Source organism: Aquarana catesbeiana, linkage group LG04, assembly GCF_042186555.1.
Source record: "Aquarana catesbeiana isolate 2022-GZ linkage group LG04, ASM4218655v1, whole genome shotgun sequence".
Lineage (NCBI taxonomy): Eukaryota > Metazoa > Chordata > Amphibia > Anura > Ranidae > Aquarana > Aquarana catesbeiana.
The window spans coordinates 30603790-30674250 of NC_133327.1; the positions used below are offsets into that span (position 1 = coordinate 30603790).

The following is a 70461-nucleotide window of genomic DNA, read 5'->3' on the forward strand; positions in this document are numbered from 1 at the left end:
TGACGCACGGGACATGACGGGACTTCCCTGTGGCATACCCCATGACGTCACAGGGAAGTCCCGTCAAGTCACCGTGCGTCAGAGGGGGGCGGGGTCACCGGGTGGCCCCGCCCCGAGATTTAAAAACCGTCAGACGAGGAGACACCGTCACACAGCGGGAGCCTCCCTCCATGCCAGCATGGGTGCGGTGCGGCCCAGAGAAGAAAATGAAGAAGAGGAGAAGAGAAGAAGAGAAGAAGAGAAGAAAAGAAGAAGAGAAGATAAAGAGAAGAGCGGGAGCCTCCCCCCATGCCATGGGTGCGGAGCGGCCCGAGGAGAAGAAGATAGAAGATGCCGCAGAGGAGATGCTGGACGAGAACGCCGGAGGAAGAACCAGAAGAACCAGAAGAAGAAGAAGATGAAGGAAGATAGAAGAAAGAAGAAGCATTTAAATAAAGGAATTGTCAAAAACTGTCTCTTGTCATTTTTAACATTTTTGACAGTTTTTTAGTGAAATGGTAGGGGTAATTACCCCCTTACCATTTCACACAGGGTGGGGGGCCGGGATCTGGGGGTCCCCTTGTTAAAGGGGGCTTCCAGATTCCGATAAGCCCCCCGCCCGCAGACCCCCACAACCACCGGCCAGGGTTGTGGGGATGAGGCCCTTGTCCTCATCAACATGGGGACAAGGTGTTTTGGGGGGCTACCCCAAAGCACCCTCCCAATGTTGAGGGCATGTGGCCTGGTATGGTTCAGAAGGGGGGGCGCACTCTCGTCCCCCCCTCTTTTCCTGCGGCCTGCCAGGTTGCGTGCTCGGATAAGGGTCTGGTATGGATTTTTGGGGGGATCCCGCGCCGTTTTTTTTTTTTTTTGGCGCGGGGTTCCCCTTAAAATCCATACCAGACCTGAAGGGCCTGGTATGGAATTTAGGGGGACTCCCACGTCATTTTTTTTTTAAATTTTGGTTCGGGGTTCCCCTGTGGGGAATTCCCATGCCGTTTTTATCAATGAACTTCTATGTGTATTGTCGGCAATGCAATAGCCGCAAATAGTTGTAAATGGGTTTTTTCCTTCGAAATGTCATTTTGCTGTCAGACTGTTCTAACACAGGAAACATGCGCCCCTTTACAGGCATACTATAGACACCGCCCAGCTACGAAATTTAAAGGGATATTACACTTTTATTGTTTGACTTTAAGCATTATTAAAATCACTGCTCCTGAAAAAACGGCTGTTTTTTAAACTTTTTTTTGCATTGATCCATGTCCCTTGGGGCAGGACCCAGGTCCCCAAACACTTTTTATGACAATAACTTGCATATAAGCCTTTAAAATTAGCACTTTTGATTATTCATGTTCGTGTCCCATAGACTTTAACGGTGTTCGCGTGTTCGAACGAACTTTTTTCCTGTTCGCATGTTCTGGTGCGAACCGAACAGGGGGGTGTTCGGCTCATCCCTATTTGTAATGAATCTGTCTACTTACTGAAATGATTGAAAAACATTATAATCATGAGCTGTAATAGTTATCATAAATTGATTACATGAATTAATAAATGATAAATTGTTATAGATTATTATTATAAATGAAGAGTTATAAATAATCAATACAATTACAGTGCCTTGAAAAAGTATTCATACCCCTTGAAATTTTACACATTTTGTCATGTTACAACCAAAAACGTAAATGTATTTTATTAGGATTTTATGTGATAGACCAACATAAAGTGGGACATAATTGTAAAGTGGAAGGAAAATGATAAATGGTTTTCACATTTTTTTACAAATAAATATGTGAAAAGTGTGGCATGCATTTGTACTCAGCCCTCCTGAGTCAATACTTTGTAGAACCACCCTTCGCTGTAATTACAGCTACAAGTCTTTTTAGGGATGTCTCTACCAGCTTTCTAGAGAGTGACATTTTTGCCCATTCTTCTTTGCAAAATAGTGCTGCACAAGCTCTGTCAGACTGGATAGAGAGCGTCTGTTAACAGCAATTTTAAAGTCTTACCACAGGTTCATTTTATCTAAACCATTGCATTGTAGCTCTGGCTGTATGTTTTAGGGTTGTTGTCCTTCTGGAAGGTGAACCTCCGCCCCAGTCTCAAGTCATTTGCAGACTCGAACAGGTTTTCTTCTAAGATTGCCCTGTATTTGGCTCCATCCATCTTCCCATCAACTCCGACCAGCTTCCCTGTCCCTGCTGAAGAAAAGCATCCCACAACATGATGCTGCCACCACCATTTTTTACAGTGGTGTGTTCAGGGTGATGTGCAGTGGTAGTTTTCTGCCACACATAGCATTTTGCTTTTAGGCCAAAAAATTCAATTTTGGTCTCATCTGACCAGAGCACCTTCTTCCACATGTTTGCTGTGTTCCCCACATGGCTTCTTGCAAACTGGACTTCTTATAGCTTTCTTTCAACAATTGCTTTATTTTTGCCACTCTTCCATAAAGGCCAAATTTGTGGAGTGCACGACCAATAGTTGTCCTTTGGGCAGATTCTCCCATCTGAGCTGTGGCTCTCTGCAGCTCCTCCAGAGTTACCATGGGCCTCTTGGCTGCCTCTATGATTAATGCACTCCTTGCCCGGCCTATCAGTTTAGGTGGATGGCTAGGTGTCTTGGTAGGTTTGAAGTTGTGGCATACTCTTTCCATTTTCGGATTATGGATTGAACAGTGCTCTGTAAAATGTTCAAAGCTTGGGATATTTTTTTTTATATAACCTAAACCTGCTTTAAACTTCTCCAACTGTATCCCTGACTTGTCTGGTGTGTTCCTTGGCCTTCATGATGCTGTTTGTTCACTAAGGTTCTATTCTCTAAAAAACCTCTGAGAGCTTCACAGAACTGCTATATTTATATTGAGATTAAATAACACACAGGTGGACTCTATTTACTAATTCGGTAACTTCTGAAGGCAATTGGTTCTACTAGATTTTAGTTAGGGGTATCCGAGTAAAGGGGGCTGAATACAAATGCACACCACACTTTTCAGATATTTATTTGTAAATAATGTTAAAAAAAACATTTATCATTTTCCTTCCACTTCACAATTATGTGCCAGTTTGTGTTGGTCAATCACATAAAATCCCAATAAAATACATTTATGTTTTTGGTTGTAACATAACAAAATGTAGATCATTTCAAGGGGTATGAATACTTTTTTAAGGGCACTATAGGTAACTAATGATATATATGTATATGAATCTCTAATGTACCATGTATATATTTATCTTACATCTACCTTTCATGTAGTGGCATGATAATACTTCAAAATACTTCATACCTGACAAGTGGACTAGATGACAGTATTCATTTTGATCTCTTCATTGAGACCTCTTGAGTTTAAGGAGTTTAGAGAGTATATCCAATATGTATCCTGTGCACATAGTTTCCTAAATCGTTCTAACAGGGAAGGTCACCTGAAATCAAATTCAATGAACCAAACTTTAAGGTCATCTGAAGATTTTCTATGGTGCTTGGCTAAATGTCTAGGTACACTATGCTTGTTGTTGCCTTCCTCACCCAGGCATCAATGCTCACCTAACCTTTTATGAAGGGTTCTGGTGGTCCTTCCAATGCATAAAAGGCCGTATGGACAAGTGAGGCAATAGACCACAAATTGGGATGAACAGTTCTAAAATGACTTAGTATCATATGTTTTTCAATTGTCAGAGTGTTTTTTGGCCATGTTGGACACTGGAACATACCAAGTAGATTAGAAAACAAATTGTCAGGTGTGACCAAATGTTTTTTAGTGGTCGATATCTTACTAGGTGCCACCTTATTTTTGATTCTATGTGTTTTTTGGTATGAGAATCTTGTTTTTAGGGACTGTTTGCTTTAGATGAGGGTCTTGCAGGAGAATGGGCCAATGAGGAGGCAGAGTCCCTGGAGAGCTGATGCACTCGTGCACATCGCTGGATTGAGATAGGACTCAGGTAAATATTAGGGGGCTGGGGGGGTTTGCTGGACTGACATGGTTTTTTCCTTCATGCAAATGCATGAAGATAAAGAACCTTGAGCCTTTAGAACCACTTTAAGTGCCTGACATATTTGTTGCTGTAATTTTAGGGCTTGCTTTCAGGCTTTATAATTTCTAATTCCCAGATTGGGCATGTTACTGGATTTCAAATAAAGTTGTATGCCTTGTGTGGTGATTATATTTTATGATATTGCATTATGCATGTCCTTGACAGTGCCTCTATGGGATGTATATGTTGAACTTTGAAATAAATGTGGATTCCCTACACCTTCCTGCATTGTAACTGTAAATCCTGGCTCAGTGTGGCCCAGTGTATTAGTAAAAGATCAAGATGATTCAGGACATCTTTTTGTAAAACACTCTCGGAACCTGGATCACCTACTGGTGACACTGTGATTCCCTGGATGGAGGGTTGTAATTCCAGTGTCCATCAGAAGATTTCTCCCAGCAGTCAGAAGATCCCAGTAATCAGTTTTCACCTGATGCTGGCTGCTGGGAAGGTATTTAGGTCCTCCCATATTAGACCCCCTCACTCCAGTGTTTTTCTGCTGCCAGACTGTTTGTCATAGCAGAAGCAAGATCAGATCTCTGTACACTGTACTCTGCTGCCTCTTTCCTGCTCCCCTTTTTATCTGATCCCAGTTTTGTTTCCCCTTTTCCAGCTGCTCCCTGCACCTCCACTTTCCCTGCCTCTTTGTTTTCCCAATTTTGTATATATTGTATATAGTTAGTTGTTAGTTGAGCTTTCTGTTTGTTAGGTTGATTAGTTAGGTATTCTGTTACTGGTTCACATTATTTTTATGTTTGCTGTGTGCTAGGGTTTGGATGGATTTTGTTTCACTGTCAGGAGGGAGAGGGCCAGATGGCCAAGGGACATCGGCGCGGCGCTCTGTGAATGGCCCCGTGGTGTTCTGGGAACACACACAGTTCCCAGAAGACAAAGGGGCTGCTCACGCAGAAGACGCCGCGGAAAAGGAAGAGGCAGATTAGGAAGACTGCCTAGCAACAAGGGTTTCGGTAAGTTTAACATTTTTTTTTTTAAATGTTTTTTTTTAATTATTTGGTGTAATTTTTTTTTTCAGGGTGGCCCTCCACTTTAAGGGTGGGGTGAAATAGGGATTGTGGGGTGGGAAAATTGAGAAGAAAAAGGCTGTGATTGCTGGGAAAAGAGGATGGGAGGGTCACTGAGAGACATGGGGGCAGAGGTGACAGTTGGAGGCAACACAGGGAGGGCTCAGTACAGGGCGTTAGGAGGGTGCAGTGCAGGACGTTGGGAGGGCACAGTACAGGGCGTTAGGAAGGTGCAGTACAGGGCATTAGGGGGGCGCAGTACAGGGCATTAGGAGGGCGCAATATAGGGCATTAGGAGGGTGCAGTACAGGGCATTAGGAGGGCGCAGTACAGGGCATTTTTTAGGGTGTTAGGATGGCGCAGTACAGGGTGTTAGTTAGGGTGTTAGGATGGCGCAGTACAGGGCGCTAGTTAGGGTGTTAGGATGGCGCAGTACAGGGCATTAGGAGGGTGTTAGGATGGTGCAGTACAGGGCGTTACGAGGGTGTTATGATGGTGCAGTACAGGGCGTTAGTTAGGGTGTTAGGATGGCGCAGTACAGGGCATTAGGAGGGTGTTAGGAAGGCACAGTACAGGGCGTTAGGAGGGTGTTAGGATGGTGCAGTACAGGGCGTTAGGAGGGTGTTAGGATGGCAGGGCATTAGGAGGGTGTTAGGATGGCGCAGTACAGGGCATTAGGAGGGCGCAGTACAGGGCGTTAGGTACAGACCAGTCTGTACACTGACACCGTACCTTACATCATATACAGACTGGTGTGTGTATATATAACATATACAGTACAGTGTTGGGGTACAGACTGGTCTGTATTTACTGTATGTTGCTAGTGTATAAGACTGATCTGTACCATGCTAACACTGTCCTGTACATACTACACTAACTTGTTTGCAGGACTTGCTCTCCTCATTACTCGGTTCTGCTTCCAGGGACGATTCCACAGCTGCCTCACATAGAAACACACATGCTGATGCTGTCCAGCCTCTTGCCCTTGGCGACCCACCCACTCTCTGTTATTGGATAGCGGCCAGCCATCCAGCTAGCTCTCTCTCTGTGCGGGAACAGGACATCACCCACCCACTTCTTGTTTACAGAGGCAGGAGAGGATTGCAGCAGTGCTGCATAATGAAAAAAAGACAGCCGGGAGCAGGAGTGTTGGTGTGGCCAGCTGTCAGCCTGTTCCCACTGTGCTGTGGATTTTCCCGACCCCCCCTCGTCCTGGTGTCGTAAGGTGTGTACTGCTCCGAACCCCACTGCCGGAGGGGAGGAGGAGGTGTCCCTCACCCAACTGACCTCACTTCCGGTATAGGTTTTCAGTATCTGAGTATTTTCCTGAGTAACGATACTCGTGAAAATGCCTAGTATCGGCACCGATACCAGTATCGGTTTCGGTGCATCCCTAGCCCTTACAACTCCTTTAATATTTACTATTGCTGAAGGGGAAATAAACAACTGGAATGACAGACTGTGTGAAGAGGTAACGAATATTAATGAGAGAGAAAAGAAAAGCAGGACAGGTGACGGGTCAAACTCTGCTGCCAGGGGGTCTTATGTTACCTCCCTGATATTCTCTTCTTTCTCCCTCATCAGCAGCCTATGAACTTTAGCACGGTAAAGCTTCTGTCAACCTTAATATCTAGCTGAGCCAAGACACACAATCTGGAAATGTACATAATTAATTACAGAAAGTGACATATAGTTTTTAAGACCAAGGAGAAGGGGAAGGATTACAATAACATACCTACCAACTTTTGAACTTTCCAATGAGGGACCCTTGAGGCAAGGGACTATCTGTGGTGCGTGCTGCAGCAAAATGTGGGTGTGTAATGTGCAGAGTGCAGGGCTCAGGAGTGTGTAATGCACAGAATGCAGGGGTTGGGAGGGTGTAGTGCACAGAATGCAGGGGACAGAAGTGTTTGGAGTCTGAATTGTTTTACTACATTCTTTTACTACATAAAGAGGGCAGGGTTTCGGTGTACTATACATGGTGAGTGCAGGGTTGCGGGGTGAGCTATGTACTGGGTGCAGGGTGCGCTACGTACAGAATGCAGTGTTGAGAGGCATGCTAAGTACAGAGTGCAGGGTTGCACTATGTACTGAGTGCAGGGTTGCGGGGGTGTGCTACGTACTGAGTGCAGGGTTGCGAGGTGCGCTACACAAAGAGTGCAGGGTTGCGGGGTGCGCTATGTATAGAGTGCAGGGTTGAGGAGTGTGCTACGTACAGAGTGCAGGGTTGCGCTAAGTACCGAGTGCAGGGTTGCAGGGTTACGCTACGTACTGAGTGCAAGGTTGCGCTATGTACTGAGTGCAGGGGTTGCGAGGCGCACTACGTACTGAGTGCAGGGTTGAGGGGTGCACTATGTACTGAGTGCAGGGTTGTGGGGTGGGGAGGGTGGAGAAGAGGTGGAAGAAGGAAGAGGGGGAGAAGGGGGGAGAGGAGTACCTCCTGTGGGAAGGTGTGTGGGTGTGTGACACAGTACCTTCCATGCAGTGCACAAAGCCCGTTCTCATAGCTGGGTTGTCATGGAGCTGCTCCATCTAGTGGATATCCTGCTGTCTCTGGCTGCCTGCACCTCCTGCCCGCCCATCCTCATTCTCTGGTCAGCCTGTCCATCGTTCCTGGGCTGGGGTCTTCAGAGTTCTTCTCCCTGCTACAGGGCAATCGGTTCTGGCCAATCTCGCTGCTATTCATCCCTGCCACCTCCTGGAGCCTTCAGCCTAGTGCTGTCCCACTCCCCAGACCTGCTGCCACTCAGTCTGCATGTTTTTCCAGGGCAGCACTGATTGGACAGGCTGCCTCTGGGTCCACAGAGTGCCAGAGGGGGGAGGTGGAGTAAGCAGCACTAACACAGAGAGCTGAAGACATGGAGAGTCAGCTGAAAAAAAGCCCCAATCCAGCGCGCCCCTGCCAATAATTTGAATGGAACCAAGTGCCGGAACTTGTTCTGGCACTTGGCTCTGCCCTGGGACATTGCTATGATTGGCCGGGACCCCGAGACATAGATCAATTTCCAGGACGGTCCTGGCCAATTCGGGGCAGTTGGGAGGTATGCAATAAGGAAGTGACTTCTCTAGGCTTCTACAAAATGCTGGTCAAGGATATAACATGGCAGCAGAATGATGTGGGTAGGGTGTGGGTAAGCAATCCCTGCACAGTTCTGATCTGATAGTGTTCCTGTATTAACCCAACAGCTGTGTTTACACCAATACAGGAGTGCTGCACTGGCAGGAAAGAGGAGCTAGAGGGGGAGAGAGAGCACAGCCTGCGCCTCTTCCTGCCTCTCTAATGCAGCTGTCACTACTCCTGTCAGGCAGTAGTAGAGGGATAAACCACTGCACCCGGGGCAGCTTCCCCTCCTGTCCCCCACATTTCCCTGCCCTGGAACCAACCCTCTAACCATTGAATAGCTTCATCTGTTAAAGGCAGTTAGAAAATAGCAAACATACTGGGCAGATCAACAGGTGAAAATAAAGTTTAAAACAGTATAAAAGCCAAAACTAAAAATGTAATTTATTGCAGCTTAGCAATCATTAGATGTGGTGGCTATATTAGTTTTTTTCTTTGGCTTTTTAAACTCTGTTTTCACCTGGTGATCTGGTCAGTAACACATGCTGTATTAGAGTGCCCCAACAGCATTGTCAGTCTGGGAGAGGATAGTGTTATGCCGCGTACACACGAGCGGACTTCTCGTCGGACTGAACTCCGAAGGACTTTTCGACTGAGTTTCGACGGAGTTGCCGATGAAACGGACTTGCCTACACACGATCCCACCAAAGTCCGATCGTTTCGAACATGATGACGTATGACCAGACTAGAAAAGGGAGTTCAATAGCCAGTAGCCAATATCTGCCCTAGCGTCGTTTTCGGTCCATCGGGCTAGCATACCAACGTACGTTTTTTTCGATAGGAGTCGAGTCCGTCGGAAAGATTTGAAACATGTTCTATTTCTAAGGTCCGTCAGATTTTTCGACAGAAAAGGTCCAATGAAGCCCCCACACGATCGGAATGTCAGACGTTTTTTTTCCGTCGGACCTTTTCTGCCGGAAAGTCCGGTCGTGTGTACGCAGCATTAGATGTACTAGAAGATTTAGATACACTTCTGTTTTTACACAGAAATAAGACGATTCAGGTCCATGTTTTGCCATGAAGTGATTATACTTTAATTTTTATGCAGGAAAAACAATGAGGAAATGTGAGGCATAAAGGATTACACAAATATCCTCGCTTCAGTGAGGAGATTTCCATTCACTTCCAGTCTTCTTGATGGATATAGACTGAAAGGGAAGTCCAGGACATAGAAGCAGTATTTTTTTTTTTCAATCATTTTTATTATTGTACTTGATCTCAGGATGGAGATTTTTCCCTTGCTTCTTCTTTCATGGTTGAAAAACAGGAAATCTCCCCAATAAGGACATATACAGCAATGAGTACCAGACAGAGGTTCTAGCTCTTCCTCACTGTATCTTAAACTAAAGAAGTTTTAATGAAGCTGGGCTTTCAGAGATACTAATGAATAATTCCTTCAGGTACCAGTAAGTGGGATTCTTTAATTCCTGCCTATCTAATTTATACAGTGGCCTTTATTCTTCAGCTTGTTTTCCTCCTTTTCAAAGCATTTGCGGCATTTGCTCGCAAAGCAGCGATACACATCCATTTTATTATTAATTTCTGTCAAACCATTCCAAATTTTCTCTTGTCCTGCTTTTTTGTTTAAGAGATCCATAACATATATTATACTGTATACAAATGCTTTGTTGTTTTTAAATTTATCAAACACCGAAAGTTTATTGATAACATTTCTGCTGTTCTCTGTGTTGGCGCATATGCCCACACATGGGGAGTTAAGAGTGTAGAAGATGGCACAATCTGCATTACCATTAGTATTCAGCAATTGCTGGACTGGGGAGACACCCGAGACCTTGGATTCACCTTCAAACAGCAGACGATATTCAGAATGAAAGCCAGGGTCTCCATAAGTTGCCAAAACCATTTGATTTCCTTCATAGATTTTCTTACCATTATTTAAGGCATTGGTCATTTTATCGGCGTCTTCCTTTTGCAGGATTTCGAGATCTTGGTTGTTGGAAGAGAGACTTTGACATTCTTGTTTGGAGAAAACTGCAACATAGGCATATTGCCTTGTTTCAGCCCTAAAGTTATTTTAGAAAAAAATAAATAAAAAGGAAAGCATTTTATTTTACGTCACTGAAACTTTAGTTTAAATTGGCTAAATATATTCTAAATGCTGTATGTATCAAAACAAAAGGCTTGCTAAGTCTGTTTTCCTGACGCCATCATGGCAGCATACTAGTGATAGAGCTCCGCCTCTTGACCACTCCCTCAGGACCAGTGAATAGCATAAATGAAAGGCCTACTTAGGCCCCACCCCATTCTTCTTTTTTTCCTCATACCTCAACGCACCAGTGAAGAGCAAACAGTTCTATGTCCCCCCTCTGCAACCGTACAGCATCCGGATGGGTTGAGCCTCCCCCAGTGTGAAGTCCCAGCGCTCAGGCTGCTAAAATGCGCTATAGTCTGGGAGCCCCTTCTGTGGGTCTTATTGGGGCCCCTGCAGTGTTTACCCTTCAGGAATGAAATCTGCTTTTAAAATTGGTAACTGCAGCGCTTGTGGGATATTGGGGGGAGGGCAGCTATGCTTTATCTCTCTCTTGGCCCCTTGTGCCATACAGGGTCGCCTGTACCTTTTACCTATGTCTCCCTCTTCTGTCTTTCATTACCTTTCCCATTCCTTGCTGTCCTCTGCAGGTGTTGTGTGTGTGTGTAGGTATGCGTGTATATGTATGCATATGTGATATGGGGGTGTGTGTGTGTATACGTATATACACTTTAAACAAAAAAAATGTATGTGGATGTGTGGGTATACATATGTGTATGTATGTATATGTGTGTGGGTGTATGTGTATGTATTGTAGGGGGTCAGAGGGGTGAAAGGCCGATTCAGACAGTTCAGTTAAATAAAAAAAAGGCTTTATTCAGCAAAACAAATAGAAGAAACGACAGGCTTGTCTTGCTATACAGGTGCAGTCTCTTTAGCCAACAAACTGATATATAGACAAAGTACATGGCTCTAGTCAGAGATACAGTCTCTGGTATGGTTTTGCTCATCCCAGCAGGTACACAATCCAGCAATGGATCCTCTCACACAGCATGCTGCTGTGTCTCTCTCTCCAAACACACAACTCCTCTCTGACATCTTCAGCTCAGCTGACAGTAAGCAGATCTGAAGGGGAAGTTCCTTCCCTCTTCTACTAACCCCTTCCTAACCCACCCCAGGATGACCCTCTGCAGTATATGTGTGTAGGTATGTGTGTGTGTGTGTGTGTGTATATATATATACATATATATATATATATATATATATATGTATGTATGTAGATATATGTGTATATACATATGTAGATAAATAAAAAAGGAAAATGGAATCCTTTCTCCTATATCTACTCCTGCTCCTTCTGTCGCTTTTCAGCTATCCTCACCTCAGCAGGCCGTCCCATTTCTCCACAGATCAAGAGTCAATTTCTGCTCATACAAAGACCCCCAACAACTAGGGTGGGGACCACCGTATCTGTAAGTTTTCAGGAAAAGAGTGCCCTCTCATGTGGATTGCTTTGATTTGCTTCAGCCCACGCCCACGCTCTCAAAAGGGCCGGGCCAAGGCAAAGCGGACATTCTTCAGAGGAGCATAGCCGGATGGCGCTCCCACTCAGGAGAAAAGTTCTAAGGAAGATGTCTTTGCTCCTCTTCACCAGAGCCAGCACCCCAGCAAGAGTCCGGCAGGGCCTGGGGCGCAGTACCTATGCCCAGGAAGCTGGTGAGTAGACACTGCCTGGAGGAGTATGCAGCTAACAGGTAATGCCAAATGTCTTTATTATTAATAAGAGTGGCACAAGATTCTGTTTTGAACTCACCTTAAATACCTGAAGCAACTGTTACACTTATATTGGAAACTCTTGGAGACTGTTGCCATAGGAGACAGCGTTCCTGTCCGTGCAGATGTGGCATCTTGCTGGATGCTTTTCCCTGCATGGCTGTCCTCCTGTAGGAGTCTCAGAGTCTGCCGGGTCATCACCCCACCCTTCAGTGATGCCAAAACCTGCCCCCAAACAGCCGCCTACAGCGGCAACAGATTTGTGTATGACTATCTGGGTTACTTGGGGAGCTACAGCCTGGTCAGGGTAATATGTCCGGGTCTCAGGTGGACTAAAACCCTGACACATGATTCAAAATCTAAACTGTCTGGGTGAATCCTGGACAGGTGACACACCCTAGGTGTCTGGCGCCCATGAGTCTACTTTACACTGCACCCACTATGCCTTATGACCCACTCTATGTGGAGGGAGGTCGGCAACCTGTGGCTGTGGAGGTTCTCACTAGACTGAAGGAGGCCTGGGTCCTTGCTACATATATTAAAGATGCAGCAGTCTGCTACTCAGGATATGGAGGCTGACCAGGAAGTCCTTCATAGTTGCTTATCCAACCACTGGAAGAGCACCCTGGCACTTTGGCGGCTAGGGAGGCCATAAGGTTGAGACCCTGGGCTGCGTATTGCTTCCTAGAAACAAAAGTGGGGAAGAATGGAAGGGGTTAGAGAAAAATGCCCATATAAACAGGCTGTCGAAACTGTATACCCTGAACTAGCTAAAGGTCAACCTGCTCCTACATACTGTAGCATCTGTAGGTGCCCGAAGACCAGCAATAACCAGCCTATGTACTGGGTGAGTCTAATGGGAATGGTTTAATAATTATCAACCAGCTGCTGCACCTGCAGGACTCTGAGGAGTTTGGCAGGGTCTGCATCCCTTTAGACATGATTTCCTATAGGGACTATCTTGCCAAAAATGACATTTTTGTAGCAGTGGATGCCAAAAAATCTGACTTGTACTGCAGACTTCTGGGAAAATCAGTGAGCCAGTCACACAAGTGCATGCCAAGACTCTTAAGGTAAGACCTAGAGGGCACACTTCATGGGTTTCTGGACAGCATGTTGTACAGATCCTTGGATGAAGGTATCAGGCACTCATGGTCACTTCGGGAGATTCCTTACTGCTCTTCCTCCAGACCATTTCTCTCCCTCTGAGCTGCCAAGTCCACCATAACAGTGGGTGGGCTGCTACAATGCTTACAGACATTTGCAGGTTTTCTACCCAATCCAGTTGCAGATCAGAAGAGGTTGAACCCTTTTGGGCCCTCTTTGAGATCTTTAAGACGGAGTCCATTAAACAGTACAACCCCATGGCTGGATGTTGTTGCTGGATCGTCAGGATGCCTATCCTATCCTCACACCTTAGAGGGAAAGCAAAGCCAACTTTCACCCTCCCAACGGTTAGTGTACCTGGGGGTGCTCTGCTAGTTCCTCTGGTTTCTTCCATCAGAGGAAGTGGCGACAGTCAGGAACAGAATTCTGAGGATGGATACTTTCTCTTGTTTGATGGCTTCTCAGTGCCTCAGTTATCTGGGCACAATGTCACCATGCATACAGATGATTCCTGGGGTGCATGGGCACCTGCGCAAATTTCAACTAGAATTCTTAGTGCAAGGGAGGAAATGGGATCGAACACAGTTAATAAGTGTTACTCAGTATGAGTAGCGGTCCATGGTGATGGAAAATCCTTGAGGAAGTCTCGGTCCGTCAGGACCCCTAGACTGGAGAATTGCTACGAACCATGTCTGCAAGACAGCCAGGAAGATGCACTTCGAGGGACTTTCCGTCAAGGCAAGCGGAGAGTCCCAGTAAAGGAGGGTAATCTTGAACGCGCTGGGGGTTCAAACAGCCCTTTTAGCACTTTGGCCTTACTACACAGAGTCAAGGAGGACCAGTCTCCTTGCAGTTGAGCAACAGGTTAACAGTTGCCTATATTCAGTTCCAGGGTGAAACCCACAGCAATATGCTATTGAAAGAGGTGAAACCCATAACACCTGGGACGGAAGATCACCAGCAAAATTCCGGAAGCAGTTTACCTCCCAGCAGATTTTTTGAACAAGTACAAGCTTCCCAGAGCACAATGAGTGGGTCTATGTCCCAGGTCTCCTCTGAGCTAGTTCACATGTGGGGCCTACCACAGACAGACCTCCTCGTTTCCCACAGTAATCACAAACTCTGGGTATGTCTGACTTTGTTTCCGTACCCCAAGGCGCAGGGGGCAGATGCTCTGGTCTCCCCCGGGACTGCAATCTAACCTATATATTTTTCCCCAACATTTGCCATAAAAGAGATTCCTCTCGAGGCTGTCAAGGGAGAACATAGTTGTCATAGCCAGTCCTCCATATTGACCAGGAAGCCCTCGGTTTTCCTTGGCCATTCATTTCAGGGTACAGAAGACATTTCCCCTCCATAACATACACAGACTGGGGCTGCAAGCAGGGGCAAGCAGGGGCACTAAAGGGGGAGGATGGGCTACTCTGGTTGCTCCAGTTTCATTCCAGAGTGATCTCTACTTTGTTGTGTGCGAGAAGACATTCTACTTACACCATCTAGGCCTAATTCTGGAACAAGTTTGCTTTTACTTGGTAGGGCGAGACATTGATCCTACTGCTCTTCCACGGTCAGCTGTTCTATACTTCCTCCAGGCCTTAGCCTATCCTCGCATAGCTCACGAGTGTCGGCTATATCGGCAATAACACATTTAAATGGGCCAAGAATCCTTCAGTTTGCACAACTTTTGAGTCGTAGGAAAACCGTCATCAAGGAAAAGAGATCTATTGGAGTTGCTGGTTCTCATATCAGTGCAACCATTCGTTCCAACAGAGCATTATTTGGTTCAGGCCATCACTTACAAGGCAGTATCAACTGCAAGAACTTTAAGCAGAAGGGCAGAAGGTTGTCGGAGATTTAAGCTCTTGGATATATCTTCTTTTCTTTCCAGAAAGAGTAGAGTTGGGTCTTGTAGATCATCTTGCATCAAACTAAGCAACAGCCTGCTATTTAACAGATAGCTAGACATTGCCTAACTTTCAAGAACATCGCACAGGAAAGTCACATGAACTGTTCATTTTCAGAACTTTAAAGTAGTATCTGTCCACAATTGTCCCTTTCAGGTCATCTAAATAAACGTTTTGTCATTCCAGCTGGGAATCATCAAGGGAAAGAGGTTACTGCCTGGACCCTAGCAGGCTTGGTTGTGCATATAGGACTAGGGGTCGCGAGCCTCCGTCAGGGGCAGCGGAGCACTCTACCAGAGCGGTTGAAGCCTCATAGGCAGCACATTCAAGAGAATCTATGTTGTCCATCTGTAGAGGGGTATCGTGGTCGTCCCAACATTCCTACTCGAACTTGACGGAATAGACCCAGGGGGCCTTGTCATAAGGAGACTTTGTAGGAAGGACTATTCAGTCCTCTGTGTCATCCTAATTAGAAGATTGGTTTGACAAGTGAATCCCACCATGTCAGCTAGTTATTTATCACTAGCATGCTGCCATGGTGGCATCAGTAAAATGGAAAATTGTATCAAATACTTACCGTAATTTTCCTTTCCTGACGCCAAACCATGGCAGCATACGGTCCCACCCTTGTAAGTTTCGGAATGTAGCTAATTACAGAGAATGGGGTGGGGCCTAATTAGGCCTTTCATTTATGCTATTCACTGGTCCTAAGGGAGTGGTCAAGAGGCAGAGCTCTATCACTAGTATGCTGCCATGGTTTGGCGTCGGGAAAGGAAAATTACGGTAAGTATTTGATACATTTTGCCATTTTATTTAGAAAGCAGCAGCCCCCTGAGTAGAAAAGCTTGCCCCCTGCGGGTTATAGGTCTGATTCAGCAGAGGACATACAAGTCCTCTGCAGAGAGACTACTGCTTCCACACAGAGAGCCAGGGTCCTTATCCACAGCATACTGGAAAACGCTCGGAAAAAGCTTTTATACTCAAGCTGTAGATGCTTTCTAAAGAGAACAAACTCTAAAGCTGGATACAATTTTTTTTAGATTTTTTTCCTTTAGATTTGCCAAAACCATATAATATGAGGTTAAACCTAAACACTTTCAATTTGTATGCTTTTAGGCAGGCTCTGCACTACATAGTAGAAGGTAAATCTAAAGGAAATCTAAAACTAAAGCTAGTCATACACATTTAGATTTCCCTTTTTCAGACCCGTGGGGCTGAATGAGATAAATCACTTGGTTCCTTCATCCATGCTAAGCTATGTGGATAGGGGAATCTTTCCTACCAACTGTTGTATTGAGAAAGCCACAGCATCTGTAGCATCTTCCTCTGGATCAAATGTCGGTATAGGTTTGTGTATATGGGATTGTATTTTTTTTTTGGTTGAACTTGATGGACTTGTGTCTTTTTTCAACCTGACTAAATATGTAACTATATATGTCTAAAAACCCGATGCAATCCTCTTGGCTTCCATCTTGCTCCCCGCGTGTTTACGCGCTCGGTGCCGCGGTTTCCTGGAAGCCTTTAAACCCGCTGAGTCCACACACACACCCGCGTGCAGGCTGCAGAAGATGAAAGAAACCATCATGAATCAAGAAAAGTTAGCCAAACTACAAGCACAAGTGCGCATTGGTGGAAAGGGGACAGCCTGCAGAAAGAAGGTTGTCCGCAGAACAGCTACTGCAGACGATAAGAAACGACAGTTCTCCTTGAAAAAGCTGGATGTGAACAACATCTCTGGCATAGAAGAGGTCAACATGTTTACAAACCAAGGGACAGTTATACACTTCAACAAGCCCAAAGTACAATCTTCCTTGGCTGCCAATACCTTCACCATTACAGGTCACGCTGAAACCACAGAGATGTTACCCTGCGTCCTGAACCAGCTTGGAGCAGACAGCCTCACCAGCCTGCAAAGTCTTGCAGAGGCCCTGCCAAAACAATCTTTAGATGGTAAAGCACCACTTGCCATTGGGGAGGAAGAAGACAATGAAGTTCCTGACCTGGTTGAGAACTTTGATGAAGCCTCAAAGAATGAAGCAGTCTAAACTGACACCACTATGGAGCTTAATAAGCTGAACAGAGCTGCTATTTTATAATGTGACTTATCTATTTGTGCTTTTTTTGTTTTTGACCCGGTGAGATTAAAGTTGAATTCCTTTTAAGATGCCTAATATGTAGCAGCTCGCTTCAGTCGCTTTCTGTGTAGAACCCTTGCGGCCCAGCTGAACTGAAGACCACTAGAAATAAAGATTGATCATGCGTACAAAAACCTGATGCAATCACTGTTTGGCCAACAATTTTCCTTCTGGCCCCTTGGATTATTAAACAAAATTTGTTAAGTTGGGTGGCGTTCAAATTTCATCCAATTGCAGCTGAATTTAAGCCATTTAAGGCCAGTTTAGTCCGCACTCGATCCAGCACTGTGCATGGCTGGATCTCTTCTCTCCCCTCTCTTCCTCTTCACACGGGAACTCGGGAAATCAAATGTTGTGAGGAGCCAAGCCAGGCTGAGCCAAGCCAGGCTGCGTGTGTCTATGGAGCATTGACACACATAGCTCTGGAGCAAGCATGCACTGTGTACCCCCATAGCAAGTGGCTTGCTATGGGGGCATATGGAGAAAAGGAGAAGACAAGATCACCAATGGGAGATCCGAAAAGAGAAGTGTGGAGGCCCCTCTGTACAAAACCATTGCACAGAGCAGGTGAGTATAACATGTTTATTATTTTCATTTTTAAAAAATGCCTTTAGTAACACTTTAACTCTTGCTTCAGTCCATTGTACGGCCACTTTTTTCTTTCTATTTTTAAAGTCTCAGTCATAGCCATCAGTCTATTTTCATACTTACCACTGTATATTGGACAGCTTCCTTACTAAGATATACTTTAGCTGAAGTGTTCTACCTTAAAGTGTAGCTAAAACAAAAAAGCAGAAATATCAGCACAAAGGAGATAACTTTCAGTTAGTAGGATGTGTCCGTTGAGCTGACTCCTCTTCTGTAGAAATTTTCCTCTATCCATCCTCCTGCTCCTACCACTATGATTTTCTGGTGTATTAAGGGTTAATAAATCTAAGCTGCTGTCACAGGCTTACATCAGGTGTGCCCAACTATGCCCATACTTTCTGTTCATCTGCCCCATTAATTAAAGTTGTACTACAGTTTCTATGGATGAAAAACAATCTATGAATGAAGGATGGGCAGATCTTTGATGAACCTGCTACCTCTATTCATAGATCCTGTTTCATTCATAAAAATCGCAGTACGGCCTCTATGAATGGAGCAGCTGGGAAGAAAAGGTGGACATAGTCAACCTCTATTGATGAGAATCTGTGAAAGCCCCTTAGTTGTATTAACCCATGCCACAGTGGAAGATTGTGGTGAGTGGGGCCATGGACAGAGGAGGATTTTTTATTAACAGAACAGTACGCTATGTCCCTTGTAATGATTTTTCAGGGTTTTTTTTTATTGTAACTACACTTATGCCCCGTACACACGGTCGGATTTTCCGACAGAAAATGTTCGATGGGAGATTGTTGTCGGAAATTCCGACCGTGTGTAGGCTCCATCGGACATTATCCATCTGAATTTCCGTCACACAAAATTTGAGATCTGGATCTCAAATTTTCCAACAACAAAATCCATTGTCGTAAATTCCGATCGTGTGTACACAATTCAGACGCACAAAGTTCCACTCATGCTCGGAATCAAGCAGAAGAGCCGCACTGGCTACAGAACTTCATTTTTCTCGGCTCGTTGTACGTATTGTACATCACCGCGTTCTTGACGTTCAGAATTTCCGACAAGATTTATGTGACCGTGTTTATGCACAACAAGTTTGAGCCAACATCTGTCAGAAAAAATCCATGGATTTTGTTGTCAGAATGTCCGATCGTGTGTACGGGGCATTAGGCTTTAGGGCAGAACACTTCAGCTAAATCTTAAAATAATGCAAGGAAGCTGCCCAATATGCAGAGGTTTGAAAATATAGACTGATGCAGACTGGAGTTGTGCTTTCACTTTTTTTTGGAGGATCAAAATTGTGTTTAGTGCAGCCATTCATGATTAACAGGCCCTCAACATGCATCCATGGTGCAGAAGCAAAAAGATTTAACCGCTAGCCACCCAACCAACGTAGTTATACTGCGGCAGCGACTGCACAAATCGCAGTAGCTATACGTCATTCCATTAAGACGTCATAGCAGCGTGTCCCTGAAACCGATGCACGTACCCGGTGGGCGCGATGTCTGCCGGGCACCCGCGATCGCTTGTGACAGATTGAGAACGGGGATGTGTGTGTGTAAACTAAGTAGGAACACTGCTCGGTCTCCTCCCCTGTCAGTCCCATCCCCACTACAGTTAGAAACACCTCCCAGGAAACACAGTTAACCCATTGATCACCCCCTAGTGTTAACCCCTTCCGTGCCAGTGTCATTTATACAGTAATCAGTGGCTATTTTTAGCTCTGATCGCTGTATAAATGTCAATGGTCCCAAAATAGTGTCAAAAGTGTCTGATCTGTCCGCTGCAATGTCGCAGTCCTGATAAAAATTGCAGATCACCGCCATTACTAGTAAAATAATAATAAAAATGACATAAATCTATCCCCCATTTTGTAAACGCTATAACTTTTGCACAAACCAATCAAATTTTTTTTTACCAAAAATATGTAGAAGAGTATATTTTGGCCTAAATTGATGAAAAAAAAAATTTATTGGGGGGATATTTATTATAGCAAAAAGTACAAAATATTGTGTTTTTTTTCAAAATTGTTGATCTTTTTTTTGTTTAAAGCGCAAAAAAAAACAGAGGTCAAATACCACCAAAAGAAAGCTCTATTTGTGGGAAAAAAGGACACAAATTTTGTTTGGGTACAGCGTTGCACGACCGCGCAATTGTCAGTTAAAGCGACGCAGTGCCGAATCGCAAAAAAATGGCCTGGTCAGCAAGGGGGCAAAGTGGTTAAACACTGATATCCTATTTGGTCCTTTTTAGTGTTTTAAATATGACATTAGAAGCAGTTTGGTGTATTTCTTTGATAAGTTAAAAAAAATTGTTCATCCTGCTAAAAATCTTGTTTGCTGGTAAAGGGCCATCTTCAGTCACCCTGGAGGGGCCTGTTAAAATCAATGACTGACAGCAGACCTCCACAAGCATCCCAGAATGCAAATCTGTGTAGGATGCAGACAGACTTCATTCTAACTTGTGTGTTGGACCCTTAAAGGATGTACACTTCAGAATGGTGGTCCATGCAGATGGCTACCTGTCATTAATTTCAACAGGCTGCCTATTCACCCCTACACAGAACACCAGTGCAAATGGATGGCTGAATATGGCTGTTTACATATGCGTATGAATCGGTGTGAATAGTAGGCTTGTGCAACTCGTTTTGTAACGAATCGAAATTCGGCCACATTTTGCATCTTTCGGACATTCGGATGCATCCGAATGTCCGATTAAAAAAAAAACAAATTTCAACGAATACGAAAGAAATTATAGCGGATATAACAAATGAATTCGACATGATTCGGTAATTCGTTAAAGGTCTAATGAAACAAAAGGTCAACTCAAAGTAAATCTTACAGTCCAATCAGCTGATTAACTTCCGTTGTGCACAAGTCTAGTGAATAGAGCTTAAAGAGATTGTAAAGGTTTTTTTTTGTTTTTAAATAACAAACATGTCTATATTTTACCTTCACTGTGCAACAGAATTGCACAGAGTGGCTGTAAACCCCTTATTGGGTCCCCCGTTGGTGCTCCTAGCCCCTCCTCTCTGTCCAGTGCCCCATGGGAAGCTGCTTCCTAAGGGTGCTCACCCCTGAGCCCCACTGCTGTGTCTGTTGACACAGACAGCAGAGCTCGGCCCTGCCCCCCACTTCCTTGTCACTTTGATTGAGAGCAGCAGGAGCGAATGAGGGCTCAGGTAAGTATAAGGGGAGGGAGGGGATGCTGATGCCTAAACAGTTTTTACCTTAAAGGGGTTGTAAACCCTCATGTTTTTTCACCTTAATGCATCCTATGCATTAAGGTGAAAAAACACCTGGCAGTGACCGACCCCCAGCCCCCCTGTTTTACTTACCTGAGCCCTGAAATTTCCCACGGCGGAGACAGCGGAGACTCGCTGTCCCTCCCCAGGGGTTCTCGGCTCTTGATTGGATAGATTGATGGTAGCGCAGCCATTGGCTCCTGCTGCTGTCAATCATATCCAATGATGCGTGCGTGGGCGGGGCTGAGTCCTACATTCGCCAAATGATGGACTTGGGAGCGCGGCCTCAAGGTAACCCCCCTGGAGAGAGCTTCTCCTAGGGGGTTATACAATGCAGGGAGAAGTCGGGAGAGTCTCCAGGGGACCCCAGAAGTCAAGGATTTGGCCACACTGTGCAAAATGAACTGCAAAGTGGAGGTAAATATGACATGTTTGTTATTTGTAAAGCTTCAATTTTTTTTTTTTTAAATCACTTTAATGCAAGGAAGGCATTAAGGTAAAACATGTTTAGGCTTCATTTCTTCACACCCCTATTATTCAATTTCATACACATTTTTATTTTATACTACAATTTCTATTTGTTCCCAGATATCCTGATTTGTAGATTCACATGCCAGCACCTTTGTTTACGGAGACCTCCTTAGGCACCCCAACATCTTTCCAAGCTGGTTGTGTACAACTACGCCGCCTCAGCTCACGTGATGTGGTTCATGCTCCCGGTTCGCCGTGTCTCGCTCGCCCCCTATTGCACTCACTGCCGGGGTTGGTCAGTGTACTGGGTTAACCTTTTTAATACTATTTCTTACCTTTAAACAGAGTATGGTTCACCATATTTTGCTATATTTACAGGAATCTGTCGCATCTGCTCCTGACGAGTGGAAACATATCCACGAAACGCGTAGAGCTACATGATGCTACAGAGACACATATTACGCTTCGATGATGTCATTAATATGAACCCAGTAATTATGGATTCCTATTACGCGATTATCAACACAGGTGTCGGGCATGCTGTGTTTGGCTTTTTTAGGCCATATTGCTGTTACATACCATCCATTGATTACTATGAATTAATCCTTATTTATGTGTTTTTATACCCTTGTGCCACCATGTCCATATCTCGTGCTTATATATGTAATATACGAAATTACTTATCCTGCTATGAATAAAACTTTATATTTTTACCATCACCTCCGCATTTCAACCGTTTCATTTTAAAGTCCTATTTCCTCCTTAAATGCATCCAAATATAGGGATGGAGGCGCCTACCTGTGCCTCATATAAAGTCCCAAACCCTCCTTTTTCTCCACTGCATGTTTAGGCTTTAGAACCACTTTAAAGTATAACAAAGGCTGGAAAGACAGACAAAAGATGAGGGGTGTGTGCATGGAATGGGGACTGGGGGCATTATCAGTCACACTACATGAGCCACAGAATCAAGCTGGTCCAAATTATAAATTTACTTCACTAACTTATGCACCCACTGTGAGTGCTGTATGAACTGTATGTAGCATCAGTTACATACAGTATACAGCGCTGTGTTCCAATGGCAAGATGGAGACAGGATGGAGTATGCCCCAGTCAAACAGCATGGGTACCCCCCCAGTCCATTACCAGGCCCTTTGGGTCTTGTATGGATATTAAGGGGAACCCCGCACGCAAATTAAAAAAAGGAAAGGCGCTCCTTCTTTGACTGACCAAAGCCTCGGCAACACGTTGTCCAGGAACAGGAGTTTGTAAGCTCCCAGTCTCTGGAAATGGGTTGCACAGACCTTTCCGCAAGGCCTGTCGAAGATGTTTCATCCTCTGCTCCCTTTGCGACGGCAAGATAAGGTTTGCAACCTTACTCTTGTAACGTGGATCAAGGAGGGTTGCCAGCCAGTAACGATCCCTCTCCTTGATACCACGAATACGAGGATCCTTCCGCAGGCTTTGCAGGATCAGGGAGGCCATGCAGCATAGGTTTGCTGAGGCATTCGGTCCGGAGTCCTCTGGGTCACTAAGGAAGACATGGTCCGCAGCCACCTCCTCCCAGCCACATACAAGTCCATGGGTTTCTTTGGACTGTAAATGATCCCTTAAAGACTGCTGCTGATGCTGAGTGCCAGGCTCCACCTCCATGCTGACACAATCCTCCTTCTCTTCCTGTGTGATAGGCGGGCACGCAGGAACACTGTCTGGATAAAGGGGGCCTTGAGAGCTAAGGAAGTCCTCCTCTTCCTGCCTCTGTTCTGCCTCAAGTGCCCTGTCCATTATTCCATGCAGCGTGTGCTCCAACAGGTGGACAAGGGGGACAGTGTCACTGATGCATGCACTGTCACTGCTCACCATCCTCGTAGCCTCCTCAAATGGTGACAGGACAGTGCATGCATCCCTGATCATGGCCCACTGGCATGGGAAAAAAAAAACAAGCTCCCCTGACCCTGTCCTGGTGCCATAGTCGCACAGGTACTCATTGATGGCCCTCTGCTGCATGTGCAGCCGCTGCAGCATGGCCAACGTTGAGTTCCACCTGGTGGGCATGTCACAGATTAGGTGGTTCTTGGGCAGGTTAAATTCCTTTTGGAGGTCTGCCAGCCGAGCAATGGCATTATATGACCGGCAGAAATACACACATACTTTCCTGGCCTGCCTCAGGACATCCTGTAAGCCCGGGTACCTGCCCAAGAACCACTGCACCAAGTTAAAGACGTGAGCCAAACAGGGCACATGGGTCAGTTGTCCCTGTCGGAGGGCGAAGAGGAGATTGGTGCCATTGTCGCAAACCACCATTCCTGGCTTAAGTTGGCGTGGCGTCAACCACCTCTGAACCTGCCCCTGCAGAGCTGACATAATCTCTACCCCAGTGTGGCTCCTGTCCCCCAAGCACACCAGCTCAAGCACCGCATGGCACCTTTTGGCCTACGTACTTGCTTAGCCCCTTGAACGCCTACGGAGCACCTCTGGTTCCGAGGACAAAGCACAGGAAGAGGCCATGGAGGAAGAAGAAGAGGAGGGGGTGGAGGAGAGAGGTGTGTCAGAATCACCAGTAGTGGCATTTTGGAGGCGTGGTGGTGGAACAACCTCCAACACTACTGCACCTTGCCCTGCATCCTTCCCAGCTGAGCAGAGTCACCCAATGCACCGTAACATCCCTGTCAATGCCTGCTGGACCATGAGTCAGTGGTAATATGCACCTTACAACTGACCGCCCTGTCCAGCGAGGCCAAGACATTGCCTTCCACATGCCGGTAGACAGCCGGAATCACCTTCCGCGAGAAAAAGTGGCGTTTGGGAGGAACCGCACATTCCACAAACTCACGGAAGGGGGCAGAGTCTACCAACTGAAAAGGTAGCAGTTGAAGTGCTAGCAATTTTGCCAAGCTAGCATTCAACCGCTGGGCATGTGGATGGCTGGGAGCAAACTTCTTTTTGTGGTGCAGCAGCTGGGGCAGGGAAATTTGCCTGGTACAATCTGACGTCAGTGTACCCATAGCAGATTGCCTGCAAGTACTTGGGTGTGACATACCTAATTCTACACCTTCATTCCTCTCAGTGCAGGTCTCGGAGAGGACTGAAGGTATAGTGGGGTTGGAGATCCCAGCTGATGAGGAGCAAGGAGAGGTCCTCTTTGTTATTTGATGTGGGTCTTTTAGGTACACTTGCCAACAAAGGGTACACAGTACAGTAACTGGAAATACTTCAAAGAGCCTACACAAGCACATGGCTTCAGGTAGCTATACTGTAGGTGCAACTGTGCAGGGTACACAGTACAGTAACTGGAAATACTTTAAAGAGCCTACACAAGCACCTGGCTTCAGGTAGCTATACTGTAGGTGTAACTGTGCAGGGTACACAGTACAGTAACTGAAAAATACTTCAAAGAGCCTACACAAGCACCTGGCTTCAGGTAGCTATACTGTAGGTGCAACTGTGCAGGGTACAGAGTACAGTAACTGGAAATACTTCAAAGAGCCTACACAAGCACCTGGCTTCAGGTAGCTATACTGTAGGTGCAACTGTGCAGGGTACACAGTAACTGGAAATACTTCAAAGAGCCTACACAAGCACCTGGCTTCAGGTAGCTATACTGTAGATGCAACTGTGCAGGGTACACAGTACAGTAACTGGAAATACGTCAAGAGCCTACACAAGCACCTGACTTCAGGTAGCTGGTAGCTATACTGTAGGTGCAACTGTGCAGAGTATACAGTACAGTAACTGGAAATACTTCAAAGGGCCTACACAAGCACCTGGCTTCAGGTAGCTATACTGTAGGTGCAACTGTGCAGGGTACACAGTACAGTAACTGGAAATACATCAAGAGCCTACACAAGCACCTGGCTTCAGGTAGCTATACTGTAGGTGCAACTGTGCAGGGTACACAGTACAGTAACTGGAAATACATCAAGAGCATACACAAGCACCTGGCTTCAGGTAGCTATACTGTAGGTGCAACTGTGCAGGGTACACAGTACAGTAACTGGAAATACTGTCAGTATATTAGGAAGAGAAGGACAGGATATAGCTAAACTGAATACAGTATATATAGATATATATATATATATATATATATATATATATATATATATATATATATATATATCTATATATACATACAACACCTGGGATGCATATATATACACAATACACTGTAAGTGCAGCTAACTGACTCGACCTGCCTACTCTATCTAACTTAAATCAAATGACACTGTCTCTCTCTCTCTCTCTCAACACCAGAACACATTACACAAGGCCGACGTGCAGGCGGCCTTATATAGTGTGGGGCGTGTACTAAACCCCCTGAGCCATAATTGGCTAAAGCCTCCTTGGCTTTGGCCAATTACGGCTCTCTGTACATACAGCGCTATGATTGGCCAAGCATGCGGGCCATAGTGCATGCTTGGCCAATCATCAGCCAGCAATGCACTGTGATGCCGCAGTGAGCTATGGGCCATGGCGCGCCACTCGAATCTGGCGCGAACGGCCCATATCGTTCGTAATTCTGCGAACGACCGAACACAAGATGTTCGAGTCGAACGTGCGTTCAACTCGAACATGAAGCTCATCCCTACTGGTGACATCACTGGTTGACAGCGGGAAGCTGTCATTTACAATAACGGTAGTAATTCCACTATTGTACATGATGTTTGGCTCCTGCTGAACAGGTAAATATTTGGTGCTCATTCAATTTCCTGAACAGCCAAAGTTTGGTCTGAACTTGTGTTCGGATGGAACCTTGAGCTCATCCCTACTGCAGAGTGGACCACCCCCTCTGGACTGCTAAGAACACTGAAATCTGTAGTATGCCTGCTGATATGTGGGCCACAGGGAGTTACAGTGGGGCAAAAAAGTATTTAGTCAGCCACCAATTGTGCAAGTTCTCCCACTTAAAAAGATGAGAGAGGCCTGTAATTGTCATCATAGGTATACCTCAACTATGAGAGACAAAATGTGGAAACAAATCCAGACAATCACATTGTCTGATTTTTGAAAGAATTTATTTGTAAATTATGGTGGAAAAGAAGTATTTTTTCAATATCAAAAGTTCATCTCAATACTTTGTTATATATCCTTTGTTGGCAATGACAGAGGTCCAACTCCCTCCAAAGGTTTTCTATGGGATTGAGATCTGGAGACTGGCTAGGCCACTCCAGGACCTTAAAATGCTTCTTACGAAGCAACTCCTTCATTGGCCGGGCGGTGTGTTTGGGATCATTGTCATACTGAAAGACCCAGCCACGTTTCATCTTCAATGCCCTTGCTGATGGGAGGAGGTTTGCACTCAAAATCTCACAATACATAGCCCCATTCATTCTTTCATGTCCACCGATCAGTCGTCCTGTTCCCTTTGCAGAGAAACAGCCCCAAAGCATGATGTTGCCACCCCCATGCTTCACAGTAGGTATGGTGTTCTTTGGTTGCAACTCAGCATTCTCTCTCCTCCAAACACGACGAGTTGTGTTTCTACCAAACAGTTCTACTTTGGTTTCATCTGACCATATGACATTCTCCCAATCCTCTTCTGGATCATCCAAATGCTCTCTAGCAAACCTCAGATGGGCCCAGACATGTACTGGCTTAAGCAGGGGGACGCGTCTGGCACTGCAGGATCTGAGTCCCTGGCGGCGTAGTGTGTTACTGATGGTAGCCTTTGTTACGTTGGTCCCAGCTCTCTGCAGGTCATTCACTAGGTCCCCCCGTGTGGTTCTTGGATTTTTGCTCACCGTTCTTGTGATCATTTTGACCCCACGGGGTGAGATCTTGCGTGGAGCCCCAGATCGAGGGAGATTAGCAGTGGTCTTGTATTTCTTCCATTTTCTAATTATTGCTCCCACAGTTGATTTCTTCACACCAAGCTGCTTGCCTATTGCAGATTCAGTCTTCCCAGCCTGGTGCAGGTCTACAACCATAGTGGAATTTGGAGTATGACTGTTTGAGGTTGTGAACAGGTGTCTATTATACTGATAACAAGTTCAAACAGGTGCCATTAATACAGGTAATGAGTGGAGGACAGAGGAGCCTCTTAAAGAAGAAGATACAGGTCTGTGAGAGCCAGAAATCTTGCTTGTTTGTAGGTGACCAAATACTTATTTTCCACCATAATTTGCAAATAAATTCTTTCAAAAATCAGACAATGTGATTGTCTGGATTTGGTTCCACATTTTGTCTCTCATAGTTGAGGTATACCTATGATGACAATTACAGGCCTCTCTCATCTTTTTAAGTGGGAGAACTTGCACAATTGTTGGCTGACTAAATACTTTTTTGTCGCACTGTACGTCAGCATGTATATTACATCTTCATCCTCCTAACTTCCTGTTTAAGTTGACAATGCGGTGTCTCTTCTGCAATAAATTTCCAATTAGTTATGACAGCTGTGTCTAGTTCTGAAATGCAAGAAATTCTGGATGTACTGAATGTTCATGTAGCCTCCTTCTGACATGCTTCAAGTGAGTTTTTGTATCTCCATAGACGAGTTTTGAAATGCAAAACCCATTAACCACTTCAGCCCCGGAAGGATTTACCCCCTTCCTGACCAGAGCACTTTTTACAATTTGGCACTGCGTCGCTTTAACTGCTAATTGCGCGGTCATGCAATGCTGTAACCAAACGAAATTTGCGTCCTTTTCTTCCCACAAATAGAGCTTTCTTTTGATGGTATTTGATCACCTCTGCCGTTTTTATTTTTTGCGCTATACACGGAAAAAGACCGAAAATTTTGAAAAAAAATGATATTTTCTACTTTTTGTTCTAAAAAAAATCCAATAAACTCAATTTTAGTCATACATTTAGGCCAAAATGTATTTGGCCACATGTCTTTGGTAAAAAAAATGTCAATAAGTGTATATTTATTGGTTTGCGCAAAAGTTATAGCGCCTACAAACTAGGGTACATTTTCTGGAATTTACACAGTCTTTAATTTATGACTGCCTATGTCATTTCTTGAGGTGCTAAAATGACAGGGCAGTACAAAACCCCCACAAATGACCCCATTTTGGAAAGTAGACACCCCAAGGAATTTGCTGAGAGGCATGTTGAGCCCATTGAATATTCATTTTTTTTGTCCCAAGTGATTGAATAATGAAAAAAAAAAAAAAAAAAAAAAAAAATTACAAAAAGTTGTCACTAAATGATATATTGCTCACACAGGCCATGGGCATATGTGGAATTGCACCCCAAAATACATTTAGCTGCTTCTCCTGAGTATGGGGATACCACATGTGTGGGACTTTTTGGGAGCCTAGCCGCATACGGGGCCCCGAAAACCAATCACTGCCTTCAGGATTTCTAAGGGCGTACATTTTTGATTTTACTCCTCACTACCTATCACAGTTTTGAAGGCCATAAAATGCCCAGATGGCACAAACCCCCCCCAAATGACCCCATTTTGGAAAGTAGACACCCCAAGCTATTTGCTGAGAGGCATGTTGAGTCCATGGAATATTTTATATTTTGACACAAGTTGCGGGAAAGTGACAATTTATTTATTTTTTTTTTTTTTTTTTGCACAAAGTTGTCACTAAATGATATATTGCTCACACAGGTCATGGGCATATGTGGAATTGCACCCCAAAATACATTCTGCTGCTTCTCTTGAGTACGGGGATACCACATGTGTGGGACTTTTTAGGAGCCTAGCCGCGTACGGGACCCCGAAAACCAATCACCGCCTTCAGGATTTCTAAGGGTGTACATTTTTGATTTCACTCTTCACTGCCTATCACAGTTTCGGAGGCCATGGAATGCCCAGGTGGCACAAACCCCCCCCAAATGACCCCATTTTGGAAAGTAGACACCCCAAGCTATTTGCTGAGAGGCATGGTGAGTATTTTGCAGCTCTCATTTGTTTTTGAAAATGAAGAAAGACAAAAAAAAAAATTTTTTTTTTCTTTTTTTAATTTTCAAAACTTTGTGACAAAAAGTGAGGTCTGCAAAATACTCACTATACCTCTCAGCAAATAGCTTAGGGTGTCTACTTTCCAAAATGGGGTCATTTGGGGGGGGTTTGTGCCACCTGGGCATTCCATGGCCTCCGAGACTGTGATAGGCAGTGAAGAGTGAAATCAAAAATTTACGCCCTTAGAAAGCCTGAAGGCGGTGCTTGGTTTTCGGGGTCCCATACGTGGCTAGGCTCCCAAAAAGTCTCACACATGTGGTATCCCCGTACTCAGGAGAAGCAACAGAATGTATTTTGGGGTGTAATTTCACATATTCCCATTGCATGTTTGAGCAATATATCATTTAGTGACAACTTTGTGCAAAAAAAAAAAAAAAAAAATAATAATTTGTCTCTTTCCCGCAACTTGTGTCACAATATAAAATATTCCATGGACTCGACATGCCTCTCAGCAAATAGCTTGGGGTGTCTACTTTCCAAAATGGGGTCATTTGGGGGGGGTTTGAACTGTCCTGGCATTTTATGCACAACATTTAGAAGCTTATGTCACACATCATCCACTCTTCTAACCACTTGAAGACAAAGCCCTTTCTGACACTTTTTGATTACATGAAAAAATTATTTTTTTTTGCAAGAAAATTACTTTGAACCCCCACACATTATATATTTTTTTAAAGCAAATGCCCTACAGATTAAAATGGTGGGTGTTTAATTTTTTTTTTTCACACAGTATTTGCGCAGCGATTTTTCAAACGCATTTTTTGGGGAAAAAACACACTTTTTTACATTTTAATGCACTAAAACACACTATATTGCCCAAATGTTTGATGAAATAAAAAAGATGATCTTAGGCCGAGTACATGGATACCAAACATGACATGCTTTACAATTGCGCACAAACGTGCAGTGACAACAAAATAAATACATTTTTAAAAGCCTTTAAAAGCCTTTACAGGTTACCACTTTAGATTTACAGAGGAGGTCTACTGCTAAAATTACTGCCCTCGATCTGACCGTCGCGGTGATACCTCACATGCATGGTGCAATTGCTGTTTACATTTGATGCCAGACCGACGCTTGCGTTCGCCTTAGCGCGAGAGCAGGGGGGACAGGGGTGCTTTTTTTTTTTTTTTTTTTTTTTCTTTATTATTTTTTTGCTTTTTTATCTTATTTTAAAACTGTTCCTTTCATTTTTTTTTTTTTTTAATCATTTTTATTGTTATCTCAGGGAATGTAAATATCCCCTATGATAGCAATAGGTAGTGACAGGTACTCTTTTTTGAAAAAATTGGGGTCTATTAGACCCTAGATTTCTCCTCTGCCCTCAAAGCATCTGACCACACCAAGATAGGTATGATAAAATGCTTTCCCAATTTCCCAATGGCGCTATTTACATCCGGCGAAATCTAAGTCATAAAATGCTCGTAGCTTCCGGTTTCTTAGGCCATAGAGATGTTTGGAGCCACTCTGGTCTCTGATCAGCTCTATGGTCAGCTGGCTGAATCACCGGCTGCATTCTCAGGTTCCCTGTTGAGACAGGAGAGCCAGAGAAAAACACGGAAGACGGTGGGGGGGGGGGCATTCTCTCCCACTGCTTGTAAAAGCAGTCTAGAGGCTAATTAGCCGCTAGGATTGCTTCTACATGAAAGCCGACCGCTGGCTGAAAAGAATGATACCAAGATGATACCTAAACCTGCAAGCATCATTCTGGTATAACCACTCAAAGTCGTGAATGCTGTACCTGAAGACAAAAAAATGGTTAACAATAAAGCACAGTAAACGGTAAAGTATAAATAATTACATACCTGAAAAACAAACATGATAAAACATAATAACAATAAAACATTGCAGAATAGAATACAGTAAAAAAGAGCAGAACAATAGAGAGAGAATAAAGAGAGAGAGAACAATAAAACGACAACTATTATTTTTTATTTTATATTTTTGTTTGTGTTTTTTTTTTTTTTTTTTTTTTTTTTTTACACTTTTTTTGTAACTAACTTTTATAACTGTAACCGGTTCCAGGTTCGGGTCTCTCAAAATGCGATGGCATCTTGGGAGACCCTGTGAAAGTGTGCCTAGTCTGTGGAATGCTGTACCCTACGCTAATACTCAACTAGTGTATGGTAGCGTTCAAAACATTCACCAATGCAAAGACCAGGATTGTCAGGACAGGAGGGACAATAATAGCGGGTGTCACGCCTATATCCGCGCTTGCTGCAGACACAACATCTTTTTTGGGGGGGTTCGTTGGGTAGGGGTACTCGGGAGGACATAAAAATGCCTCTCATGCAGCCGACTGCATTTGGTTGGGGATGTGAATGGGGGAAGTACGGGCGCTGCAGAAGTGGTGGGTTCCCAATTAGGATTGGCGAATGCACCAGGAAGGGCACTATGGGCATGACGGGCCTGTGTTTGTCTTCTTGGTGGCAGCGGGACACTACTTGTGCTTGCCACCTCACCAGCTTGAACTGCACTTATGGGACTCGCCACGTCACCAAGTGTTACTGCAGTGCTGGTTTGACTACGACCGGGGTGTACTAGGCTGCTGGCGCTTGCCAGTTCACCAAAACGCTACCAAAAAAACTGTTAACGATCGCAGGGATCAGGCCTGACTCTGCGAACGCTGCAGTTATGCATTTAGTGTTTTGTAAGTGACAGTGATCGATCGATACTGCACTTGGGTGGGCTGGGCTGGGCCGGGCGGAGGGGCAAAACGCAGGTGCTAGCAGGTATCTGGGCTGATCCCGCTAACACTGCGTTTTTGGGAACCCTAAACTGCTGGGGACGCCAGTATAGATCTGATCGGATCAGATATTGATCCGTTCAGATACTATACCACTAAGGGAGGTGTACAGTGCGTGCGTGGGTGTTAGCGCTACTGGCACTAACCTGACGCTGCCTGGGGCTGGTGCTTGCCAGTTCACCAAAACGCTACAAAAAAAACTGTTAGCGATCGCAGGGATCAGGCCTGACTCTGCGAACGCTGCAGTTATGCGTTTAGTGTTTTGTAAGTGACAGTGATCGATCGATACTGCACTTGGGTGGGCTGGGCTGGGCCGGGCGGAGGGGTAAAACGCAGTTGCTAGCAGGTATCTGGGTTGATCCCGCTAACACTGCGTTTTTGGGAACCCTAAACTGCTGGGGACGCTAGTATAGATCTGATCGGATCAGATATTGATGCGTTCAGATACTATACCACTAAGGGAGGTGTACGGTGCGTGCGTGGGTGTTAGCGGTACTGGCACTAACCTGACGCTGCCTGGGGCTGGTGCTTGCCATTTCACCAAAATGCTACCAAAAAAACTGTTAGCGATCGCAGGGATCAGGCCTGACTCTGCGAACGCTGCAGTTATGCGTTTAGTGTTTTGTAAGTGACAGTGATCGATCGATACTGCACTTGGGTGGGCTGGGCCGAGCTGGGCGGAGGGGCAAAACGCAGGTGCTAGCAGGTATCTGGGCTGATCCCGCTAACACTGCGTTTTTGGGAACCCTAAACTGCTGGGGACGCTAGTATAGATCTGATTGGATCAGATATTGATCCGTACAGATACTATACCACTAAGGGAGGCGTATGCTGCGTGCGTGGGTGTTAGCGGTACTGGCGCTTATCTGACGCTGCCTGGGGCGACGCATATCACCGCCGGGCGATCAGGGGGCTAAATCTTTATTCGGTAATAAACGGCGGGTGCCCTGACATTATAAAAAATAAACAAACTAACCAGCGTCACCCGTAACGGTTATACAGTGATCAGTGGTGAAAGGGTTAACTAGGGGGCAATCAAGGGGTTAAAACATTTATTAGATAGTATATGGGGGTCCCTGTCGCTATAAAACGCTGACGGCGAACCTAAATATTTACCTCACTAACTAGCATCACCAGCGACACTAATACAGCGATCAGAAAAATGATCGCTTAGCGACACTGGTGACAGGGGGTGATCAAGGGGTTAAAACTTTATTAGGGGGGGTTAGGGGGGTACCCTAGACCTACAGGGGGCCTAACACTCACTGCCCTGACACTGTAACTGTCACAAACTGACACCAATACAGTAATCAGAAAAAAAAAAAAAAAAAAAAAAAAACCTGCTTGGTGTCAGTTTGTGACAGGGGGGGGGGTGATTGGGGGGGGATCGGGGGGCGATCGGGGGGGGGATCGGGGTGTTTTGTGTGCCTGGCATGTTCTACTGTGTGTGTGTGTGTTGTGCACTTACATTGCAGTCTTCTCTCCTCGGCCCGGAACGGAAAATACAGAGCCGAGGAGAGATGACATCATTTCCTCTGCCTCTGTGTACAATACAGAGGCAGGGAAATGATCCCATTGGCTGAGAGCGATCGCGAGGGGGGGGCCACGAATGGATGGCCTCCCCCTCACCTCCGATCACCGGGGAAGATTTGCCGACCGCCGCAGGCACCGGGGGGGGGTCCGATCGGACCCCCCACCCGCGGGCAGGCAAGGACGTACATACACGTCCTTTTGCCTGCCCGTGCCGCTCTGTCGACGTATATAGTCGTGCGGCGGTCGGCAAGTGGTTAAAAGCAAGCAAAATTAGTTAACGCAGGCCTTAAGGCTGGGTTTACACCTATGCAAATTGGTATGCGGATTTCCTCAGCATCCAATTCCCATGACATGAGAGTGTGCCTGGCTCACAATCGAGCTGGTTCACACACCTCCATGGTCCACATTTGGAAAGGGTCCTGTGTGTCTTTGGTTTCAACTCAGGTATGGATTCAGGCAAAAATGTGGCTCTGATTCGCACCTGAATCGGTGAACAGGGACGCACCAGATCACCTGCTGTGAGCTGCGCCCGCAGCATGTGTATACCTAGCCTAAGGCTAATGCTATAAAAGCAATTTTAGGACTCATGTCATGGTTTTCTGCATTTTATGCATGCTTGGAAATCATGTCAAACGCAGGTAAGCAAAAAAAAAACCCTTATCAAATAAAGAGCCACGCCGGAAACTCGTTGTTATGACTACAGCCCCATTCCATCCCTAGCTTTGTTGTGGTTAGTCTGTCCAACATTGCTCTGTGTTAGTGACGTCACATCTAGCGCGCCACTCGACTGCACCAGCTGTACCATCCAGCAGTTTAAAGTCCTCTGTCCGGTCCATTGGGGGCCTCTCCACATCATTGACTCTTACAGGTTCAACCAGTGGTCTATCATCCCTTCCATTGGGTGGATGCCCATGCAACATCTGGCGCCTACACAACTTTTGGTCATCCCCAGCACCGGCCCTGATATGACTGAATCAGCCTGCTGAGGTTTGGGTGAGTTCATAATCAAGCATATTTAACATTGATGATCTGTCAGCCATATTTTAACCCTTTCCATTCTTGGAAAAATTTGACTTTGATTTTACAATAAATATTTTTATCACAAACCATGGCATAGATATTTTTTGTGACTTTTCTGAGGTATGCCTCAAGTGACTTGTAGCCATCACCCCCCAGCGCTGGATTAAGAGGAATCTTTTGTGATGTGTTTACCCAAAATAACCAGCTGCTCCTGAATGGTTAGTTCTACATAGGTAGACTTGAATTGTCTATGGTTCATGGCTGGAGACCACAAAGCAAGCCTTTAACACAGGTCAAGAGGCTCTACTCACAGGATCCTGGGAATGCAACCAGTCCATAGTGCAGCCTCCAGTAAAGTGGTTCAGCTTCCAGTCTATACGCTCCAGGGAAAAGCCACCCCCCTCATCTCAGCTCACAGAGTCATTCTCACAGGGGGAAAAAGACCATCTATTTAGGGTTCCAGACTATTTAACAGCAGCCCAGACACCAACTGGGCATACCTCTCCAGGGATTGGCTAGGCTCTGCTGAATATTCAGGCTAGATAAATTAATTCTCCCTCCCTAAGCTCTAAAAACGTATTTTAGAGGCAGGGGGATATAATCAAACACCCAGCTTGTGAGGCCCTAAGCAGACAAACACATATTATACCTGCTCTACTAGGAGAGCACTACATTGGTGACTAAATGAGGACAGTGGTGGGGAACTAAACAGAAAGAAAATGGTGGACAAAGTAAGCTTGGTAACCTGGAGGGTGCTGGGATAGGGTGGTTTGGAAATTATCTGGCAGGTTTTCTTTAGTTCATCATTATTGTAATTATTACACATACAAGTAACAATGCTTACAGATTGAACTTATTTTTGATGTACTGCATCGCTCTGTGAACTTGCGTATCAGTAAGCGGTGTGACAGTCATGATGCAACTCCAAAGGCACAGCAATGTCAAGATAATGCGTCCCATTTTAACCTGCAATTAAGAGATATTTTATGAATGTTTAACATGTTTACATATCCTTAATAATTTAAAGTGCTAAAGTTATACCTTTTAAATTGTCATGTGTCACTTCCAGTCTTGAATTTAGTTGAACTGAGCATGCTCTAGCAATGACATCACACCTTCGGCACACATTTTTGTTTTACTTAGCGAGATCCCACTCCCAACGCACACAGATTGATATTTACCTAGTGAGATGCTATCCCCAGAAAGCACATGACTTGCAGTACACAAAATCCACAATATAAAGAGCATATTTAACAACATCCAGCACACGTTGGTCATTCCCCAGTGAGCTCCCATCCCCAGTACACTCACAGACTGGTTCGCCACGCAAACTGCATATTGACCATTGTCCATATTTGTCCCTCAGACATTGTTCACTGCACTTGCACACAAAGTCCAAAAGTTTCGACCCCCTCCCCCCACAGATAGAAAGTTTCCTATTGTTTTTAGTGGAGGACTTTTAAGTTTCTTTTGGTCCACCTCGCTATAATTCATAAGGTTATACTTTCTCATTGGCCCCCAAGCGCTTCCAGGCCCCCTGGAGTGCTGTTACGTTTCTTCAGAGTTGCATTGGCCAAATGCCTAAATTGCCCCAAAAATTGTATACAAGTGAGTGGGTGGATCAAACCTTTTAGTTACACAAATCCAACCTATCCAACCCAATAAATCCAATTACAACCTTCTAGCCACCAGCATCCTAACAACCAATAATGTCATTAATTAATAAGAAGGGTGTCTGGTCCTTGCACAGCATCCTTTATTGGCGGGAAGGGAAACTGAGGGAGAAAGGAAACACTAGAATACTAGTCAGTACCTGTGTGCAAAGATGTATTTGCTTTGGAAGAATAAATCACCTCCAATGTTGGGTGTCCTACGTGCGTGGATGTTGTTGCATTATGTAAAACTATTTGTTTATTTTTTACATTTTAGACTGGGGAGCCATACTTTTAGACTAAGGAGCCATACTTTTAAAGGGTGCCTTGACTGAAGAAATTGAGAAACACTGCTCTATAGAAGCTTCATGCAGTGCATTGATAATGACCAACAAGCCTTAAACGGTGGTATGCTTTGTGAAGAGATTGAAAATCCTTGTCCGCTTCTTAAAGTGACAGTGTCATCTTACTTTTGGATACAAGTTGGGTACTCATGCCTTGTACTGTGGGATCCACGCAAATCTGAGCCCTCCAATGCCCCAACAGTTAAAAATACACTGGTCAGCTGGAGGGACTTGGAGAGACTGACAGATCTGTTAGCCTTCAGAACTGTTCATTTAGGTAGGACCTCCCTAGTTTCAGGGTACATGTGCAGAGACATTTGTTTCTCTCATCCTTTGTGGTGTTATACAATTTGGTATCTGTTATTGTTACTTGTTATTGGCATTCTGTTTATTGCTTTGTTGGGTGTGTAAAAAAATTCCCTCTTATCCTTTTTCAGAGTTTGTGGTGCTGCTGCCCAGAGGATTGCTGGCACTGTAAACAGGGGACCCAAACAACAGCTATCCTTAGGCGGTAAGTGCTAAATACAGTTTGGCAAAGAGGCATAAAAGATCATTCCCTTATTTTTGCCATTTGTAGTAAAATAAGACATGTACATAGTCTGTTTTAAGGCATGTACACAAGCATTGTCAAATGAAGGTCAGCAAATTCACATTGACTCCAATGGAGCGGACATGACAGCTCAGAGGCTGATTGTTTGTCCTGATTTTATTGACCTGTTTTGCATATGCTGTGTTTCTTTGGATGCAGCATGTCTTATTAGGGTGCATTTGGACTCCAGGAATATCTGGTCAAATTTAGCCAAACACATGCAGCTCTGTTTGAATGGTAATGGCTGCTTTTGACAACATCTGTCAGCATGTATATTGGAGATTTGTGGGATTTTTGTAGGATTTTTAAGGTGCATATTAACCACTTGACCACAGAGCACTTAAACCCCCTTAATTTTCAGCTTTTGGTGCTCTCACATTTTGAATGACAATTACTCAGTCATGCAACACTGTATCTATATGAAATTTTTGTCCTTTTTTTCACACAAATAGAGCTTTCTTTTGGTGGTATTTAATCACCGCTGGGTTTTTTATTTATTGCGTTATAAAAGAAAAAAGACAGAAAAATCTGTAAAAAAATGCATTTTTCTTCGTTTCTGTTATAAAATTTTGCAAATTAGTAATTGTTCTTCATATATTTTGGGCAAAATTTATACCGCTACATATCTTTGGTAAAAATAACCCAAATTGGTGGATATTATTTGCTCTTTGTGAAAGTTATAGAGTGCAAAAGCTATGGTGCCAATATCTGAAAATTGGTCACACCTGAAGTACTGACGGCCTATCCAATTTCTTGAGACCCTAACATGCTAGAAAAGTACAAATACCCCCCAAATGACCCCTTTTTGGAAAGAAGACATTCCAAGGTATTTAGAAAGATGCATGGTGAGTTTTTTGAAGTTGTCATTCTTTACCACAATTCTTTGCAAAGTCAAGTTTTTTTTTTTTCGTTTTTTTTTCACAAAATTGTCATATTAGCAGGTTATTTCTCACACACGGCATATGCATACCACAAATTACACCCCAAAACACATTCTGCTATTACTCCTGAGCATTGCAATACGACATGTGTGAGAGTTTTACACAGCATGGCCACATACTCTCCTACATGTAAAAATCATCATTTATTTGCTAGAAAATTACATAGAACCCCAAAACATTATATATATGTTTTTTTTAGCAAAGACCCTAGAGAATACAATGGCGGTCATTGCAACTTTTTATCTTGCACGATATTTGCGCAGCAATTTTTCTAACGCTTTTTTTTTTGGAAAAAAAAACAGTTTCATGCTTTAAAAATAAAACAAAACAGTAAAGTCAGCCCAATGTTTTTTCATAATGTGAAAGATGAAGTTACACCAAGTAAATAGATACCCAACATGTCACCTTTCAAAATTGCACACGCTTGTGGAATGGCGCCAAACTTCGCTACTTAAAAATCCCCATAGGCGACACTTTAAAATTTTTTACTAGTTACATGTTTTGAGTTACAGAGGAGGTCTAGGGCCAAAAGTATTGCTCTCGCTCTACCGATTGCAGCGATACCTCACATGTGTGGTTTGAACACCGTTTTCATATGTGGGTTGGACTTACATATGCGTTCGCTTCTGCATGCGAGCACACGGGGACAGGGGCGCTTTAAAATTTTTTTTTTTTTTTATTGTTCATTTTACTTTATTTATTTTAGTTTGATGCTTTTTTCCCCCCAAAAAATTTTTTGATCACTTTTATTCCTATTACAAGGAATGTAAACATCCCTTGTAATAGGAATATGGCATGACAGGTCCTCTTTACAATGAGATATGGGGTCAATAAAACCCCACATCTCACCTCTAGGCTGTGAAGCCTAAAATCAAAGAAAAAAAAAAGATCCTGGCTTCAATCGTAGCGGTGAGTCGGTAGAAGCACCGGAGGGTGGTGGGAGGGGGGGAGTCCCCTCTCGCCTCCCGTAAGAATAATCAAGCAGTGGAACGGCCATTATGATCATTCTTATGTTGTAGGAAATCGCTGGCTGAAAAAGCTGATATCTGAATGATGCCTGTAGCTGCACCCATCATTCAGATATCCCCGCACAAAGTCAAGGATGTCGTATGACGGCAGGCGGGCGGGAAGTGGTTAAAACGCATTTTTTTTTAACACAAAGTTGTCCATTTATACAATATTTCTAACACATAGCATGTACACACCAAAAATGACACCCCAAAATAGATTCTCCTACTCCTCCTGAGTACGGCGATACCACATGTGTGAGACTTCCACAGCCTGGCCACATACAGAGGCCGAGTACAGCCGAGTACAGCCGAGTATGGCTGAGCATGGCTGGGTATGGCTGGGTATGGCAGGGTATTGCAGGGTATAGCCGAGTATGACTGGGTATGGCAGAGTATGGCCGGGTATCACCGAGTATTGCAGAGTATGGCTGGGTATTGCGGGGTATGGCAGAGTATTGCGGGGTATGGCAGAGTATTGCAGAGTATTGCGGGGTATTGCAGAGTATGGCGGGGTATTGCAGAGTATGCAGGGTATGGCAGAGTATGGCAGGGTATCGCCGAGTATGGCTGAGCATGGATGGGTATGGCTGAGTATGGCAGGGTATCGCCGAGTATGACTGGGTATGGCAGAGTATGACTGGGTATCACTGAGTATTGCAGAGTATGGCAGAGTATTGCGGGGTATTGCAGGGTATGGCAGAGTATTGCAGGATATTGCAGAGTATTGCGGGGTATTGCGGAGCATTTCGGGGTATTTTAGGGTATTGCAGAGTATTGTGGGGTATTGCAGAGTATTGCGGGGTATTGCAGAGTATTGCAGGGTATTGCAGAGTATTGCAGGATATTGCAGAGTATTGCACAGTATTGTGGGGTATTGCAGAGTATTGCAGAGTATTGCACAGTATTGTGGGGTATTGCAGAGTATTGCACAGTATTGTGGGGCATTGCAGAGTAGTGCAGGGTATTGCAGAGCATTGAGGGATGGCTGAGCATGGATGGATGGATGGCAGTTGTCACAGAGCAGCGCTCTGGGCACTACAGATGCAGCCCACAGCACTGCTGCCATCCGATCCCTCCCCCTCTCCACTCACACTGTACTGATCGGTACACAGAGTGGAGAGAGGAACCGGCATCATGAGATGACACCGGTTTGTTTACATGTGATCGCTTTGTCATTTGACGGAGTGATTTGACTGGACCCGGCGGTCACGGATGTTCTCGGGTGCGCGCCCCAGGGGGCGCGAGACCGGAATTCTGAGAGGAATTAATATTTGTATTAATAAATATTTGTATTAATACATAAAAACAGCACTGTTGCATTAGAAAAGACTCATACAGTACAGTCCTTTAAGGTACAGCATGATGGTGTGGTTCCCAACATGTTTCACCCTACAATGGGGCTTCCTCAGGGGATGCTGTCCAAATGAATATCAGAGCCTTCCCAAGATATATTGCAATTGATAATGGTTCAGGAAAGGTTTCACCTGCTGGTGGCACTGTCAGACCTTTGGGCCGCAGTACTAATGTCCACCAACAGGTGTCTCCCATTAGTCTGGAGTCGACATCATCTCCTGCAGGCGTCACCTGAGACTGATTGCAGGAGGTGTGTATAAATACCCAGCAGACGCCTAAGCATTTGCTTTGGTATTTTCCTGGAGCCCAGACCTGTATTCCTGAACCTGTACTTGTACCTTGCTCCCTGTCATCCTGTACCTGGTGTCCCATGTTCCTGAACCCTGCATCCATCCCTGGACCCCTGTCTCTGTACCTTGTGACCTGTTATCCTGTATCTGGTGTCCCGTGTTCCTGAACCTTGCATCCATCCCTAGACCCCTGTCTTGCAGACCCATCCTTTCCTACTGTTGTCCTCTCCTTGTCCCCTCCTGCTCCCTGTTCAATCGGACTGATCTATCGTGTATGACCCTGGCTTGATTACGTTTATGATTAAATCTCAATCCTGTATTCACGTTTGGTTTAGGAAGTTGTTTTGTGTGTCACCATGGTTGTTTGCTGGTTGCTTTATTGTTTATGACTTATCCTGTTAATAAATCCATATATATTTACTTTATATGCATTTTGGTCTTCCCTGTTGCAGTCCACACATTCTGGTCGCACTCGCTTATGACATAATACCAAAGCCATCCCTGACCAGAAGTGGCTGCACAGAGGAACCATCTCATTTCTGTTCGCTTCGCTGAGATGAATTCTGATGTGATTATTTATTATGCTCTGCTGGCGTCAGAGAGTGGTGAATATCTCCACCAGACACAAAGAGTGGACCAGTGAGCAGCTGCTAGAGATCATTTAGTTAGCTCACTCCTGGGTTGATCAGGGCTGTATGCTGTTTGGGGATGTTCAGCCTTTAATTTAAATATGCACAGAGCTGGCTTTGCCCTGTATCCCAAAAGGCCAGGATGATTTTTCTCCCCCTTTCAGTAATAATCAGGTCACTGGTATGGCTTTTGGAAGATGACTCCACACACTTTTTTGAACATTACACAGCTTGTTCCCAACAGATGATAATAGAATGTGTTGATTCTGTACAATCCCTTGTCAGACAGGCGGTATGTAAACTGCAGTTTGTGCAACCACTACTCTTAGCATGGTCTGATATTTTGCAATCAGTACCAGCTAACCCACCTGCCTCTTCTCTGCTACCTACAACTACCCCACAAAAACTTCCTCTGGCCGCTGTTCCCCCATCCTTACCATATCTCAGCCCTTCTCTTCAGTCTGCTTCACCCCCTACCTACAGTCCTGCAGTCACCTACAGAACTTTTGTGGCTAAACCAAAGCTCCAGCCTGCTTCCACACCAGCTGATCCACTCTAGCCTGCTTCCACTCCAGCTAATCCGCTCCAGCCTGCTTCCTCACCAGCCAATCCGCTCCAGTCTGTTTCCACACTAGCCGATCCGTTCCAGCCTGTTTCCACACCAGCCGATCTGATCCAGCCTGTTTCCACACCAGCCAATCTGCTCCAGCCCGTTTCCACACCAGCCGATCTGCTCCAGCCTGTTTCCACACCAGCCGATCTGCTCCAGCCTGTTTCCACACCAGCCGATCTGCTTCAGCCTGTTTCCACACTAGGGAATAGCTGAACACCCCCCGGTTCGGTTTGTACCAGAACCTGCGAACGGACCGAAAATTCGCACAAACGTTAGAACCCCATTGACGTCTATGGGACTTGAACGTTCAAAATCAAAAGTGCTCATTTTAAAGGCTAATTTTTATAGTATTGTCCTAAAAAGGGTTTGGGGACCCGGGTCCTGCCCCAGGGGACATGTATCAATGCAAAAAAAACTTTCAGGAGCAGTGATTTTAATGATGCTTAAAGTAAAAAAAAAAGTGAAATATTCCTTTAAATATCATACCTGGGGGGTGTCTATAGTATGCCTGTAAAGTGGCACGTGTTTCCCGTGCTTAAAACAGTCCCTGCACAAAATGACATTTTAAAGGAAAAAAGTCATTTAAAACTGCTTGCGGCTTTAATGTAATGTCGGGTCCCGGCTATATGGATGAAAATCAGTGAGACAAACAGCATGGGTACACTCCAGTCCATTACCAGGCCCTTTGGGTCCTGTATGGATATTAAGGGGAACCCCACACCCAAATTAAAAAAAGGAAAGGCGTGGGGCCCCCAGGCCCTATATACTCTGAACAGCAGTATACAGGCAGTGCAAACAAGACAGGGACTGTAGGTTTGTTGTTAAGTAGAATCTGTTTGTAATTTTGAACTGGTACATTTTTAAAGTGTAGCTCAAGCCAAAAAATCTGTTTTTAAGCTTTTTGGAAAACATAGGGAAGGGTTATCACCCCTGTGACATTTCTTTTGCTGTCTGTGCTCCTCTTCAGAAGATTTCACCTCACTTTTTGTCCCAATGACAAATGTTTTTTGAAAATTTGGGGTTTTTAGTGAAACAAGGATTGGTGATAAAGCATCAGTGGAAAGGAGAAACGTTTTTCCCATATTAACCCTTACAGGAGAGAATTTCCCTTCCTATGTGGTAGATTTCATCTCACTTCCTGTTGTCTCTTTCCGTTTGCAAGTAGGAGTCATTTGTAAGTTGGATGTTTGAAAGTAGGGGCCTGCCCTATATACTCAGCAGAAATTTGGGCCTTAGGTGTTGTTGTGGCCTCAATACTGTAAGCCCTCACAGGGCCCTGCTGTGAAATATTAGATCAAGAATTCTAATTACGTGCCCCTGTTGAACAGGGGCTGAAAAATTTGGCCTTAGGCACTGGTGCTGGTGCCGCAACACTGCAATCCCTCACAGATACTCTAGTTGGAACGCAGGAACGAGCCCTGCTGCAAAGTATTGCATCAAAAATTGTAATTACACGCTCCTGTTAAACATGGGTTGAAAAATTGGGCCTTAGGCACTGGTGCTGGTGCCACAACACTGCAACTCCTCACAGATACTCTAGTTGGAATGCAGGAACGAGCCCTGCCGCAAAGTATTGCATCAAAAATTGTAATTACACGCCCCTGTTGAACAGGGGCTGAAAAATTGGGCCTTAGGCACTGGTGCTGGTGCCACAACACTGCAACCCCTCACAGATACTCTAGTTGGAAAGCAGGAACGAGCCCTGCTGCAAAGTATTGCATCAAAAATTTTAATTACACGCCCCTGTTAAACAGGGGCTGAAAAAGTGGGCCTTAGGCACTGGTGCTGGTGCCACAACACTGCAACCCCTCACAGATACTCTAGTTGGAAAGGAGGAACGAGCCCTGCTGCAAAGTATTGCATCAAAAATTTTAATTACACGCCCCTGTTAAACAGGGGCTGAAAAAGTGGGCCTTAGGCACTGGTGCTGGTGCCACAACACTGCAACCCCTCACAGATACTCTAGTTGGAATGCAGGAACGAGCCCTGCTGCAAAGTATTGCATCAAAAATTGTAATTACACGCCCCTGTTAAACAGGGGTTGAAAAATTGGGCCTTAGGCACTGGTGCTGGTGCCACAACACTGCAACCCCTCACAGATACTCTAGTTGGAACGCAGGAACAAGCCCTGCTGCAAAGTATTGCATCAAAAATTGTAATTACACGCCCCTGTTAAACAGGGGCTGAAAAATTGGGCCTTAGGCACTGGTGCTGGTGCCACAACACTGCAACCCCTCACAGATACTCTAGTTGGAACGCAGGAATGAGCCCTGCTGCAAAGTATTGCATCAAAAATTGTAATTACAGGCCCCTGTTCAACAAGGGCTGAAAAATTGGGCCTTAGGCACTGGTGGCGGTGCCCAGAACCAAAAATGTTCAAGCTAGCAGCATGATCATTGAGGACAAAGAGGATAATTACTCAGGATAGTCACTCAGCATCAGCATAGGCAGTCTTTGAAGTGATCTGACATTTCAAAAAAAATTATTCGGTTACATCAGCATCAGGTGCTTGGTAGCTGGTGTTGATCCAAGACTGATTCATTTTTATGAAGGTCAGTCGATCGACCGAGTCGGTGGACAGACGCACCCTGTGATCGGTTACAAAGCCTCCAGCAGCACTGAAAGAACGCTGGATGCAGGACAGGCCAGTAGCTCAACTGCATACTGTGCAAGCTCTGGCCAGTGATCCATCCTCAAGACCCAGTAACTCAGAAGATTTTCGGTGGGAAAGGTGTCCAAGTCAGATCTTGCCCCTAGGTATTCCTGCACCAAGTAAAACAGAGGCTGGTGATGGTTGCTGGAACCGATCAAACCTTGGGGTTACGAACTTAAAAATTATCTGAATGCATCGGTCAGACGGCTACCTTCTCCACCACTCCTTCTTTGACTGACCGAAGCCTCAGCAACATGTTGTGCAGAAACAGGAGTTTGTAACCTCCCAGTCTCTAGGAACGCGTTGCACAGACCTTTTTGCAAGGCATCCTGAAGATGTTTCATCCTCTGCTCCCTCTGCGACGGCAAGATAAGGTCCGCAACCTTACCCTTGTAACGTGGATCAAGGAGAGTTGCCAGCCAGTATTGGTCCTTCTACTTGATACCACGAATATGAGGATCCTTACGCAGGCTTTGCAGGAACACTGTCTGGATAAAGTGGGCCTTTGAGAGCTAAGGAAGTCCTCCTTTTCCTGTCTCTGTTCTGCCTCAAGTGCCCTGTCCATTATTCCACGCAGCGTGTGCTCCAACAGGTGGACAAGGGGGACAGTGTCACTGATGCATGCACTGTCACTGTTCATCATCCTCGTATCCTCCTCAAATGGTGACAGGACAGTGCATGCATCCCTGATCATGGCCAACTGGCATGGGGAAAAAAAAAACAAGCTCCCCTGACCCTGTCCTCGTGCCATAGTCGCACAGGTACTCATTGATGGCCCTCTGCTGCATGTGCAGCCGCTGCAGCATGGCCAACGTTGAGTTCCACCTGGTGGGCATGTCACAGATTATGCGGTTCTTGGGCAGGTTAAATTCCTTTTGGAGATCTGCCAGCCGAGCACTGGCATTATATGACTGGCGGAAATGCACACAGACTTTCCTGGCCTGCCTCAGGACATCCTGTAAGCCCGGGTACCTGCCCAAGAACCGCTGCACCACCAAGTTAAGGACGTGAGCCAAATAGGGCACATGGGTCAGTTGTCCCTGTCGGAGGGCGGAGAGGAGGTTGGTACCAATGTTGCAAACCACCGTTCCTGTCTTAAGTTAGTGTGGCGTCAACCACCTCTGAACCTGCCCCTGCAGAGCTGACAGAACCTCTGCCCCAGTGTGGCTCCTGTCCCCCAAGCACACCAGCTCAAGCACCGCATGGCATCTTTGGGCCTGCGTACTTGCGTAGCCCCTTGAACGCCAACGGACCTCCGCTGGTTCCGAGAACAAATCAGCACAGGAAGAGGCCATGGAGGAAGAAGAAGAGGAGGGGGTGGAGGAGAGAGGTGTGTCAGAATCATTAGTACTGGCATTTTGGAGGCATGGTGGCGGAACAACCTCCAACACTACTGCACCTTGTCCTGCATCCTTCCCAGCTGCCAGCAGAGTCACCCAATGCGCCGTGAAACTTAGGTAACGTCCCTGTCCATGCCTGCTGGACCATGAGTCAGTGGTAATATGCACCTTACCACTGACCGCCCTGTCCAGTGAGGCATGGACATTGCCTTCCACATGCTGGTAGAACCGTACATTCCACAAACTCACGGAAGGGGGCAGAGTCTACCAACTGAAAAGACAGCAGTAGAAGTGCTAGCAATTTTGCCAAGCTAGCATTCAACCGCTGGGCTTGTGGATGGCTGGGAGCGAACTTCTTTCGGCGGTGCAGCAGCTGGGGCAGGGTAATTTGCCTGGTACAAAAAAGCCTACCAAAAGCAGATTGCCCACAAATACTTGGCAGTGACACACTTAATTCTACACCTTCATTCCTCTCAGTGCAGGTCTCAGAGAGGACTGAAGGTATAGTGGGGTTGGAGATCTCAGCTGATGAGGAGCAAGGAGAGGTCCTCTTTGTTCTTTGATGTGGGTCTTTTAGATACGCTTGCCAACGAACTGCATGGCAGGTCAACATATGTCTGATCAAGCATGTGGTGCCCAAGAGGGAGATGTTTTGGCCATGCGAGATACGCTTGAGACATATGTTGCAAATAGCAGCGGTGTGATCTGATGCACTCGTCTCAAAAAAGGCCCACACCAAAGAACTTTTGGAATAACGCACAGAGACAGCAGCGCCCTGAGCTTTGCGGTGTGATGCAGTCAGTGTGCTGCCCTTAGGCTGGCCCCTGGAGGGCATCCTGTCTCATTGGTGATGTGCCTCCTCCTCTCTCCAATCAGACACCCAAGTTGAGTCAGTGACCTCATCATCCCCTCCCTCCTCATCACTGGAGCAAACCTGGCAGTATGCTGCAGCAGGGGGAGCATGACTGCCAGAATGCTGTCCTTCTTGGGCACCCCCTCTGTCCGTGCTCACATTACTGCCTTCATCTAGCTCAGTATCATCATCAGAGCCTTCTAAATGCTGGGCATCCTCCTGGAGTATGTACCCAACACTGTGGTCAAACAGTTCCAAGGACTCCTCAGGAGGACATGATGGGGCTAGGGAAGGAGTCACTGATGCCATTGAGCTGAGGGAAGAGGCCGCGTTGGCAGCTGCTTTGCCAGACAAAGTACTCTGAGCATGGGTGAGAGAGGATGAGGAGAATGAGGACGGCTTGGTCATCCACTAGACCAAGTCTTCCGCATGTTGTGGCTCAACGCTGCCAGCTGCTGAAAAAAAGGCCAAGCGTGTCGTGCTGATGAGGATGCACCGTCTCCACGACCAGCACTGTTGCCTCTAGACACAGAGCCTGCTTGCCCTCTTTTATTGGCTTGTGACTGTCTGCCTCTCCTTGTTGGCCTTCCAGACATTCCTGATGGCCTGTAGCTGCACTAAGCTGGGATATATATATATATATATATATATATATATATATATATATATATATATATATATATATATATATATATATATATTGATACTGCATGCAGCTAGCAAAATAAACTGCCTGCCTGTAGTATGAGAACACCACCAACCTTCTACAGGTAGCTTATTTAGCTGCCTGCGGTAGTGCTAGGATCAGGAAAACACCACCAACCTTCTACAGGTAGCTTTAGCTGAACACTGTGCAGAGGTCGCACTACACTAACTTGTAGCTTATTTAGCTGCCTGCGGTAGTGATAGGATCAGGAAAACACCACCAACCTTCTACAGGTAGCTTTAGCTGAACACTGTGCAGAGGTCGCAAAAAACTAACTTGTAGCTTATTTAGCTGCCTGCGGTAGTGATAGGATCAAGAAAACACCACCAACCTTCTACAGGTAGCTTTAGCTGAACACTGTGCAGAGGTCGCACTACACTAACTTGTAGCTTATTTAGCTGCCTGCGGTAGTGATAGGATCAGGAAAACACCACCAACCTTTTACAGGTAACTTTAGCTGAACACTGTGCAGAGGTCGCACTACACTAACTTGTAAATTTAGCTGAACACTGTTCAGAGGACGCACTACACTAACTTGTAGCTTTAGGTGAACACTGTGAGGAGGACGCACTACACTAACTTGTAGCTTTAGGTGAACACTGTGAGGAGGACGCACTACACTAACTTGTAGCTTTAGCTGAACAATGTGCAGAGGTCGCACTACACTAACTTGTAGTTTTAGCTGAGCACTGTTCAGAGGACGCACTACACTAACTTGTAGCTTTAGATGAACACTGTTCAGAGGACGCACTACACTAGGGATGAGCTTCGTGTTCGAGTCGAACCCATGTTCGACTCGAACATCGGCTGTTCGCCCGTTCGCCGAATTGCGAAAGATATGGGCCGTTCGCGCCAAATTCGTGTGGCGCGTCACGGCCCATAATTCACTGCGGCATGGCAGTGCATTGCTTGCTGATGATTGGCCAAGCATGCACTATGACCCGCATGCTTGGCCAATCACAGCGCCGCCTGAACAAAGAGCCATAATTGGCCAAAGCCAAGGAGGCTTTGGCCAATTATGGCTCAGGGGATTTAGTACACGCCCCACACTATATAAGGCCGCCTGCACGGCGGCCCTGTGTAGTGTGTGTTCCGGCGTTCATTGAGAGAGAGAGAGAGACAGACAGTGTCATTTGATTTGAGTTAGATAGATTAGGCAGAACAGTCAGTCAGTTAGCTGCACTTACAGTGTATTGTGTATATATATGCATCCCAGGTGTTGCATATATATATATATACACTGTATTCAGTTTAGCTAGATCCGTTCCTGTTATCTTCTAGACTATTTACATTTAGTGCAGTGCGTCCTGCTCACAGTGTTCAGCTAGATCCGTTCCTGTTATCTTCCTACTGACAGGCAGGCTTGTCTGGTTACAGTATATAAAGCTACCTGAAGAAAATTACTGGTGTTCTATTTGATCCTATTAGTACCACGGTCAGGCAGCTAGACTATTTACATTTAGTACAGTGCGTCCTGCTCACAGTGTTCAGCTAGATCCGTTCCTGTTATCTTCCTACTGACAGGCAGGCTTGTCTGGTTACAGTATATAAAGCTACCTGAAGAAAATTACTGGTGTTCTATTTGATCCTATTAGTACCACGGTCAGGCAGCTAGACTATTTACATTTAGTACAGTGCGTCCTGCTCACAGTGTTCAGCTAGATCCGTTCCTGTTATCTTCCTACTGACAGGCAGGCTTGTCTGGTTACAGTATATAAAGCTACCTGAAGAAAATTACTGGTGTTCTATTTGATCCTATTAGTACCACGGTCAGGCAGCTAGACTATTTACATTTAGTACAGTGCGTCCTGCTCACAGTGTTCAGCTAGATCCGTTCCTGTTATCTTCCTACTGACAGGCAGGCTTGTCTGGTTACAGTATATAAAGCTACCTGAAGAAAATTACTGGTGTTCTATTTGATCCTATTAGTACCACGGTCAGGCAGCTAGACTATTTACATTTAGTACAGTGCGTCCTGCTCACAGTGTTCAGCTAGATCCGTTCCTGTTATCTTCCTACTGACAGGCAGGCTTGTCTGGTTACAGTATATAAAGCTACCTGAAGAAAATTACTGGTGTTCTATTTGATCCTATTAGTACCACGGTCAGGCAGCTAGACTATTTACATTTAGTACAGTGCGTCCTGCTCACAGTGTTCAGCTAGATCCGTTCCTGTTATCTTCCTACTGACAGGCAGGCTTGTCTGGTTACAGTATATAAAGCTACCTGAAGAAAATTACTGGTGTTCTATTTGATCCTATTAGTACCACGGTCAGGCAGCTAGACTATTTACATTTAGTACAGTGCGTCCTGCTCACAGTGTTCAGCTAGATCCGTTCCTGTTATCTTCCTACTGACAGGCAGGCTTGTCTGGTTACAGTATATAAAGCTACCTGAAGAAAATTACTGGTGTTCTATTTGATCCTATTAGTACCACGGTCAGGCAGCTAGACTATTTACATTTAGTACAGTGCGTCCTGCTCACAGTGTTCAGCTAGATCCGTTCCTGTTATCTTCCTACTGACAGGCAGGCTTGTCTGGTTACAGTATATAAAGCTACCTGAAGAAAATTACTGGTGTTCTATCCCAGCTTAGTGCAGCTACAGGCCATTAGTATGTCTGGAAGGCCAAGAAGGAGAGGCAGACAGTCACAAGCCAATAAGAGAGGGCAAGCAGGCTCTGTGTCTAGTGCTGGTCGTGGAGACGGTGCATCCTCATCAGCACGTGGCCATGGGACACGCTGGGCCTTTTTTTCGGCAGCTGGCCGTGTTGAGCCGCAACATGCGGAAGACTTGGTCGAGTGGATGACCAAGCCGTCCTCATCCTCCTCATCCTCTCTCACCCATGCCCAGGGTGCTTTGTCTGGCAAAGCAGCGGCCTCTTCCCTCAGCTCAATGTCATCAGTGACTCCTTCCCTAGCTCCACCATGTCCTCATGAGGATTCCCTCGAACTGTTTGACCACAGTGTTGGGTACATGCTCCAGGAGGATGCCCAGCGTTTGGAAGGCTCTGATGATGATACTGAGCTCGATGAAGGCAGTAACATGAGCACGGACAGAGGGGGTGCCCAAGAAGGACAGCAATCTGGCAGTCATGCTCCCCCTGCTGCAGCATACTGCCAGGTTTGCTCCAGTGATGAGGAGGGAGGGGATGATGAGGTTACTGACTCAACGTGGGTGCCTGATAGGAGAGAGGAGGAGGAGGAGGAGGCGGCACATCACCAACGAGGCAGGATGCCCTCCAGGGGCCAGCCTAAGGGCAGCACATTGACTGCATCACACCCCAAAGCTCCACATGTGCAGGGCGCTGCAGTCTCTGCGCGTTATTCAAAAAGTTCTTTGGTGTGGGCCTTTTTTGAGACGAGTGCATCAGATCGCACCGCTGCTATTTGCAACATATGTCTCAAGCGTATCTCACGTGGCCAAAACATCTCCCGCTTGGGTACCACATGCTTGACCAGACATATGTTGACCTGCCATGCAGTTCGTTGGCAAACGTATCTAAAAGACCCACACCAAAGAACAAAGAGGATCTCTCCTTGCTCCTCATCAGCTGAGATTTCCAACCCCACTAGACCTCCAGTCCTCTCTGAGACCTGCAGTGAGAGGAATGAAGGTGTAGAATTAGGTGTGTCACAGCCAAGTACTTGTGGGCAATCTGCTTTTGGTACACCGACGTCAGATTGTACCAGGCAAATTTCCCTGCCCCAGCTGCTGCACCGCCGAAAGAAGTTTGCTCCCAGCCATCCACATGCCCAGCGGTTGAATGCTAGCTTGGCAAAATTGCTAGCACTTCAACTGCTGCCTTTTCAGTTGGTAGACTCTGCCCCCTTTCGTGAGTTTGTGGAATGTGCGGTTCCTCAGTGGCAGGTACCCAAACGCCACTTTTTCTCACGGAAGGCGATTCCGGCTCTCTACCGGCATGTGGAAGGCAATGTCCATGCCTCGCTGGACAGGGCGGTCAGCGGTAAGGTGCATATTACCGCTGACTCATGGTCCAGCAGGCATGGACAGGGACGTTACCTAAGTTTCACGGCACATTGGGTGACTCTGCTGGCAGCTGGGAAGGATGCAGGACAAGGTGCAGTAGTGTTGGAGGTTGTTCCGCCACCACGCCTCCAAAATGCTGATTGTGACACACCTCTCTCCTCCACCCCCTCCTCTTCTTCTTCCTCCATGGCCTCTTCCTCGGAACCAGCGGTGCTCCGTAGTCGTTCAAGGGGCTACGCAAGTGCGCAGGCCAAAAGATGCCATGCGGTGCTTGAGCTGGTGTGCTTGGGGGACAGGAGCCACACTGGGGCAGAGGTTTTGTCAGCTCTGCAGGGGCAGGTTCAGAGGTGGTTGACGCCACGCCAACTTAAGGCAGGAATGGTGGTTTGCGACAATGGCACCAACCTCCTCTCTGCCCTCCGACAGGGACAAATGACCCATGTGCCCTGTTTGGCTCACGTCCTTAACTTGGTGGTGCAGCGGTTCTTGGGCAGGTACCCGGGCTTACAGGATGTCCTGAGGCAGGCCAGGAAAGTCTGTGTGCATTTCCGCCGGTCATATAATGCCAGTGCTCGGCTGACGGACCTCCAAAAGGAGTTTAACCTGCCCAAGAACCGCCTAATCTGTGACATGCCCACCAGGTGGAACTCAACGTTGGCCATGCTGCAGCGGCTGCACACGCAGCAGAGGGCCATCAATGAGTACCTGTGCCACTATGGCACCAGGACAGGGTCAGGGGAGCTTGGTTTTTTTTCCCCACGCCAGTGGGCCATGATCAGGGATGCATGCACTGTCCTGTCACCATTCGAGGAGGCCACGAGGATGGTGAGCAGTGACAGTGCATGCATCAGTGACACTGTCCCCCTTGTCCACCTGTTGGAGCACACGCTGCGTGGAATAATGGACAGGGCACTTGAGGCAGAACAGAGGCAGGAAGAGGAGGACTTCCTTAGCTCTCAAGGCCCCCTTTATCCAGACAGTGTTCCTGCGTGCCCGCCGATCACACAGGAAGAGGACGAGGAGGAGGAGGAAGATTGTGTCAGTATGGAGGTGGAGCCTGGCACTCAGCATCAGCAGCAGTCTTTAAGGGATCAGTCCCAAGAAACACATGGACTTGTACGTGGCTGGGAGGAGGTGGCTGCGGACGTTGTCGTCCTTAGTGACCCAGAGGACTCCGGACCGAATGCCTCAGCAAACCTACGCTGCATGGCCTCCCTGATCCTGCAAAGCCTGCGTAAGGATCCTCGTATTCGTGGTATCAAGGAGAAGGACCAATACTGGCTGGCAACCCTCCTTGATCCACGTTACAAGGGTAAGGTTGCGGACCTTATCTTGCCATCGCAGAGGGAGCAGAGGATGAAACATCTTCGGGAGGCCTTGCAGAAAGGTCTGTGCAATGCGTTCCCAGAGACTGGGAGGTTACAAACTCCTGTTTCTGGACAACGTGTTGCTGAGGCTTCGGTCAGTCAAAGAAGGAGCGGTGGAGAAGGTGGCCGTCTGACCGATGCGTTCAGACAACTTTTTGGTCCGCAGCCCCAAGGTATGATCGGTTCCAGCAACCATCGCCAGCGTCTGTTTTACATGGTGCAGGAATACCTAGGGGCAAGATCAGACTTGGACACCTTTCCCACCGAAAATCCTCTGGGTTACTGGGTCTTGAGGATGGATCACTGGCCATCCATCCAGCGTTCTTTCGGAACGCACATTCAGTGCTGCTGGAGGCGTGGTAACCGATCACAGGGTGCGTCTGTCCACCGACTCGGTTGATCGGCTGACCTTCATAAAAATGAATGAGTCTTGGATCACCACCAGCTACCAAGCACCTGATGCTGATGTAACCGAATAATTTTTTTTGAAATCTCAGATCCCTTCAAAGACTGCCTATGCTGATGCTGAGTGACTATCCCTGAGTAATTATCCTCTTCCTCCTCAATCATCACGCTGATAGCTTGTAAGAACATTTTTGGTTCTGGGCGCCACCACCAGTGCCTAAGGCACAATTTTTCAGCCCCTGTTTAACAGGGGCGTGTTAATTACAATTTTTGATGTAATACTTTGCAGCAGGGCTCGTTCCTGCATTCCAACTAGAGTGTCTGTGAGGGGTTGCAGTGTTGTGGCACCAGCACCAGTGCCTAAGGCCCAATTTTTCTGCCCCTGTCTAACAGGGGCGTGTAATTACAATTTTTGATGCAATACTTTGCAGCAGGGCTCGTTCCTGCGTTCCAACTAGAGTGTAAGGGGTTGCAGTGTTGTGGCACCAGCACCAGTGCCTAAGGCCTAATTTTTCAGCTCCTGTTCAACAGGGGCATGTAATTATAATTCTTGATCTAATATTTCACAGCAGGGCCCTGTGAGGGCTTACAGTGTTGTGGCCACAGCAACACCTAAGGCCCAAATTTCTGCTGAGTATATAGGGCAGGACCCTACTTTCAAACATCTAACTTACAAACGACTCCTACTTGCAAACGGAAGGAGACAACAGGAAGTGAGATGAAATCTACCCCTAGGAAGGGAAATTCTCTCCTGTAAGAGTTAATGTGGGAAAACAATTTCTCCTTTCCACTGATGCTTTCCAATCCTTGTTCCACAAAAAACCCAAATTTTCAAAAAACATTTTTCATTGGGACAAAAAGTGAGGTGAAATCTTCTGAAGAGGAGGAAAGACAGCAAAACAAATGTCACAGGGGTGATAACCCTTCCCTATGTTTTCCAAAAAGCTTAAAAAAGATTTTTTGGCTGGAGCTAAACGCTTTAAAAATTTACCCGTTCAAAATTACAAAGAGATTCTACTTAACAACAAACCTACAGTCCCTGTCTTGTTTGCACCGCCTGTATACTGCTGTTCAGAGTATATAGGGCCTTTCCTTATTTTAATTTGGGTGCGGGGTTCCCCTTAATATCCATACAAGACCCAAAGGGCCTGGTAATGGACTGGGGGGTACCCATGCCGTTTGTCTCACTGATTTTCATCCATATTGCCAGGACCCGACATGACATTAAACCCGCAAGCAGTTTTAAATGAGATTTTTTCCTTTAAAAATGACATTTGGTGCAGGGACTGTTCTAAACACGGGAAACACGAGCCACTTTACAGGCCTACTATAGACACACCCCAGGTACGATATTTAAAGGAATATTTCACTTTTTTTTTTTTACTTTAAGCATCATTAAAATCACTGCTCCCGAAAAAACGGCCGTTTTTAAAAGTTTTTTTTGCATTGATACATGTCCCCTGGGGTAGGACCCGGGTCCCCAAAACCTTTTTAGGACAATACCATGCAAATTAGCCTTTAAAATGAGCACTTTTGATTTCGAACGTTCGAGTCCCATAGACGTCAATGGGGTTCTAACGTTCGTGCGAACTTTCGGTCCGTTCGCAGGTTCTGGTGCGAACCGAACCGGGGGGTGTTCGGCTCATCCCTACACTACACTAACTTGTAGCTTTAGCTGAACACTGTGCAGAGGTCGCACTACACTAACTTGTAGTTTTAGCTGAACACTGTGAGGAGGATGCACTACACTAACTTGTAGCTTTAGCTGAACCCTGTGCAGAGGTCACACTACACTAACTTGTAGTTTTAGCTGAACACTGTGAGGAGGAAGCACTACACTAGCTTGTAGCTTTAGCTGAACACTGTTCAGGGACGCACTACACTAACTTGTAGCTTTAGCTGAACACTGTGCAGAGGTCGCACTAGACTAACTTGTAGTTTTAGCTGAACACTGTGAGGAGGACGCACTACACTAACTTGTAGCTTTAGCTGAACACTGTGAGGAGGACGCACTACCCTAACTTGTAACTTTAGCTGAACACTGTGCACTACACTAACTTGTAGCTTTAGCTGAACATTGTTCAGAGGACGCACTACACTAACTTGTAGCTTAGCAGAACACTGTGCAGAGGTCACAATAAACTAACTTGTAGCTTTAACTGAACACTGTAAGGAGGACGCACTACACTAACTGTAAATAGTCTAGCTGCCTGACTGTGGTACTAATAGGATCAAAAGAACTCCAGCAATTTTCTTCAGGTAGCTGTAAATACTGTAACAACACAAGCCTGCCTGTCAGTAGCAAGATAACAGGAACGGATCTAGCTAAACTGAATACAGTGTATATATATATATATATATATATATATATATATATATATATATATATAAACCTGGGATGCATATATATACACAATACACTGTAAGTGCAGCTAACTGACTGACTGTCCTGCCTAATCTATCAATGAACGCCGGAACACACTACACAGGGCCGCCGTGTAGGTAGCCTTATATAGTGTGGGGCATGTACTAAATCCCCTGAGCCATAATTGGCCAAAGCCTCCTTGGCTTTGGCCAATTATGGCTCTCTGTTCAGACGGCGCTGTGATTGGCCAAGCATGCGGGTCATTGGCCAAGCATGCACTATGACCCGCATGCTTGGCCAATGACCCGCATGCTTGGCCAATCATCAGCCAGCAAAGCACTGCGATGCCGCAGTGAATTATGGGCCATGACGCGCCACACGAATTTGGCGTGAACGGCCCATATCGTTCGCAATTCGGCAAACGGCCGAACAGACGCTGTTCGAGTCGAACATGGGTTCGACTCGAACACAAAGCTCATCCCTATTCCACACCAGCCAATCTGCTCCAGCCTGTTTCCATGATTGCCAATGGGGTCAGGCTAGTCTGATGGTGCTGAACCTGATAACCCACCTAACTCTGCCAACCATTCTGCCTACTGTCCGGCCTGATGCTCCAGTATTGGCTGTTCAGCTTGATGTTCCGGTGCCCTTTTCCCAGCTTGATGTTCCGGTGCCCATTTCCCAGCTTGATGTTCCGGTGCTCATTGCCCAGCTTGATGTTCCAGTGTCCAATTCCCAGCCTGATGTGCCGTGCCTGTTTCCCAGCCTTATGTGTCAGTGCCCATCGCCTAGCCTGTGGAGTCGGTGCCCATCACCTAGCCTGCAAAGTTGGTGCCCGTCGCCCAGCCTGCGGAGTCGGTGCACGTCGCCCAGCCTGCGGAGTCGGTGCCCGTCGCCCAGCCTGCGGAGTTGGCGCCTGTCATCTGGCCTGCTGAGCCAGTGCCCATCACCCAGTTTGCTGAGCCAATGTCCGTTACCCAGCCTACTGGGCCAGTGTCCATTACCCAGCCTGTTGAGCCGGTGCCGGTTACCCAGCCTGCTGATACGGTACTTGCTGAATTGGTTCCTGATGCCCAGCTTGCTGCTGCCCAGCCTTTTGCTCCAGTGCCTGTTGTCCGGTCTGATGTCCCAGTAACCTCTGTCTGGCCTGATGTTCCAGTACCCCCTGTCTGGTCTGATGTTCCCATGCCCATGGTCCAGCCTGAAGCTCCGGTGCCTGTGTTCCAGCCTGAAGTTCCTGTGTCCAAGCCTGATGTTGCTGTGCCCATGTTCCAGCCTGAAGTTCCTGTGTCCCAGCCTGATGTTGCTGTGCCCATGTTCCAGTCTGTAGTTCCGGTGCCTGTGTCCCCGCTTGAAGTTCCGGTGTTCCAGCCTGAAGGTCCGGTGTCCCAGCCGGAAGTCCCGGTGTCCCAGCCTGAAGTTCCAGTGCCCGTGTCTCAGCCTGAAGTTTCAGTGCCCGTTTCTCAGTCTGAAGTTTCGGTGCCCGTGTCTCAGCCTGAAGTTTCGGTGCCCATGTCCCAGCCTGAGGTTTCGGTGCCTGTGTCTCAGCCTGCAGCTTTGGTGCCCATGTCTCAGCCTTAAGTTTCGGTGCCCGTGTCTCAGCCTGAAGATTCAATGCTCGTTACCCAGTCTGTTAAACCGGTGCCCGTCATTCGGCTTTTTGGGCCAGTGCCCGGCATCCAGCTTGTTGATCCAGGGCACGCCACCCAGGCCACTGGGCCGGGGCCCGTTACCCAGCTTGCTGAGCCGGGCTCTGTTACCCAGCCTGCCGTTACAGTGCTCACTGCTAGGCCTAATGTCCCAGTGTCTGCTTTTCGGCCAGGTGCCCAGTCAGATGACCCGGAGCCAGCTGCCCAGCCAGATGATCCGGAGCCAGCTGCTCAGCCAGATGACCCAGAGCCAGCTGCCCAGCCAGATGGCCCGGAGCCTGCTGCCCAGCTTAATGTGCCTCTGCCCGCTTCCCGGTTTGAGGCCATGGACTTTTTACAGCTGCGACTAGTTGGAGCGTCCGGAGGTCGCTCCTTCAAGGGGGGTACTGTCAGGAAAGGTTTCACCTGCTGGTGGCACTGTCAGACCTTTGGGCCGCAGTACTGATGTCCACCAGCGGGTGTCTCCAATTAGTCTGGAGCCAACATCATCTCCTGCAATCAGGCGTCACCTGAGACCGATTGCAGGAGGTGTGTATAAATACCCAGCAGACGCTCAAACATTTGCTTTGGTATTTTCCTGGAGCCCAGACCTGTATTCCTGAACCTGTACTTGTACCTTGTGACCTGTTGTCCTGTACCTGGTGTCCTGTGTTCCTGAACCCTGCATCCATCCCTGGACCCCTGTCTCTGTACCTTGTGACCTGTTATCCTGTACCTGGTGTCCTGTGTTCCTGAACCCTGCATCCATCCCTGGACCCCTGTCTTGCAGACCCATCCCTTCCTCCTGTTGTCCTCTCCTTGTCCCCTCCTGCTCCCTCTTCAATCGGACTGATCTCTCGTGTATGACCCTGGCTTGATTACGTTTATGATTAAATGTCAATCCTATATTCACGTTTGGTTTAGGGAGTTGTTTTCTGTATCAACGTGGTTGTTTGCTGGTTGCTTTATTGTTTATGACTTATCCTTTTAATAAATCCATATATATTTACTTTATATGTGTTTTGGTCTTCCCTGTTGCAGTCCACACATTCTGGTCGCACTCGCTTATGACAGAAGTCCTGTAAGGAGTGTGTGTCTCTCCTCGTGGTTTCCAGCTGCACAGAATGACAGTGGAGGGCTTATGATTCATTTTGACCCTCCTCACAATAGCCTTTTGGGGTTTAGATTTTTCATTGGTCCCCAAAACCTACTTCGTAGAAGCCATTGTTTCCTTGCTGACAATGGCTAACAATGTTTTGCGAGCCCCCACCAACTATCTTAAAATGTGGAAAAATTCCCTTTATTTTTTGAAATAAGAAGAAGAAGGCTTCATGACTTTTTAGAAATTGCAGTAAATACTATGTTGGAATAGGAAGGTAGGATGGTTTGTATGTGAGCATCTATAGTGCAGTAGTGTGTAGAAACAAAAATGCAAACCTTGGATTTCGCTGCTTTAGTCCGCTTACCTTATTACATCACTACATAGGCGCTGTTGGCAGAGACTAGGGGGTGGATTATACCCCCTTCGTCTTCTTTTTATCCCCCCCCCCAACCTCCATACCCCTCCCCTTCATACACCCATTCTCCTTTATGGTTTACATCTCTAAATACCTTATCAAACTATTAGCTCTCCATATCATTGAACACTGACAACTGACCATGTTTGGTCGTATGTTACGCAGGTGAAATACCACACTCAATGATCGTTATTATCATACCAATGTTTGAACACCCAAAATATAAATATACAAAGCATAACCCAATCTACTTTAGCACTAGACAGAAGATGTGTTACTATATTAAATACTGACATTTAACAGACCCAACCTAACCAAACCTTATGTCTTATTTAATAATCGTTTTGTTGTCAACTCTTAGATTTTCATTACAGCTATTTACTCTTGTTTGCTGAGACCACAACTGTTATATCAATGACTGTAATTGATAATTGATATCCCTACCCTCTGTTCCATAATATTGTAAACCTCCTTTTGTTTTTCAATAAAATATTGTGGAAAAAAAAGGAAACAAAAATGCATAGAGGAGGGGTTGGGGATGCTGAATAACCAAAGCACATAAAGAAATCCCACCGAGTACTGCCCTGTAGCCATCACTGAAATGCATGTAGATAGAAAGTGACTGCAAAAGAGGACGCAGGAAATCAAAATCACCAAGTTGCAATAAAGGATGAAAAAGGTCAAAATAGTATTTTACATTAAAGAAGGTGATTATTTATGATACAGTACTTTAGCAAACATGTGTTACAGTTTACATCTACTTTAATGCAGATTGACCCTACTGTGCATGTTCTGTACGTTTTAACAATCAACCACAGAATTCTAGAGTACCAAAATAGTCCACATCACGTCCCTAGGGTGAGGTACGACTTAATTGGAGAAGTCCTTACTACTACCTCCCCACAAATTCCCTTTACTAATAAAAATCAACCACAGAAAACATGCAACACGTTGAAATGGAACATGCAAATTATATGTGTTTAATATGTATTTTACACAACCCACTTTCCCATTCATTAAAGTATTAGTTTTAGTATTTAACTAAAAGTAATCCTTACAGCAAGTTGCAGAAGCTACACCTGGTACATCCACCACTAAATAATGAGCCATCACCAGTCAATGTATTCTACAATAAGTGTACATACCTGAGGAGTAATGAAACAGCACTAGCAAAATCCTCCCAAGAACTGTTTATCCTCTGACGAGCATAGATTCCTTTTTTTGTCTGGCTGAACTTTGCTTGTAGTTACCGTAACTTCTATTTATTTGAGTGGTTTGGGTAATGTTTAATCAAAAACAGAACTGTAAATGGCCTTGTTTGCTTTGGACAGCTTCCATATAACTGGCTCAGTTAACCACTTTACGACCTTGCCTATTTTTCAGATTTGTTGTTTACAAGTTAAAATCTTTTTTTTCACTGGAAAATTACTTAGAACCCCCAAACATTATATATATATTTTTCTAACACCCTAGAGAATAAAATAGCGGTCGTTGCAATACTTTTTGTCACAATGTATTTGGGCAGCGGTCTTACAAGCGTACTTTTTTATGAAAAAATACACTTTTTTTAACCACTTCGCACCCACGCTATAGCCGAAAGATGGCTGCAGCGCGGACGCTATCTGCCGGGCGGCCGTCCCTGGACGTCCTGTTGTCTACTTTCGCAATGCGCGCTCCCACGGGCGCGCATCGGGGAAGTTCTGTGCTGGCCGTGTCCCTCAGACACAGCCAGTCACAGATCGCTGAAAACGGCCAATCATAGCGGCTGTTTTCAGCACGATCGGCGGTGCCAATGAGAGACAATCTTATATGTAAACATATGAGATCATCTCTCATCGCCGGTGTTCTGCGGCTCTGCCTCCTCACACAGAGACAGCGTGTGAGGAGGGAGAGCGAACCGCTGCGGCAGTAAGTAAAAAAAAAATGAAAAAAGTCTCCCCACTGCCATCTGTCCCTTCCATCTGTCCCCACTGTCATCTCCCTGCCATCTATCCCCAGTGCCATCTGTCCCCACTGTCATGTCCCTGCCATCTATCCCCAGTGCCATCTGTCCCCACTGTCATGTCCCTGCCATCTGTCCCCAGTGCCATCTGTCCCCTCTGTCATCAGTGCCACATAGTGCCATCTGTCATCAGTGCCATCTGTCATCAGTGTCATATCTCATCAGTGCCACATAGTGCCATCTGTCATCAGTGCCACCTGTCAGTGTCACGTGCCATCTGTCATCAGTGCCAGGTATCAGTGCCATCTGTCATCAGTGCCATGTTTTATTGCCATCTGTCATCAGTGCCACGTATTAGTGCCATCTGTCATCAGTGCCACGTATTAGTGCCATCTGTCATCAGTGCCACGTGTCATCAGTGCCACGTATCAGTGCCATCTGTCATCAGTGCCACCTGTCATCAGTGCCACATGTCAGTGCCACATATTAGTGCCATCTGTCATCAGTGTCATGTGTCATCAGTGCCACGTATTAGTGCCATCTGTCATCAGTGCCACGTATTAGTGCCATCTGTCATCAGTGCCACATCAGTGCCACGTATCAGTGCCATCTGTCATCAGTGCCACGTCAGTGTCACGTGTCATTGTCCTGGTGCTCCAGGGCCTTCAAAAGTGTAATAGGTAGTCAACAAGTTAGATGTGTAATTTATGCTCCTAGAACATCTGATGGCGCTCCCTGCATGTTGGGCCTCTCTATGTGGCCTGGCTGTGGAAAAGTCCAACACATGTGGTATCGTAATACTCAGGAGGAGTAGCAGAATGTATTTTGGGGTGTCATTTGTGGTATACACATGCCATGTGAGAGAAATAACCTATTACAATGACAATTTTGTGGGAAAAAAAATCTTCATTTTGCAAAGAATTGTGGGAAAAAATGACAACATCAAAAACCTCATGCCCCTTACTAAATACCTTGGAATGTCTACTTTCAAAAAAGGGGTCATTTGGGGGGCATTTGTACTTTCCTGACTTGTTCGGGTCGCAAGAAATGAGATAGGCCGTCAGTACATCAGGTGTGATCAATTTTTTATGATTTGCACCATAACTTGTAGACTCCCTAACTTTCACATGGACCAAATAATATCCACTAATTTGGGTTATTTTTACCAAAGATATGTAGCAGTATAAATTGTGGTCAAAATTTATGAAAAAAAATTACTACTTTGCAAAATTTTATCACAGAAACAAAGAAAAATATGTTTTTTTTCCACAATTTTCGGTCTTTTTTCATTTATAGCGCAATAAATAAAAAACCCAGAGGTGATCAAATACTACCAAAAGAAAGCTCTATTTGTATGAAAAAAAGGACAAAAAAATCATTTGGGTACAGTATTACGTGAGTAATTGTCATTCAAAGTGTGACAGCACTGAAAGCTGAAAATTGGTCTGGGCAGGAGGGGGGTTTAAGTGCCCAGTAGGCAAGTGGTTAATTAAAAAATAAGACATCAGTAAAGTTTTTTTTTATTTTTTTTTTTATGTTGTGAAAGATGATGTTATGCCGAGTAAATTGATACCCAAAATGTCATGCTTCAAAGTTGCGCCCTTTCGTGGAATGGCGACAAACTTTTACCCTTAAAAACCTCCAAATGCAATGTTTACATTTTTTTACAGGTTGCATGTTTTGAGTTATAGAGGAGGTCTAGGGCTAGAAATATTGCTCTCACTCTAATGCCGCGTACACACGATCGCACATTCCGACAACAAAATCAATGGGATTTTTTCAGACGGATGTTGGCTCAAACTTGTCTTGCATACACACGGTCACACGATGTTGTCGGAAATTCCGAACGTCAAGAACGTGGTGACGTATGACAAGCCGAGAAAATTGAAATTCAATAGCCGGTGCGGCTCTTCTGCTTGATTCCAAGCATGCATGGAACTTTGTGTGTCAGAATTGTGTACGCACGTTTGGAATTTCCGACAACGGATTTTGTTGTCGGAAAATTTGAGATCCAGATCTCAAATTTTTTTTGTCGGAAATTCCAACAGAAAATGTTCGATGGAGCCTACACACGGTCGGAATTTGCGACCACAAGCTCCTATCGAACATTTTCCGTCAGAAAATCTGACCATGTGTACGCAGTATAACAATCGCGGTGATACCTCACATTTGTGGTTTGAACACCACTTTCGTATGCGTTCGCTTCTGCATGCGAGTTTGGCAGGACGGGTTTAAATTTTTTGTAAAAAAAATTCTTATTTATTTTACTTTTTATTTTTACACTGTTCTTAAAAAAAAAAATAAAAAATTGTGTCACTTTTATTCCTATTACAAGGAATGTAAACATCCCTTGTAATACATGACAGGACCTCTTAAATATGAGATCTGGGGTCAAAAAGACCTCAGTTCTCATATTTACACTAAAATGCACTAAAAAAATCAAAAATCAAAAAAAAAAAAGTCTCTTTAGAAGCTATGGGCAGAAGTGATGTTTTGACGTCGCTTCCCCCCTGCAATGGTATGGAGATGGGTGGGGGCCATCTTCCCCTCACTCATCTCCATACCCCAGAGGACAGTGGACCCGATCACCTCTGCCGCTGCCGATGGCTCTGGTAAGCAGCAGAGGGCACTGTAGCGCGGCGGGAGGGGGGGGTCCTCTTTTGCCCCTGATAAAAGTGATCTTGCGCCGAATCCGCCACAGAGACCACTTTTATATGAAAGCAGACCACCCGCTGAAGAAGAGAATACTGGGGTTATGGCAGCTAACTGCTGCCATAACAATGATACCCCTCTTCAATGTTCCCCCGTATGACTTTTGTCCTGTGCTGTTTATTCTAAAGGGATTTTCATCTTTTGTGTTTGGATTTTCTGCTGAAATGCAATTTAAATGTAAAACTTGTTACACCTATTTATATACCTCCAAACTTTTGAACTTGAGAATGAGGGACATTTCAGCGAAATAGTGACCAATAGTAGGTGTGTGACCATGATAGTGGGAGGGGCCTAATGGCAGTGATTAACCAAAACCCAGGCTTTCCCTTATACCTATAAAATATGCTTTGATTGCTGTGCCACAAGCTGGAGTCTCAGGGATACATATAAACCTCAACACAATCATTTAGAAAATTACTTCCAATACATCTGATTTTGTATACACTGAAAATAGACAGAGAACTTATAATAGAGGATTATGAGAGACCTGGGATGGAGCCAAAGAATAAGTACTGCAGTATGTGTAGCACATAGTAGCAAATGATGGCCTAACAGTGGGAGTGGCTTAACCGATTCCCGACCAGCCGAAGCAGTTGTACTGCGCAGGATGGCTCCCCTGGGCGAGCCATTGTAGCTGTACGTCGGCTCTTTAAAATACTGTAGCAGGCACCCGCAGCGTGTCCCCAGGGAAAGCTAACCCCTTGATCGCCCCCTAGTGTTAACCCCTTCCCTGCCAGTGACATTTATACAGTATTCAGTGGCTATTTTTAGCTCTGATCGCTGAATAAATGTCAATGTAAAAAAGTGTCAAAAGTGTCCGATCTGTCTGCTGCAATGTCGCAGTCCTGATAAAAATTGCAGATCACTGCCATTACTAGTAAAAAACATTTTATATAAAAATAGCATTAATCTATCCCCTATTTTGCAGACGCTATAACTTTTGCACAAACCAATCAATATACGCTTGTTTTTTTTACCAAAAATATGTAGAAGAATACATATCGGCCTACACTGATGAAGAAATTTGTTTTTTGTTTTTTTTTTAAATTTGGAGGATATTTACTATAGCAAAAAGTTAAAAATATTGTTTTTTTTTCAAAATTGTCGCTCTTTTTTTTGTTTATAGCGCAAAAAAACAAAAAATCGCAGAGGTGCTCAAATGCCACCAAAAGAAAGCTCTATTTTGTGGGAGAAAAAGGACGTCAATTTTGTTTTTGTACATTGTCGCAAAAATACGCAATTGTCAGTTAAAACGACGCAGTGCTGTATTGCAAAAAATGGCCTGGTCATTAAGGGGCCAAATCTTCAGGCGCAGAAGTGGTTAAAGAGGGATGGTTAAACAGAAGCTGAGCCTAGTTGCTGTATACCAGAGGTAGGCAACCTCAGCCCTCCAGCTGTGGTGAAACTACAAATCCCATCATGCCTCTGCCTCTAGGAGTCATGCCTGTGCTTGTCAGGGTCTTGCATTGTCTTATGGGACTTGTAGTTTCGCCACAGCTGGAGAGCCAAGGTTGCCTATCCCTGCTGTATACAGTGCAGCATTGCTTGAACAAATGAATATCAGAAGGAAATCTTACCTCAAATGTCAGAAATATGCACTATAACACTAAGGGCTCATTCACACTAGTGGTTGTAGGGGTGGCAAAACCACGGCTCAACCACAAGGATTTACTGTCTCCCCAAGTGCTCCCTCATTAGCAGGGACGTGCAGTGAGGTCAGTGGCTGGTGAGGCACTGGCTAGTATCAGAGCCAGATACATACATAAATATAAATATACAAAGCATAACCCAATCTACTTTAGCACTAGACAGAAGATGTGTTACTATATTAAATACTGACATTTAACAGACCCAACCTAACCAAACCTTATGTCTTAATTAATAATCGATTTGTTGTGAACTCTTAGATTTTCATTACAGCTATTTACTCTTGTTTGCTCAGACCACAACTGTTATATCAATGACTGTAATTGATAATTGATCTCCCTACCCTCTGTTCAATAATATTGTAAACCTCCTTTTGTTTTTCAATAAAATATTGTGGGAAAAAAAGGAAACAAAAATGCATAGAGGAGGGGTTGGGGAGGCAGAGTACCCAAAGCACGTAAAGAAATCCCACCGAGTACTGCCCTGTAGCCATCGCTGAAATGCATGTAGATAGAAAGTGACTGCAAAAGAGGATGCAGGAGATCAAAATCACCAAGTTGCAATAAAGGATGAAAAAGGTCAAAATAGTATTTTACAATAAAGAGGGTGATTCTTTATGATACAGTACTTTAGCAAACCTGTGTTACAGTTTACATCTACTTTAATACGGATTGAGCCCACTGTGCATGTTCTGTACGTTTTAACAATCAACCACAGAAAACATGCAACACGTTGAAATGAAACATGCAAATAATATGTGTTTAATATGTATTTTACACAACCCACTTCCCCATTCATTAAAGTATTAGTTTTAGTACTTATGTGCTGCCCCAACAGGGCATAGAATTTATATATATTGTTTTTCTAACCATTTTCTATGGACCTTTATGTTTGGTTTACATGCTGCCATCTAGTGACCCTTTGTGGTAATGCACTTGTCTCTCAAGTTTATTTCCCTTGTTATGACACACTTCCTTTGAATGTAATGCTCCACCCTTCTTCCTGTGTTTTATACTTCCTGTGTCATCTATGCAGTTAACAAGCCACATGTAGCAGGGCACATGTATTCTCCATTGTAAGCTACAGACAATATCATCTTTTGACCGCACATTACCACAACCTATTCATCTGTTTGTATCCTGTCATCTGCTGTAATCTGATGTTCAGAATAAAGCATCTGTGGATGAAAATCGGAATTAGTGAGTTCAAGCTATCTGATGAGGATTGTCCTCAATGATTATATCTGCTTATACAGGCCAGGCATAGAGGTCTCACAAGGGATAAATCGCTTCACAACAATCGGAGTCAGAATAGTCAAAAGATGTGTAGAATTCCCACAGCCTGCTGTGTGTATATACAGTATGTGCGCCTGATCTGCAATCAAGCTCAGTGCCATCCGCCATCTTGTGAAAGCACATGGTTGCACAAGCTTACTGCACCTCATGTAAATGTTAAAAACTGTTTCTCTACATTGAACTGTGTTACCCCACCTGTCTAAGCTGCTGTTTGTCTTCTTAAAGAGACAGTACCATTTTCTGCAAAAACGTGAAAAAATGTCTACACAAGACTCTGAGCACCCTTTTGTGGCTGAACCAACACAGATTCATCATGCCTCTGAACCTGCAGATGTACATTGAGCAGATTCTGCAGATATTGACGAACAGAGTGTAAGACCCAAACGTACAATAAAACCTACACAGAAACCCAGAGAAAACTATGAAGCCACTAGAGATGAGTTCTCCAGCAATCTGTCAGACTTATGGGACAGAACTTCACACTGCATGTCAGTTTTGTCACACTTTAATGATCGACCAGCTGAACTAAGTGACTCTATAGATCGCTTATCTGCCGCATACGAACGCTACCTGTGGCTGTTTGCAAAATACACAGCTTTCTTGCAGGACTGTAATATAGAGGACTCCTCAGCAGAACTGACCAAGGCTGATGCATTAAACCAACAAAGGGATCTCTTAGTGCAAAAGGCCAAGTGTAAGGCAGAACTCCGCATTGCTCAACTGCAGGAGACCAGATCTCACAAATCCACATCAACCAAGCACACTACACGTTCTTCTAGATCCTCTCGCTCCAGAAGTTCAACATTATGTGACAAGCTAATAGAGGCCCGTGCAAGTCTGGAAGCAAATAAAGTGCGAAGCTCCTTTACCAGAAAGGAAGCAGAAGTAGAAACACAAAAGACAGCTCGTCAAGCAAAGATGAAAGCTCACCAAGCAGAGATGGTAGCTCAACAAGCAGCTCACCAAGCAGAGATGGTAGCTCAACAAGCAGAGATGGAAGCTCACCAAGCAGAGATGGTAGCTCAACAAACAGCTCAACAAGCAGAGATGGTAGCTCAACAAGCAGCTCAACAAGCAGATATGGAAGCTCACCAAGCAAAGATGAAAGCTCACCAAGCAGAGATGGTAGCTCAACAAGCAGCTCAACAAGCAGAGGCAGATGCCCAACAAGCAGAGGCAGATTCCCAATAAAAGATTCTTCAAACGGAAAAGGAAGAAGCAGCTGCCCTAGCAAGGCTGAGAGTCCTCGAACAAGCGTCGGGAGAAAGTGCTAACTCAGTCTGTTCCATCCCAGTAGAACTGCAAGACCCAGTTGAAAGCACCAGTGAATATGTACTAAAGCATTATGTTTGCAATGATACAGAGTCATCTCCTGTACTTCCTACCAACAACACTGTTCTGACTCTCAACATTGAGACCTCTCAGCTCCAAATGCCTGAGCCTCTTCAAGTCTACAACACAAGTGCATCTATGCAGCAAACCGCATCGCCTCTTGCTGACAACAAGGTGACTTCCAGTGACAAGCCACAGCCAGCACAAACCTTGAGGACTACACCACAGTTAAACACTCTTGCAACATCATTTCATCCTGGTAAACCTCACCCTACTTCACCAGAGAACTTTCATACCCAAGGGGTTCCACAAGTTACTTTGGCACCGAAGAATGAGAGACCAGACTTGAATGACTTCGCCAGATATATGGTATGCCGTGAGCTCATTAACACTACCCTCTCAAGGTTTGATGACTGTCTGGAAAGCTACAGGGCCTGGAGATCAACCTTCAAAGCTGCCATTGCTGATCTCAACCTTAATACCAAGGAGGAACTTGATTTGCTCATAAAGTGGCTGGGGCCAGAATCTGCAGATCGTGTTAAAAGACTGAGAACAGTGCATGTTGACCACCCAGATGCAGGTCTTTTTGCTGCATGGGCAAAACTTGAGCAAGCCTATGGTAGCTCTGAAGCCATAGAAAGCGCTCTATTCAAGAGACTGCAAAACTTCCCAAAAATAGGGAACAAAGACTACCGCAAGCTCCAAGATCTGAGTGATCTTCTCATGGAGCTAGAGTTGGCAAACGCAGACCCATGTCTACCTGGACTAAGCTTCCTGGACACTGCTCATGGTGCCAATCCAGTGGTGTCTAAACTGCCATACGGCCTGCAAGAGAAATGGGCACAACAGGGCTCAAGGTACAAAAGAGACTATAACATATCTTTTCCTCCATTCGCATATTTTTGCAGGTTCATCAGCGATCAAGCCTGGATGAGAAACGATCCCAGCTTCAGCTTCAGTGAACCCAACTTGCCTGCTTCATCAACATCATCTTCATCAAGGTATGATAACATAGCAGCTAAACATAGAGACTTTAATAGAGCAATATCTGTTAAAAGGACAGACATCTCACCTCCCGTATCCTCTCCTGCTCACCAGAGCGATTCGGGTGACAGAGATAAAGACCCTAACCGTCAGTGCCCTAGTCACAAGAAGCCTCACCCCCTAAAGAAATGTTGTGGGCTTAGGGCAAAGACGTTACAAGAGCGCAGAGAGGTTCTTCAGAAACTTGGAATATGCTATTCGTGCTGTCCTTGTTATGGACATTTTGCTAAAGACTGTAAAGTTGTCATCAAGTGCACAGAATGCAGTAGAGACAGACATGTTACAGCTATGCATCCAGGTCCACCCTCAGACAATTTACAGCAGCCTCCTACCTCCAGCCCTGTCTCAAGTCATGACGGGGAGCAACAAGGTCATGCTCCAGCCACAGCTAACGTTTCTTCTTTGTGCACAGAAGTCTGTGGAGAAGGCTTAGATAACAAATGCTGTGCAAAGATATGCCTAGTCAAGATATACACAAAGGGTCAACCTGAGGAAGCTATTAGGATGTATGCCATAATAGATGAACAGAGCAAAAGATCGTTGGTTAAGCCTAAATTCTTTGAGATCTTTGGTATAGAGGGACACGCATCACCGTATACTCTCAGAACCTGTTCTGGTTGTGAAGAGACCTTTGGCAGAAGGGCCGATGGGTTCATGGTCTCTCATATCAATAAGGGAGAGGGCATACCCCTACCAACATTAGTCGAGTGTGACCAGATACCAGATGAAAGGGAAGAAATTCCTACTCCAGAGGCAGCATATCACCATCCTCACTTGAGGCACCTTGTTAATGAAATTCCTGCAACGGACATGAATGCTGAAATCTTGATCTTGCTAGGAAGAGATATTCTCAGAGCACATAAAGTACGCAAGCAGTGCAATGGACCCGATGATGCCCCTTACGCACAAAAACTTGACCTAGGCTGGGTAATCGTGGGCAACATATGCTTGGATAGTATGCGTACGTCATCCGATATCCACTCCTTCAAAACTTACATGTTAGGAAATGGACGTGCATCCCACTTCAAAAAGTGCCCTCGCCATTATGAAGTAAAAGAGAAGCCTCTTGACATCATCCAAGTGCCTGATGTCACTCCTAACCTTTGTGATGACAACCTAGGTACCACAGTGTTTTGTACTACAAGCGATGACAACAAAATAGCCTTGTCAGTCGAAGACAGAGAGTTCATCAAAATAATGGACAAAGAGTTCTTCCAGGATGAGTCTAACAGCTGGGTTGCACCATTACCTCTTCGTGCTGCAAGGGTTAAACTCCCAACCAATCGTGAACAGGCTCTATCCAGATTCAACGAACACTGAAGAACAGGCCTGAAATGAAGGACCATTTTATCCCCTTTATGAAAAGGATCTTTGACAATGTTCATGCCACAGGGTTTAAAGACTTGAACCTGGGAATGGACATACCACCTGTACAGAGAAGTCTGGGCCTACGGTGGGACTTATTAAAAGATACCTTCGGTTTTCAAGTCAGCTCTACAGACAAGCCATTTGCCAAACGTGGTGTTCTGTCAGTAGTGAACAGCCTATGCGATCCATTGGGATTCGTGGCTCCCTTCACCATACAAGGTAAATCCTTACTTAGACAGTTCTCAGAGACTATTAAAGATTGGGATGCTCCACTACCAATAGACCAG

General features: G+C 45.4%; 1 protein-coding gene and 1 long non-coding RNA gene across 2 annotated transcripts; one reads left to right on the top strand and one right to left on the bottom strand.

The window, feature by feature from the left end:
- Nucleotides 1-9166: 9166 nt before the first annotated feature.
- On the bottom strand, nucleotides 9167-60111 carry LOC141139127 (uncharacterized). The gene is made up of 3 exons (XR_012243722.1): nucleotides 59980-60111; nucleotides 35436-35557; nucleotides 9167-10180 (listed from the first exon to the last, which is right to left on the bottom strand). It is a non-coding gene; the product is annotated as an uncharacterized lncRNA (long non-coding RNA).
- LOC141139126 (transcription factor BTF3-like) lies at nucleotides 16462-17013 on the top strand. The gene has a single exon (XM_073624946.1). It carries the CDS (start codon nucleotides 16499-16501, stop codon nucleotides 16973-16975), a length of 477 nt encoding a protein of 158 aa, XP_073481047.1. The 5' UTR covers nucleotides 16462-16498; the 3' UTR covers nucleotides 16976-17013.
- Nucleotides 60112-70461: the final 10350 nt, after the last annotated feature.

Bases quoted from the DNA above. Each gene is read 5' to 3' on its own strand.
- LOC141139126 (XM_073624946.1), top strand. From the start codon at position 16,499: ATGAAAGAAACCATCATGAATCAAGAAAAGTTAGCCAAACTACAAGCA.